General features: G+C 41.3%; 4 protein-coding genes across 5 annotated transcripts in view; 3 read left to right on the top strand and 1 right to left on the bottom strand.

The window, feature by feature from the left end:
* The window catches only part of CHMP4C (charged multivesicular body protein 4C), a 26,251-nt gene extending 23,100 nt beyond the window's left edge, over positions 1 to 3,151 (bottom strand). Inside the window, exon 1 of the mRNA XM_004588082.2 lies at positions 2,691 to 3,151. Within this exon, the coding sequence (XP_004588139.1) occupies positions 2,691 to 2,880 (190 nt within the window). The 5' untranslated portion in view covers positions 2,881 to 3,151. The remainder of the gene's footprint in view (positions 1 to 2,690) is intronic.
* A 12,927-nt stretch (positions 3,152 to 16,078) lies between these two features.
* On the top strand, positions 16,079 to 32,612 carry ZFAND1 (zinc finger AN1-type containing 1). 2 transcript variants are annotated; one of them, XM_004588080.3, is made up of 8 exons: positions 16,079 to 16,222; positions 18,570 to 18,612; positions 20,515 to 20,554; positions 21,057 to 21,184; positions 21,287 to 21,378; positions 22,772 to 22,890; positions 31,501 to 31,656; positions 31,748 to 32,612. In XM_004588080.3, exons 1-8 carry the CDS (start codon positions 16,168 to 16,170, stop codon positions 31,916 to 31,918), a joined length of 804 nt encoding a protein of 267 aa, XP_004588137.2. In that variant the 5' UTR covers positions 16,079 to 16,167; the 3' UTR covers positions 31,919 to 32,612. The 2 variants fall into 2 exon arrangements, with proteins under 2 accessions (XP_004588137.2, XP_058524746.1); XM_058668763.1 differs by lacking the exon at positions 31,501 to 31,656.
* Positions 32,613 to 34,927: 2,315 nt separating this feature from the next.
* SLC10A5 (solute carrier family 10 member 5) lies at positions 34,928 to 38,373 on the top strand. Its single transcript, XM_004588117.2, has one exon. It carries the CDS (start codon positions 36,953 to 36,955, stop codon positions 38,258 to 38,260), a length of 1,308 nt encoding a protein of 435 aa, XP_004588174.2. The 5' UTR covers positions 34,928 to 36,952; the 3' UTR covers positions 38,261 to 38,373.
* A 6,512-nt stretch (positions 38,374 to 44,885) lies between these two features.
* IMPA1 (inositol monophosphatase 1) lies at positions 44,886 to 64,365 on the top strand. Its single transcript, XM_004588079.4, has 9 exons — positions 44,886 to 44,910; positions 48,243 to 48,308; positions 48,685 to 48,818; positions 50,388 to 50,492; positions 51,956 to 52,001; positions 54,473 to 54,581; positions 55,857 to 55,965; positions 61,499 to 61,650; positions 63,446 to 64,365. The coding sequence occupies exons 2-9, from the start codon at positions 48,246 to 48,248 to the stop codon at positions 63,559 to 63,561; spliced, it is 834 nt and encodes a 277-aa protein (XP_004588136.2). The 5' UTR covers positions 44,886 to 44,910; positions 48,243 to 48,245; the 3' UTR covers positions 63,562 to 64,365.
* Positions 64,366 to 71,091: the final 6,726 nt, after the last annotated feature.

The raw sequence follows: 71,091 nt of genomic DNA, 5'->3' as shown, positions 1-71,091 counted from the left end.
CAGCTCCATCTGTTGTAGCCACTTGGAGGGTGACCAACTGGACGAAAGATATTTCTATCTCTCCTTCTCTTTGTAAATCTGCCTTTCCAATAAAAACAACTGATTCTTAAAAACACAGTTCCTCAAATCTGCTTCCTACGCTCAACATAGTCCCAACTCTGTCCTTACAGAGTCCTCAATATATCTTTGAACAATCCTACTGACACAGACAGCAACCTTTCCTGGCAGGTGTCATGCCCTATGGAAGACCCATTCAACCAGAAAGCACACCTGAACCAATGACTAGACGTTGAACTGTTTGGAAATCAAGCCTTAGGCAGCATTCTAATATCTAATTTGTTACGTACCTAATAGATTGTTATTACTTGTTCATACATGGCAGGAGAGCCCTAGAAGACCAGAAAGTATCTAATAATTTTATACAACCCATATATTTAGAATACCTGTCACTGTAGTAGAGAGTGCCCAAGAATAGTATTTATTATCCTAATTTTAAGAAGCACTCATTTTTTTTCAACAAAACCTGTTTTGCACATTCAGAATGCTGTGGAAAACACTGTTACATACAAACACATGATGGCAGAGCTTGCCCTGGTCAGGACTCTCTGCTTCCTAATATACTGCCATCTGGGTATTCAGCTACTATTGTTGATACCGTCTTAGCCAACCAGTCATTCCAGAAGCAAAACTAACTATGAATACACTATGCCATCCTGATTATAATATAAATCGCAGCCATTCTAGCAATGACATTGGGAATGGGTAACTCCCAATGCAATGGGAGACAGTAACTGTATGTATAAGAAGTTCTCAAGTTTATTTGGAATATAATGATACTGATGCCGTTTTTAACGCATAGGCCTGTCACTGAATTCTTTCTGTAGTTCAGAACACAGCTGACCTCAGTCCAAGCAGCCCTCTTCATTCTCAGGGTCATTGCAGACAGCACCAGTGAATTTCCCCAGGATAAACGATGAAAAAAAAAAGAAAAAATTCATGGATTTTCTAGCATTAATTGGTTATCTGCACTTAACATTTACAAGTTAGATTGGCACTCTTAATTAGTATTGTCCTTAATGGATTTTTTTTGATCTTTATTTATAAACAAGCTTCTAATACGCTTTCATATATTTCACATTAATGAAAAAAAACAAAACCAAAAAAACCCCCATACTATGTTTTGCATCACTGACTCTAGAAGCAAACTTATATTTGTAGCACTCCCTAGAAGTGGCTCAATTTTTCAGCTTTTTGAAAACCACTATTTGCTGAACAACCACAATAGACAAGACTATATACAGATCCAAATGGATTAAAAAATATATATCCCTTGACAGACACTGAGCAAATGGCAGAACGCATTTCATACTGAAGGAGGACAGAGCGACTGTGACTCTTAGCAAGCCATAATGTCACAGTCTCTCTTTAGAAATTGCCATTTAATCACTTTCCCCAATATTTTCAACCCTGAAATAAAAACAGAAACCAGTACATAACTCTAAAACAGGCAATAAAGTAGACAAAAGCTATGTCCGAAAGCAGAGAATCATAAAACTTGACCTTCTTATTGTCAGTAATAAGTAGGCATAAATATATCAGACACACTTATATGGGAAGAAGCAGGGCTTCCAGAGTCAACCTGTCATCATTCCTTCTTTGCATGAAACAATGACAGCATCATTTAGGTAAATTAAATTACCCAATGGCTTCTTTACAACTAACAGGCCTTGACTAGAGGAGGCAAATTCCGGGGTCTGATGGTAAGCTGACATCTCTTCGGCCAATTCCTTGTATTTCTGGATTTGCTGTTGACCCAATGTTTCAAGAATAAATCACTTGAGCTTTCTCCCTGAATTTTCAATTGCACCGTGGGTACTGTTGAGTGTTGGGAAAGCTGTATACTGAAAAAAACCAATTAACTCCGGCAAGAAACACATAGTCCAAGGTGCAAAGTAGCACTAGGAATCATAACTGGCTCAAAGTTCCTTGTGTGTGCCCAAAGCCAGCGGCAGGAAATGGAACGTGCAATTCCTCGTTTTGTTTTTTAAAGATCTCAACTGCACAACATCCAATTAAAGTTTTCAACAGTTGAGGAGCAAAGTAAACCAAAACAACCTAAATATGCTTCACCGGATATTGACAAGTTAAAATGTGTAATTCAATGTAAAAACGCACAGCAGAAAACCCCATATATCTTGCTGGAATCAGTACAATTGCAATGGGAAAAGTGGCCCACCACCAAAACTCAAGGGGTCACCAGAAAACCCAGTCATCAATATAAGTAATATTTGAATACAATATTTTTAAAACTCAAAATTAACAAAAAGAATCCACGACGAATAAACTACCACATAAAAAAAAAAAGAGACAGAGAGCTTTAAGGAAGTATCATACCAAACCATCTGGGAGCCCGAGGCAAAAGCAAAACAATAGTAATACTGATTCAGTCCTCAGTTATCATTCGGATATCTTGTTCATCATGGATTTTTCTGTGTTAATTGTGTGTCCTTTAAATATTCATATAAAACGCCCGGCTCTGCTCAGGGCCCTGTAGATGTCAGTACTAGTCTCCAGAAAGCTGAAGGAGCCAAACTGGCCTCCTGAGGGGTTAGGGGGACCACAGGCCGGTTGTCCCCAAGGGCTGGACCTGTGGCTGAGTGGTCCAGCGGAGAGAGGGCTCCCGAGCCTACCTCGCTTGTTCTGGGTGCCGTGCTTCTTGGCCAGGGAGAGTTCTCTCTGGATCCGATTTTCCAGGTACTCTTGTTTCTTGCCCAGCATCTCCTCGGTCTCCCGAAGCCGAGCCAGGGCCTCCTGAGGGCTTGGGGCAGCGCGGCTCTTAGAGGAGCCTCCCCCTTTAAAGAACTTCCCCAACTTGCTCATGGCTGTGCCGTCGTGTGGGGCCGGCAGGAGAGTCCCAGCAGCTCCCCCGGGCCGCACCTGGGGAACAGGTAAGGAGCGTCCACTCGAGGGCCGCGACGGAAAAGGCGGCGCTCCTGGGAATCAACAAGTCGTCCGGGGCAGGTGACAAGCACCCGTGGGCATTTCCTGGCCGCCGGCTCGGCCCCGCCCCTCGGCGCGGCCACCGGGCGGGGAGGGCGCGGGAGTCGTTGGCCGGCCGGCGCCACCTGGCCCCCCGGGAACTAGGAGAGCGCAGGGAAAGTTAAAAAGACGGCCAAGAGGGCGGTAGAGTTTCTGCTTTACCCGCGCTGGGACAACACCCAAGAGAAAAACAAACCAATGGGCTAGGAGACTTGTGTTTCCTACTTGGATTTGTAAGAGGGGTGTGTGTGTAGCGGGTGCGGGGAGGGTGTAGTGTTCCCATGCCCAGATATCTGAAGATAAGAATTTCTAGACATGTTCCTCTGGGTGTGTGTGGTGTAGCTATGAGTGTGTGATTGCAGGTGCTTCCTGGACATTTGTGTGGCACAGGTGTGCGCAGGGTAGGAGCTGCTGGTGTGACTGGGCTGTGGCTGCTGTGTAAGTATTGTCTGGGCAGGTTGAAGTGTGAGCGTATTCCAAGATAATCATTACCTGACACAAAGTGAGTGAAAGAAGGTGTTCATCTCTTTTTACCAATGGTGGTAACATTCATCTCCACCATCAACAACCTGAAGTTCAAAACCCTTAAATATCCAGTGACCAAAAATAGGATACTGTCCTAAGGGAAATTTTTTTTAAAAAAGCTTTGTTTTGCTTATATACTCACTGTTTGTCCATCCATGAGAGCTGCAGAGGAAGAGGTTGGCAAGTTGTGAGGACAGCGTTGTACATAATAATTACAGATATTACATTACAGCTGAGAACCTGTGCTGAGCATGCTGCACAGTGGAACCTGGAGTTGAGTCTGTGTTTTAGTTTCCAAGGACTAGCCGGTACTCTGCACAATGCAGCCCTATTTGAGCAACATTGTACAACTGTATCAGAATCTGTTTGTGATCATTAGCTATCCACTGCTGGACAGCAGGAAAAGACACCCATTTTTATGACACATTCATAGTGATACCCAGGCAAATAGTCCCATATTGTCTGTCATCAATCCAACAAGAAAGTCCCAAGAAAATCCATTTTTCCAGTATCAGTTTAAACAGCATCAAAATTTGCCAAGGAAATTGAATTTTATTGAGGATGCTTGCCAGTATACCCCTCACACACATGTATATGAACTTATCATTTTCCAAAAAATGCACCTTTACACTTTGTTATCGCTTGCATGGCTATCCAAAGCACTTATGATTCATGATACATGCTTTGCTCTACTTTTGCATGTATTTTGTATACAAACAGTAAAAAAAAATTATATTTCTTTTTATCTAAATATTTCATTAAAATCTCTGGAGCAATTTTTATTAGATTTTTTAAGCCCCTTGAGGGTTAAGTAGTAGCACATATTCCACTATGGTTCCCACTACTGGGCAGGTAAATCACCATTTAGTGAGTGTGTTCTGTATATGAGGGCTGGAAATGCAAATACAGTCAGTCCCCTAGGAGCCACCAGTGATCCCGCAAGCACTGCTGAATTCTTGGAATGGTATTTTAATCAGCAACTTATGCAGTGTACTAGAATATTCTTTTGTGGTTCCACAATTACTCTTTGTTGTTTACAGAGGTACTGAGTTTATAATGTTTTCATATTTCCATGTTTTCATTTATAAGATATTTGTTGGACATTCAAATATACTTCAGGCACTGTGCTAAAGTTGGAAACTTGTTAAGAATAAGACATTTTCTGTCCCAATAGAGTATAGCTTAGAGAAAAACAAACAGAAGTTAAACCATCACAGAAACAATGGCATGTATAAGTTAAAATTGGGGTCAAAGGGGAGTGGCCTTAGAAAAATGACAGTTAAGCTTAAAAATTGAATGCAGGACAGAAATTTCCCAGGTTGGGGATATTGCTGTAGCATAGTTGAGTAAGCCTCTGCCTATGCCACTGGCATCCCCTATGGGTAACAGTTTGAGTACTAGCTGCTCCACTTCCAATCCAGCTCCCAGCTAATGTGCCTGGGAAAGCAGCAGAAGCTAGTCCCTGGTTTCTATACCAATGGGAAGCTCAGATGGAGCTCCTGGCCCCTGGCTTTCTTGGAACAGTTTAGCCCAGGCCATTACAACCATATGGAGGGAGGGAACCAGCAGATGGAAGATATCTCTCTTTTTCTCTCTCTATTCTATAACTCTTTCACATAAAATGTATAAATCTTTTTTTTAAAGCTCCTAGATTTAGAGATGGTAACTTAGTATTCCAGGATAAGAAAAACCCATTCATTCATTCATCTGGTTAATTTACTCATCTATTTATAATTGTTTTCAGAGCACATTCTGTATGACACATTTTTCGATGCCAAAAATTCATCAGTGAAGAAAGATATGTATATATGTATTTTGGAGATTATTTGCAAACAGGCAAAAAAGAGTCAACAATATCAGATGATTACAATTTTTCACAACATTTGCAAAAGCTTGAGTCTAAAGTATTAATTTTAAGAACAGGAGGTACAGGATCTGGCATGGAAGCCTAGCGGCTAAAGTCTTGCATGCACTGGGATCCCATATGGGTGCTGGTTCTAATTCTGGCAGCCCCACTTCCCATCCAGCTCCCTGCTTGTGGTCTGGGAAAGCAGTTGAGCACGGCCCAAAGCCTTGGGACCCTTCACCTGCGTGGGAGACCCAGAGGAGGCTCCTGGTTCTTGGCTTCAGATTGGCTCAGCTCTGGCTGTTGCGGCTCACTTGGGGAGTAAATCATCAGACGGAAGATCTTCCTGTGTCTCCTCTCTGTATATCTGACTTCCCAATAAAAATAAATAAAAAAATAGCCAGTGTAGCTGGGGCTTGCAGATAGAAGAGAAAGTGAGATGATGTTGCTTTTAAAAAGAAGTAGACTCCAGGTCATGGAGTCCATAGCATGTATTAGGGACCCTCTTTCTTCTTCTTTTTTTTTAATCCAAGGAGCAAATTAAAATCAGTCAGAAGTTAAAACAAATTATCTAGCTGTTAATTTATAATTCAATGGAAGAAAGTAATCAATTTACCCAATTTAATGTGAGGTACTTTCAGAAACACACATGGCAGACAAAGCAAGAGGCATTAAAATTAAAAATGATTTCCTTCCATTAATACATAAATTCAGTAGGGAAAAGATAACATTGCAAGCAAGTACACCATCCAAATATATATTAGTGTTTAATCCAGCAGTGAAATGTAAAAAATAAATTTTTCAACCAGTGATTTAGAAGCTGCACATAACACATTAATCCTCATTCAATACTCATCCTCCAAATGCGGTTTCATAAAGAGTTCTCAGCATCTGGTGTATTTTTCATTTTCTAATCTCAATTGATCTCAGCTAATAAGGAGGCTGTTGTTCAAAGGAATGATCTTGTTCAGGATGATTTAGCATGGTTAAGATGGCAAAGGAAATTGGAAATTTATAGATCTGTTAAAAAGACCTAGATGTCAGGCTAATTGATACATTTTGGCCACATCTTGAAATTGCATCCATTTTCGAATGCCAAATGAACTCTCTAAAGCAACAGAAGAAGAATTACCCTCTAAACATAGTGCAGAATCATCATCAAATAGTTATTTATCAAGCAGCTCAACAAGCATGTTCACATTCTTTCCGTCAGCAGTTGTTCCTGTTTCTTAGAACCAGTATTTCACCATGCATAATGTTCCATCACAATAATGAGTGCAAAAGTGGCCATTGTGAAAAAAATAATTTTTCAAAAATTAAAGTTGGATTGTCCCAATCCACAATGAAGATAAATGCTGCCTGTGACTGTTTTTGCTTGTGTAGCTCTCTGTCCAGGCTTCTCATTTTTGTCCATTCCTCAACAGGAACAAAGTAAAGAAGACCCAAGGTAAGACCCAGCTCGGAAGTGTTTCCTACACCACCCATGGAAGGGACATGAAATAAGTTCCCACCCTTACTGCCTTTATTGCACAATACAATCAAAGTTGATATTTGTAGTTTCTTTCACCTGATCATAATTGCGTGAGATTTGTATGTAACTGAGAAACACACAAACTCTCGCAATCCTACTGCTGTGCCAGGAAGGTCTTGCAGCTCCTAGGTGAGGTAATAAATACCCAGGCCACACTTACCCCACCGGGAGCTCCCTGTCCATGCGCCTCTCATTCTTCCCCGTTCACTTTGCTGTAATTACACCAGGCGTCTCACTTTGGCTGGGTTTTGGCACAGGCTGTTCCTCTACCTGGGAACCTGTGCCCACACAGATCGACTCCGTCACCTGCTTTAGGCGTGTCTCACTTTCTCATGCCACCTTGTTTATATTACAACCTTCTCTTCTCACCTCCTTAGCATCCTAGGACTCTTCTCCTGAATCCTATTTTTTTTCTGCATCAAATATGATATTTATCAAATATGATAAATATATCCCCGGCTGCCACGTGCTGATATGGGTTCTTTTTTTTTTCCCCACCAGCCAGAATGCTCCCGTGAGAGTAGGGATTTTATAATTTGTTTTATTCACTAATGTGTTTCCACTTCCTAGAACAGAGTCTAGCATACTTCGGGCATTTTACCAAAATTCTTCTACACATGATAGCATTGATGGTAAGATATCCAAACTATGAGAATACTCAGAAACATATCCTAGGTCCCCCAAATCTGTGCCGTCACTGTGGTGATACAGAGGACACCCCTACGGTTCTGATCATTAAATCTGTGACACACAGGAGGATGTTAGGCAGCGTGGTTAAGTGATCACGTAGGTCACTTACATCCCACATTAGAGTACCTGGTTCGATTCTCAACTCCTCGGCTTCCAATTTAGCTTCCTTGGAAGCAGCGGATAATGAATGGTTCAACTACCTGGGTCCCTGCTACTGCGTCAGAAACCTGGATTGAACTCTGGGTTTTGGCTCTGGCTGTGGCAGGCATCTGGGGAGTGGACCAGGAGATAGAAAATCTCAGTCTCTCCATTCCACTCCGTATCTATGTATTTCAGATTAGATGAAAGTAACTTAGAAAGTTAAAAATTCTGAGACCAGTAGGCAATGATACTTATGGAACGTCTGGCACCTGCTAACTGGGGCAAAGGAGAAAGCCTTGGCTCTTTCCTTTGGATCTTTCTAGCATTACACCTAGCACTAGAGATAGAAGATATACATAATCACTTTCTCATTAAAAATTTACTTTCTAGGGCCCGGTGCGATAGTATAGCAATTGAAATCCTCACCTTGAACACACCAGGATCCCATTTGGGCACCGGTTCTAATCCCGGCAACCCCGCTTCTCATCCAGCTCCCTGCTTGTGGCCTGGGAAAGCAGTCGAGGACGGCCCAAAGCCTTGGGACCCTGCACCTGCGTGGGAGACTTGGAGAAAGTTCCTGGCTCCTGGCTTGGGATACGTGCAGCTCCAGTTGTTGCAGCCACTTGGGAAGTGAACCATCCGAACGGAAGATCTTTCTCTCTGTCTCTCCTCCTCTCTGTATATCCACCTTTCCAATAAAAATACATATTTTTAAAAATTTTTACTTTCTAAAATCTAATTCCTATTTTGAAGTGATTCATTTTCATTGGTAGGAATTCCAAAAAGCAAAGCTAACAGTAGTTGTTACAGTACCATCAAAATTTTTCCTACAGCTAATTAAATTAATTATAGCTGAATTTATGTTGTGTGCTAAAATGCAATTTAAGCCTTCATTTCAAAATAATTTTACGTTTATATTTCACAACTATTAAAATTACCTCTCTGAATAATATCCTCCTGAGAAAATGTTACAGAGATATGTGCTCGGGCAAACTCTTGCTGTAAAAAGGCAACGCTTTTCAAGACACACATGCACACAAAACTGCTGCCATGATAATAGTGGAGATGGTCGTTTGAATGACTGTCCTTTGTTTCACTCCCTTCCTCATCTCTACTAAGTAAGCGCTAAACAGTGTTAGCAGTCTGAATTTTACGTGATGCTATTTTCAATCCACTATCTTGTGGATTTCCTTTAGAGGCCTCAACTTGCCTTTCAGTCTTGAAGCATGGTATTTAGAACGTAGTAACAACATTTCAGTTGTATTCGACCAGCCAATCAGGATGGAGCAAGCTGCCTTGTTCATGACTATGTTTTTATTAATACTGATTAACATTATAACTGCTTCTGTGGTAGCCATCTGCCGATGCTGACTTGTCTTCATTGATTCAGTAGACAGGTATCAGTCAGGAGACAGATATTAATCAACAATAATACAAAAATAAATTTGGAAATTAGGGCTGGTGTGACATAGCAGCAACAGCATCTCATATGAGCACCTGCTTGGGTTCCTGTTGCCGCACTTGCGATCCACCTATCTGATGACTTGAGAAAACTTCCAAGGATCGCTTAGAGCCATCCCCTGCCACCCATGTGGGTGACTTGGAGGAAGCTTCTAGCTCCTGGCTTTCGTCTGTGCCAGCCCTGACTGATGCAGTCATCTGAACAATGAACCGGTGCATAGAACATTCTCTCTCTCTCTCTGTATTTCAAATAAACAAATCAGTCTTTTAAAAAAGTTAATGGTCTCCAAGTTTCCATATGCATAATCCCTGATACTGTGACTAAGTTACTTTAGGTATCTGAAAGAACTTGGCAGTGTAATTATTGATATTCATGAGATAAGAATATCTAAAATATCATTTAGGTCCATGAAAGAGAAAACTGGATGCTGGAGCCCGAGAACATGTGGCGGAAAAAGGGATGAGGGGGATGAGGGGGTTGAGGAAGAGGAGCGGTATTGGAAGATGTCTCCCTGCTGACCTTGAAGATGAAGGGGTCATACGGAAGGAATGCAAGCAGCCTAAAAGTGGGATAAATGAGAAAGTGGCTCTTCCTTTCATGCCTGCAGAAAGAACACAGCTCTGTCAATCCACCAATTTAAAGACTTCTCACATCTAGAACTTTAATATATTTGCTTATTTTAAGCCACTATGGACTAATTTGCTAAAGAAAAGAAATCAGTGCAAAAGGCTTGGAGCTGGTTGTAGAGGCCTTTTGAAATTATTTGTTTATTGCTCGTTTCTTTGAAAAGAAAGAATGGCACTCCCATATGGGATGTAGACAACTTAATTTGCATCTTAGCAATCATTCCATCCTAGAGGCCTCTCCTGAGGATGAAAGATGAGGAGGAGGATTTCAGAATAAGAAATGGGACATATATGTTGTGCAGAATAAATGGTAAATACAAATAATGTAGCAGCGGGAACATGAAGAAATAGTTTCGGGTGTTGCAGAGGAGGCATGGGTTGATTGTTTTTTGTAAGCAGTTCCATAAAATGGAGAAAAGAGAATCTTTCAAGGGTAGTGGTAAAAATGAAATGAAAATACATTCAAGTGCCTGGTACACAGTAAGTGATTGATTAATTTCAGGCTATTAAGAAAGTTTGAATTGGCAATGTTTAAGATTGTATTTTAAGCGTAGTATGAAAGAGAGGGAATAATTTTATCCCACAAATTATGAATATCTCACTTTTTATTGTCTGTATACTGCACTTATTTATTTACTTGTTTGTTTATTTTGTGGCCTGTATGCTACTCAGCTAACGATACATGATGTACTCCAAAGCTCTAGGAATTAGAACACTGTAAATTCTAATAAAATTCACAGACCTTTCGCACTATTGATATTTGCTTGTGCTAAAAGAGCTACCTTGATAGGGTAGCTCTACAGGCAATAGATCAACTAAACTTGTCTCCATGTTCAGGGCTGGCTTCAAGTCTGTTCCACATGTGCTCATTGTAAGGCCATATTGAAAGGCAGCAGCTAGTTGGATCACAATCTGATGCTGCAGTAGAAGACAAGGGCCAACCCAAAGCGCAGAAGCACATTCAAGGCCTGCACCTGCCTCAGATCTACTGGACTTCAACATAAGTACAAGGGCATGTTCAACAAACATGAGGTAGTAATGTGCACCTTGCCCTACTAAGTGCGGAGGAAGTGAATATTTGCCGAATGATAATTCAAACTGCACTCTGCTAGTTTATAACAAATTACAAGTTTCAATTAAGGAACAATAAGCTTTGGTAACTTATATTTTCTATTTTTAATACACATTTATTAATACTCTATTTGGCAAAAATTTATATAATGAGAGATCTGGAATATGCAGTAAATAATAATGACTACATAATATGAAATTTTAAAGGTAAAATGATACTGCATTTTTTTCAAATACATGACATTGGACATTTTACTCTTTATTTAAAATTTTAAATATTATATCTCCCTTTTTCCCTCAGATAAGGAAGAAGAAAAAGAAAAATTAGCAACAATGGTCTCATACACTTTCCCCTAATCTTCAACCCTTCCTACCTTAATAAACTATGTCAACATCATCAAAAATAAATTTCAATAAAAAAATTTAAAAATAAATATAATTAGGCAACCAGTCTCTTTCTTAAAAGAGAAGTTACTGGGGCTGCTGCCATGGTGTATCTTGTCAAACCCCCATCTGCAGGGAGTTTCCACACCAGCACTAGTTTAAGTCCCAACTGCTTCACTTCCCAACCAGCTCCTTGCTAATGTGCCTGGGAAAGCAGTGGAAGATTACCCAAGTCTTTGGGCCCCTACATCTATGTGGGAAACCTAGAAGGAGATCCTAGTTCCTGGCTTCAGACTGGCCCAGCTCTGGCTGTTGTGGCCATTTGGGGAATCAACCAGCAGGTGGAATATTTCTCTCCGTCGCTCCAATTCTCTCAGTAACTCAACCTTTCCAATAGAAATAGATAAACTTAAAAAAACAGTATTTACTAATCACAATTATATAGGCTAGTTTATATTCTTTCATTTTTTTTAAGATTTATTTTATTTTTATTACAAACGTGGATATACAGAGAGGAGGAGACAGAGAGGAAGATCTTCCGTTCCGATGGTTCACAACTGCAGCTGAGCCAAACCCAAGCCAGGAGCCAGGAACTTTCTCCAGGTCTCCCATGCGGGTGCAGGGTCCCAAGGCTTTGGGCCGTCCTCGACTGCCTTCCCAGGCCACAAGCAGGGAGCTGGATGGGAAGCGGGGTTGCCAGGATTAGAACCGGTGCCCATATGGGATCCTGGTGCGTTCAAGGCGAGGACTTGAGCTGCTAGGCCACCGGGCCGGGACGCTAGTTTATATTCTTAATCTCCTTTTTTTCATATTGCCAGAAAATTCACTCTGGAGTTTATTCTTATTGTAACCAATTAGAAAACCAAACAGTGTATCAGCCTCCAAATTCATGTCATGAGTTTTTTAAATCCTTAACATGTCGACTAGAGACACTACTTTTTTACTATGTGAGTTCAGTGAGGCAAGGGACCATGTCTTACTCAATTCTTTAACACATGGTACTATCAAATAGATAGTAGATGCTCAAAACACTTGCTAAAGTGCTATGAGTGCCGATTTTATTTTGAAGCTAATATAAGCCATTAAACTATCTGGAGGGATGGAGCAGGTAAATCATAGCATGACCTTATTAGTGCTACCGAGTAGATGTCTGAGATCCTGAAGGCATATTTTGCCTGTGCTTTCAGAGAAACTTTCCAGACAAAGGGATAACAGAATTACATTCTTAAGTTACAGTACTAACAGAGAAATGCTTTTCCTAAACTTACCAGATAAGAATAAATGTAGGGGTACTTATTAAAATATCACCTTTTTTTTTTGTTTCTAAATCAGATCCAAGGAGGGCTATCAGTAGCACCCCACCTACTTCATGTTAAAGAAAGCTTAGGAAAGCCAGGTATACACAACAGTCTAGGGGAAAGGAAATGCAAGAGCAGAATATGGAAATATTAAACGTCAGAAGCTGCATCTAGGAAGTGATGGAGGAGTAAGGAGAGCTGGGGAAATGGTTGTTGCTAAGGCTGGGGAAAAGCATGGAGGCCACATTGTGGAATATGTTACTGAGTAAGCTAAGGAATCCTGAGAGTAACAGGGAAACAGTGGAAGATTTCAGATAAGAAGGAGAGTGCGGCAGTGGGGGTTGGAGGTGATTACTGGAGCAATTAAAGGTAATGGATTTGAGAGACATTCTTGTGGCAGGATTGTAGTATTTGTTGGCTACTTCCATGAGAAAACGAACACGGCAAAGTGGCAAATGGACCCAGTGTTTCTTGTACAGCAGACTGTCTTTGTTAGGGTGGGGGTGTTACGGAAAGGCAGCATTCCATTTTGGAACTAAATCTTGCATGACAAACGACCCAAATGGATACAGTACACAGATAGTTGAAAACAGAGATCTCTGCTTTGGAGAAAGTCCTCAGGGCTGAGAAAATGGGTTTCAGTGTCTTTGACATTGAAACTGTGAGGACTTCCCTTGTTTGAGGTTATAAATTGTTAGATATACCAAAGGCAACACTGGGGGGGGGGGGGGAAGAAACAAATGTGCTTTCAGTATCACCTAGAAACCAGCAAAAATGTCCAGAGATGGCGGAACTAGCAACTGCAGTCCCAGCAGTTTAATCATCTAATGCCCTAAGAGGTTTCCAAAAACTCATAAAAAGTGGAAACATTTCCATTCTGATTGGATTGAGAAAATATGTTGGCCAACTGTCTAGAATATTACAAAGTGAAATTCCAGACTACCTGCTATTAATGAATATGGTCAGCTAATACAAAGACACAAAATCCTTAAACTCCAGAATACCCCAGATATTTTCAGCGCTTGATTTTAGTTCTGGCCTGCACTATTAACAGCTTTAATGTGAAAATCTTTTTTTGTTGTTGTTGTTTTTAATATTACTTGAATGACAGTTACAGAGAGAGGAGAGCCTGATCTCTCAGCTGCTGGTTCATTACCTAAGCAGCCACAAAGGCCAGGGCCAGTCCAGGCTGAAGGCAGGCATGTGGAACTCCATCCAGGCTCCTGCGTGGATGGCAGTAGGCCGCATACGGGGCCATCTTCTGTGACTTACTCCGCTATAGCACAGCTCTGGCCCACTAACAAATTCTTAATCTTTATGATCACTAACTTAACTCATGTCTATTTTTTTTTTAATCAGCTTTATTGGGCCTGGCGTGGTGGGCTAGAGGCTAAAGTCCTCACCTTGAATGCGCCGGGATCCCATATGGGCACCAGTTCTAATCACAGCAGTTCTGCTTCTCATCCAGCTCCCTGCTTGTGGCCTGGGAAAGCAGTCGAGGACAGCCCAAAGCCTTGGGACCCTGCACCCGCGTGGGAGACCTGGAGGAAGTTCCTGGCTCCTGGCTTCGGATTGGTGCAGCACCAGCTGTTGCGGTCACTTGGGGAGTGAATCATCTGACAGAAGATCTTCCTCTCTGTCTCTCCTCTCTGTATATCCACCTTTCCAATAAAAATAAATAAATATTTTTAAAAAATCAGCTTTATTGCTTATTTTTCTATCGTAATATAGTATCTGTTGTTTAAAGAATATTTAGGTTGCATAAAAATAAAAATCCTAATCTTACCTTAAATATATAACCATAAGTAATATTTTGCTATATTTCTGTCTTTTTAAGTAGATAAACTTTTTATATGCACACACCCATGTGCTTGCAAACAGAAAAAAAATGACAAAATTGGGTGTATGTTATTTTTTCTTCTTTTTAAATATCATATTGCTTTTATTTTTCTGTTTTGTAAATGTTGGTCTGTTTTCTATTTTAATTATAATAAATTTTAATAAGAAAATCGGGTTTGTGCTATTTCTAATAACTTACTTTTACCAAATATTTTGGTAACATTTTCTTTAGTTTATTTAAATTAGTTTTTAATGATTCGATGTGATTTGTAGATGCAATTATAAGAATACATTTTATTCCTTCTCATAGTTATGGTAAAAATATTTACTACCTCATTGAATAATAAGTCTAACTACTAAAAAGCAAAATGACCCTAATTTAATGGAAACATAGACAACGACTATATACAACAATTTAATGGAAAAACGGCCATGTCACCCATGTATAGCAAATTTTAACGTGACCACAGATTATTAAAACCACAGTAATACAGCATTCTTAACCATTGGTTTGACAAAGATATAAAACAATTTTACAAAATCATATTTGCAATAATTCTGATTTTTTTCGTTCTTGTTTGAAATTTTAGCTCCCACATATATGGGAAATACATGCGGTATCTGACATGGACATTTAAAAGATATTTACACTCAAGAGCAAATCCTGAAACAATGATTCGTGTTTCCCAGGCCCATGCCGCCTCCTTCCTGGCCAGCAGGAGGCTGTGGATGCCTCTCCAGTTGCAGGTGACGGTCACTCATCCCCTCCGCGTGCTGTCCGGCGTCCCTGGGCCGTGGCATGCCCTGCGCCCTCTCCTTCCTCAGTACCTTCGGAGTGGCTCATCAAGGACATGCCCGGAACGCCCACAAACCTCACCTGGGCCGGTTCTCCAACTGACCAGGCTGGGAACCTCAAGTTTGATGACCCTCCGCCCACCACCGCAGGCTAGAAAACGGGGCTGGCAAGATCCTTTAACTTCTTACTGCCAGGGGCATTCATTTCCAACTACACATATTATCACGTGCGTTACTTCCAACGTATAATTGAGTCGTTTTAGCATGCGGCAAAAGAATCAAGATCTGTTTGTCCTACTTGGTAATACTTAGTGTCAGGCACCGTGCAGGTTCCTTGGGGTTACAATAACTGAAGAAAACTTCATTAAAAAAAAAAAAAAAAAAAAAGAAATCCACCTGAAGCCGCTCCCAATTCCGGTGTCCACACCCAGGGCACCGCGGCACCCAGCCATGGAAGGGAGAGACTGGGTGTTTCCTGAAGCAAATGGGACGGTCGCTCAGGGAATGACAGAACGACTCCCCTGCCGCCATGCGCGCGGTTACCTGCTTCGCCAGACCGGCTTCCGGATCAAGCCCCGCCCTCCGCTTCAGGCTCCGCCCCCGAACCGGCGCGCCCTCAGCCGGCGCTGCGTGCAAGACTTAGCCCCGCCCCTCCGCCCCTCGCCCCGCCCTCTTCTCAGGCCCCGCCCCTGGCTTGGCACGCTCCCAGCAGGCGCTGCGTGTGAGACGGCCTTGCCCCGCCCCTCCTGCTCAGCCGCGCCCCCGGCCTCATGCTCCGCCCAGGTCCCGCCCCTCCGGTCCTTGCCCCGCTCCCAGCCTCAGGCCCCGCCCCTGGCCCGGCACGCTCCCGGCAGGCGTTGCGTGCGCGTGGCCTTGCCCCACCCCTCCGCTTTGGCCACGCCCCTCGCGGAGCTGGGCAGATGGCGGAGCTGGACATCGGGCAGCACTGCCAGGTGGAACACTGCCGGCAGCGAGGTGACTGCGGAGTCCCCACCCCCGCCGGGGCAGACATGGAGGCTTCACCCGTGCAGGCCCGGAGGCAGGCGGCAGGCAGGGCAGGGTGGGGTTTGAGAAGCGTAGCGGGCGCGTGACTCCTGGGTCTGCCGTGAGACGTGGGGTGCTGGTCCTGCGGCCACTAAGGCCTTGGGATTCACTTATGGTCACCGTGGAAGGGAACGGGCAGGTCTTGAAAGCGTCCCAGGCAAAACTCGTTTGATTTGCAAGTGCGCCTGGCCTAGAGAAGCCCGCTGTTAGAGTTGGGGAGCGCGGTCCTCGGGCAGGCCACTTCCCATACAGTGTCTGATGGACGAAGGGTTGGAGTTCAGAAACCCCTGGCCCTGGTCAGATTACCCAAGGGGTCCTGGCCCTCCGTTACTCCCTCAGATGCTCCTTATGTGCCCAGGCTCGGCCTGCTTGTTGATTCTGATCATCACTGCCTTCTGCCAAGAGGAGCTTTTGGTCATAGCGTGGTGGTCTTTCTCCGCTGACGCTAGGGAGTTTGTGATATATATGCAGTCGGGAGTCATTCCCCAGAGTGGGCAAGTTCAGGAAACCTTAGAGCCACACAGACTGCTTGCTCAAACTTTGTTTCCGAGGTGAGACACCCCTCACGACCTTAGTCATTGGTACCTGAGTCATGGTGTTTAGAGGGAAAGGGGGCAGGGTTAGCTTAGATTCAGTACCACTGCCATTTTTGATTAATGGTGACTTGGCTGTGCTGTCACAACCTGTCTCGTAGCAGGAACAGAATATATATTTATTTAGTTTTATAGGAAGAACAGATTTACAGATATGAAGAAACAGGGGAAGATCTTCTGTCTGATGGTTCACTCCCCAAGGCGCCGCACTGGCTGAAGCTGAGCCCATCTGAAGCCAGGAACCAGGAGCCTCTTCCAAGTCTCCCACACAGGTGTAGGATCCCAAGGTTTTGTGTCATCCTTGACTGCTCTCCCAGGCCACAAGCAGGGAGCTGGATAAGAAGTGGAGCTGCCGGAACACAAACCCATATGGGATACCAGTGCTGGTCACTGTGTAGGACCCTCAGAAAATTATTTCAATTTAACTCTTCTCCCTGGGTCATTCTGATTTTTATCTGTCACACAGGTTACCAAAAGCCCCAAAGTAGTAAGCATGTTCAATTTTTCCATATTGAAATAGTCAACTTTCCAGTAAGTATATTACATGCTTCAATTAGTTTCTCCCATTAGCAGATATTGTTGTTGACTGCTTGGTAAGAATCAGAAGCCCTTAATGTCATGGCTTAAAAGCATCAGCGAGAGTTCTAGTCTACTTCGCACGTATAGAAAGATGATTTCAGCCCAGCTAGTCCACAGTGTAAGTAACGACAGGTCCCTTTTGTTTACAACAGAACGTAGTTTTGTATGTCTTTGAATACATGGATGTACAGAGAACCCCACATAAACACTGCATACTATGCCAAATATAAATAGACAATGCTTTGGCCCGGCGGCATGGCCTAGTGGCAAAACTCCTTGCCTAGCACGCTCCAGGATCCCATAAGGGTGCCGGTTCTAATCCTGGCAGCCCCACTTCCCTGCTTGTGGCCTGGAGAAGCAGTCGAGGACGGCCCAAAGCCATGGGACCCTGCACCTGCGTGGGAGACCCTGGAGAGGATCTGGGCTCCTGGCTTTGAATTGTCACAGCTCTAGTGGGTAGAAGATCTTTTTGTTTCCTTCTCTCTAAATCTGCCTTTCCAATAAAAATAAAGAAAAACAACTGCTTAGTAACATTACTAGAGGAGTACTCAGTAGAAGAAATTTTGTAAAAAATATTTATTTATTTGAAGATAGAGTTGCAGAGAGAAATGAAGAGATTATTCACTTGTTCACTCCTTAAAAGGCTGTGGCACCAGGATACCAACTGGTACTCATGATAGGATGCTGGCTTGAGCCTGTGGCTTAATGTGGTGTGCGCAGCACTAGCGCTGTGGAATCAGACTTTAAATTCAGGCTTTTTTGTTTTTGCTTGTTTTTAATCCAAACGCTGAATGTAGATGTCGTGTGCAAAAATAATACCTAAAATAAGTCTTGGGAAACAAAAGAAAAGCTCAGAAGTTTGTTTCTTTTGTTGTAACACAGTCACTACAAGTAACATCTCCTGTGTAAGCAGTTACTTGCCTGCAGGAGTACTGCCATTGTGATAACCTCTGTGTATTAGTGGCCATGTGGGAATTTACTACACCAAAATATCAGTGAAAATCCTTCTATGGACATGGTCCAGTACCTTAAGGTGATTTTTGTTTAAGAAAATGTAAGCAAGTCATGTACTGACCATAACATATACCATTTTCCCTCAATTTTAGATTTTCTTCCATTTGTGTGTGATGGTTGTTCAGGAACATTTTGGTAAGTTAAGCTGCAGATTTAAGCTGCAGTAATTTTAGTGTTTGTAATGTGGGGTTTATTTCTGGAAAGGAAGTGATTTAAATAGTTGCTGGTTGAGGCATTGATACTTGACATTTAATTCAATAATCACTGGGATAAGATAAAAAAAACAGCCTAGTCATAGGCTCTGACAACTTATGCATATATGTGCCCAATATTTAACATTGCAGAAAAAGATTATGAATGTAAATTTTATGTAAAGTTTTGTCTTTTAATTACAAGCAGAAAATAATGACCACACGGATATAGTATGGTTTTTAAAAATCCATCTATGGCCTTCCGTTCGGCCAGAGCCAGCATCTTCCGGTCATTTGCCAAAATGGTGAACGCAGAGGGAGAAAGGAGAGCCCCGTCACGTATTCTCAGGCCTTTTAAGAAACATGGCGTTGTTCCCTTTGGCCACATTGTAAATACATGTGGGTTTACAAGGAAGGTGACATCGTAACCATCAAGGAAATGGGTACTCTTCAAAAAGGAATGCTGCATAAAGTTACCATGGCAAAAGTGGAAGAGTCTACAGTGTTACCCAGCGTGCTGTTGGCATTGTTGCAAACAAGTCAAGGACAAGATTCTTACCAAGAGAATAAACGTGTGCATTGAGTGCGGGGGTTTCCTCCACAGATTCCTCTAGTACTCCATTGCCAAAGGGGGTGAGCCTGCTGCCCACCATCCAGCCTCCTGGTGCTCAGAAGACACATGGACACAACAGGGGTTCCATCTAAGCAGTTCTGATTCATTTGGGAAATAGAAACTCTTCTATAGAGTAGGGAACAGCCTCAGGCCAGGAATTCCAAGAGTTCCAGGAGCAAATTGTCATCAGCGTGACTGTGTACGCCGCATCCCATAGGCCAGAGGCAGGTGAGCAAAATGGTCCTGGCCAATCAGTCTTTCTTTGAAACAACATGGCCCCTGCCCTGGTTCACGCCCAGGGCTCTGCCCTTGGCCTCATCTTGTTCTCCAGTGACATTGACTGTTAGTTGCCATCTTGTCGAATTAGTGACCCAATCACCCCAGAGCCCCACATTGAGCATATTAAACACTCTAACAGCCTAAATGGTTTCCTGAGACGAGTGAAGGAAGATGATCACAAAAAGAAAGAAGCCAAAGAGAAGGGTACCTGGGTTCAGGTGAAGCGCCAGCCTGCTCCCTCCCCGTCCCACCTAGCCCAGTTCATCAGAACCAGTGGGAAGGAGCCTGAGCTGCTGGAGCCCATTCCCTGGGAATTCATGGCATAACAAGGGGAAGGAAAATAAAAGACCTCTAGACTCAAAAAAAAAAAATCTATCTGTGATTATCACTCAAGTTTAATTAATAAAATGAAAAGAGCCCAACTATTCAATTCTTTTTTAATTTAATCACATGTTCACATGCAAAGTGAAACAAATGAACTAATAAAAGTTTGGGAAAATGCATTTTTGTGACAATCAAACTTTAAGATATCAAGCATTTAACTTGTTAAGCACAGCCTGAAAGTTTTAACCCTTTTAAGATCATAATGCAAGAAAGTTTGCTGGAAATAAATAAAAGTAATACATATTTTAAAAGTCACTCAGAATCAGAGCACTCACTTGACGTTTTACTGCCAATGGTCTGTAAGAACTAAAAGAAATTATAAGATTTATAATTATAAATTATAGTAAAGCTATTTAAAGTGATGAATTATTGATACTCATGGTGAAGCTGAACATTTGTGTTTTGAAACTTTTGAGAGTAAAGCTCTTTGGTCCCTATCTGGCAGTTCAGTTTTTTCTCATGCAGTGTTATTACTATGTAAATATAATTAAGATACTAGACATTGAAATATCTAGTTATCTTCAAGTACGTTGTTTGATTGAATTTGAACCAATATGACTTTTTTTTAAGCCTTGAACACAGAAGCAGGGACTCTCACGGCTGTCCAGAGGTATGTTAATATTCCTCTAGTCTGATACAGTATATTTGTAGTCATATTTTCTCATTTAGAGTTTGATTTAAACTAATCAGTTCATCAGAGATGATAGCCTGACCTAATAAATTGAACTGTTTACTTCATGGGTAAGTGTGTAATCGTTGAATGTTTTATCCCATAAGCATGTAATCCACTAAATCCAGTATAGAAAGTAGGTACAACTTATTTTTTGAAGGATGATGAGATTATTACCTGGCCATATTTTTATGGGACATCTTTGTGTGGAACTGCTATACAGTAGATTAATGTTATAGAGAGTAGCTGCAGTCATTGTAATTCAGCAGATAAATATTATCACATTAGAAAATTCTGAAGAAGTATTTGCACAAATGATTTTTATATGAAGATGTGTAATTTGCTCATGCATCTAAGAAAAAGCATGGGAAAACTACTTAAGATTTGTATATTTGCTTTCAAAACAAAGTATAATGACATTTTGCCCATTTTACGTTTTCAGGTGACTGTAACCAATGAGCAACTGAAGACAGACACACACAAATCTTTCCCATGCTCATTCAAGGACTGTACTGAAAGAGAGCTGGTAGCAGTTATATGTCCTTATTGTGAGAAGAATTTTTGCCTGAGGTGATCACTTGGAGCATTTGAATTTTTATGTATATAAATATTTATATATGCACACGTGTCATATATGCATAAAGAAGCCATTGTCTCTCTTCTGTTACTCAGACACCGTCATCAGTCAGATCATGAGTGTGAAAAACTGGAAATCCCAAAGCCTCGTATGGCCGCCACTCAAAAACTTGTTAAAGACATTATTGGTAAGTTTCTAGAAAGCTGGTTTTGTAGTTTTCATTATCATTATATACTCTGTTGATTCGAGAGAGCCTTCTCCTTATGTCTTTTTGCCAAGTATGGAAGGCATGGTTAACACTGCCAATAATAATAATAACTTAATTTTTGATGCGATTCTTGTGAAAGTATTTCTTAGGGCCAGTTTTCTGGTACAGCAAGAGAAGCTGCTGCCTACAGTGCTGACATCCTGTATGAGTCTGGGTTCTAGTCCTGGCTGTTCCACTTCTGATTCAGCTCTCTGTTGAGGCACTGGGAATGCAAGGAAAGATTACCCAAGTGCTTATGGTCCCTGCTACCCATGTGGGAGACCCAGGTGGAATTCTGGGCTCCTGACTTTAGCCTAGCCAAGCCCCAGCAAAGGTGGCTCTTTGAGGATTGAACCAGCAGATGGCAATTCTCTCTCTCTCTCTGTCCTTCTGTCTATAACTCTTTCAAATAAATTTTTAAAGTATTTTTTCAATTGTGTATGAGAATTTTGAAATTATTTATTAGAATTTCACCCAGATGATATCTTTTCCTGGGCTATTTAAATCAACTGGTTAACCATTGTGGCTCAATATGGTATTCATGAAGATGACATAGTTAATTGCTGTCTGTAAAGGACTAAATTCCAAGCCGAGTCCACTCTTCCGTGAGTATTGATGGTACAAGGTGCCAGGGAGGAATCTGTGGCTTAGATCAGTCTCTCTGGCAACGTGTTGGTTCAGCAACATTTATTATGAATTAATGACAATACTTTTATGAAAATCTTGCAGATCTCAGAGTTCTCTGTAGAAGTATTAGATTGCCTTTGCTTAAGTAGACCTAAGTTAGAAAGGACAGAATGAATTTTGTTAAGCTTTATTTTTATTTGTATGAAAGAGTTAGAGGGAGAGACAGAGAAGAGAGTGATCTTCTATCTACCAGTTTATTCCCCATATGGCTGGAAAGGCTAGGCCGAAGCCAGGAACCCCGAGCTTCTTGTGTGTCTCCTATAGGAGTACCGGGGCTCGAGCACTTGGACTATCCTCGGCTCCTTTCCTAGACACGTTAGCAAGGAACTAGATCAGAAGTAGAGCAGCTGGTACATGAACCAGCACCTGTATGGGATGGCAGCATTACAGGCAGAGGCTAACTGGCTGTACCACAACACTGGCCCAGAATAGTGAATATGGTTGTATGGACAGTACCTAGGTCAACTCCAATGCAATCTTTCCAATGGTTATGTAAATATAATACTGATAACGTGACTGTGGTCTCTGTATGTCTCACACACATATTGGGTCTGAGTTGTTTGTGTCTCAAGACTTTAATAAACTCTTTATAATAAAACTTGGGAAGTAAGATGAAAGTCCTTACATATTTACACTTACTTTTTAGATTCCAAAACAGGAGAAACAAGTAAGCGACGGAAAGGTGCAAAAAACAGTGCGACAGCTGCAAAGGTTGCCTTGATGAAGTTAAAGATGCACGCCGATGGGGATAAGTCATTGCCACAGGTTGGTCTCAAGGAGCTGGGGAAGCCAAAGTAGCCCAGATATACTTGAAGTCCCTTTATTCCGCTTCCCTGATCAAGTAACAGATATGTATCATGCCATCTGCATAATTCTTAGTTTTGTTGTGTTTTTCTCCCTTTACAAAAATGATGAAGAATCAAATGAATCCTTTTTCAACTTGGATTTTGCTTTTGTTTTTCAGTTTGGCATCATATCTTTTTTCTTTTTAAGATTTATTTATTTTTATTTGCAAAGTCAGATATATACAGAGAGAAGGGACAGAAACATCTTCTGTCCGATGATTCAGTCCCCAAGTGACTGCAATGGCTGGGGCTGCGCCTATCCGAAGCCAGGAGCCCAGATCCTCTTCTGGGTCTCCCATGCGGGTACAGGGTCCCCAAGACTTTGGGCCGTCCTCGACTGCTTTCCCAGGCCACAAGCAGGGAGCTGGATGGGAAGTGGAGCTGCCGGGACTAGAACCGGTGCCCATATGGGATCCTGGCACATTCAAAGTGAGGACTTTAGCCACTAGGCAACTGTGCTGGGCCCTTGGCATCATATCTTTAACATCCATGTTAACAGATTTATTCTAGTTCCTTCGTTTTGACAGATGCATATTATTCCACAGTATGAATATACCTCACTTTACCTGTTGTTTTAACTAATAAAATCCATATTATTTTGGTTTTTTTGTAATTAAGAGCAGGTGTAAGTCAGTATATACATAAATATATATGTACACTTAGTTTCATTGATACTTAGATTGAATTTGTGATGTGTAGTCACATTTTCTTTTACCGTAAACTGTTTATTGTAAATCTTATTCATCTGATCTGTGATCTAGTAAGGCCATCGGTAGGAAAATGCTGCTCCAGGGAAATAGATCTGGAACGAAAACCAGAGTCACAGGAGTCACGCGTCTTCGGCGTCTGTGGCTGCCCCTGTTGTCAGTGATGTGCTGTGTGCCCCCTGCCACCAGTGTTCCCAGCCGCGTCTAGTCCTGCTCAGTTGTTCTCTCAGAAAAGCTTTAGAATCACTTCTTTCTGTTTTGTGAAATGCAGTTTTTCCCCTTTATCCTTTTTTTTTTGAAATTGTATGCTAAATTTTAGATTGGAGGTGGTTGATAACTTTATAATTTTGATTTATTCCAGTCATATGTGTGGTTATCTTCCCAGCCGTAATATCTTTTGTTAGGCTTATTATTAGGCTGTTGTGTGTATGTGTATGTATTTGTATGTGTGTGTGTGTATACATAGTTAAAGATTTAGTTATCTTTACTTGAAAATCAGAGCTACAGGGAGAGAGTGTCCGTCTGCTGATTCACTCCCCCTAATGGTCGTGATGGCTAGAGCTGGGCTGGTCTGAAGCTAGGAACCAGGAGCGTCTTCTGAGTTCCAGGGGTTGTAGGACCCAAGGCCTTGGGGCCATGCCCTGCTACTTTCCCTGAGTAGAAGCAGGTAGCTGGAGTGGAAGTGAAGCACCTGCAGGTAAGAGATTAATCTTTTAAGCCACCACTCTGGTCCCCAGTCTTTATATTTTTTGCTATCATTCTAAATGATACCCTTAAAAAAAATCTCATTTTCCTCATTGGGTCTTGGCTAGTTCTTGTATGTTGGCCTTCTACCCAGAGAAATTCCTAATTGTTCACATTCCCATTCTTTGTAGATTTTTCTGGGATACTTTCTGTGCAATTATATCTTCCATAAATGTCAGTTTTCATGGGGGATTTTGCAGTTAATTATTTCCCTTCTATTTCTTTTCCTCATTGTTTGTTTTAGTGCTGATAGTTCCACAACAATGTTGCATGATATAGGTCACAGCAGGCAGTCTGCATCCTGTTTCTGACTTCAGTGGAAATGATCTGAAGTTTTTTCAAGTATCATGTTAGCTTTTAAAATGTTAATGATACTTTCTTTCTATTCTTAGTTTGCTAAAGACTTAGAAGTAAGGATTAAATTTCACTGTAAATTTTTTTCTTACATCTAGTAAAATCATTTTTTCATTAGCAGTGTGATTGATTTTCTGTTGTTAAATCAGCCATATATTCCAGGATAAATTGCTTGATTCTTGTAAGATACATTGCCAGATTGATCTCCTAATATGTTATTGAATGACATGAGCAGCAAGATTGTACTTATGAAATGATGAAGCAGTGGGCCCGCTGCAATGGCTCAATTTGCACATCCTCCCCGTTTAAGTGCCGGGATTCCATTTGTGCACCGGTTCCTATTCCTGCTGCTCCACTTCCCATCCAGCTCCGTGCTTGTGGCCTGGGAAAGCAGTCGAGGATGGCCCAAAGCCTTGGGACCCTACACCCGCATGGGAGATCTGGAGGAAGTTCCTGGCTTCGGTTTTGGATCGGCTCAGCTCCTGCCATTTTGACCACTTGGGGAGTGAACCAGCAAGTGGTCTCTCCTTGCCTCTGTTTGTCTCTGTAAGTTTGCCTTGCCAATAAAAATAAATAAATTAAAAAAAAAATGATTGTAATTGTAGAGGGAAGTGATTATCTGTTCTTGAAATTCAGGTGACAAATTGAATCTCTTGGATAATTTGAACCTGTTTTCTTTTGTGAGGGGAATTCTGTATACTAGTTTATGTGTATTTAGTACCTTGTGATTCATTTGGATGCTGTATTACCTCTGCAGTTAGTTTTGGCACACAGTCAGTAATTCCTACTCTGTTATTGTTTCTTTCTATGTTCTGTATTTAGATTTTTCTCTCATGTTGTACTAACTTCTCATACAGTGTGGCGACCTTATTCTTCAGGATACATTAGCTGTATGGGTTTGGCTGTAGTTTCTTTTTTTTATTTGTCTACTACCTTTGCTCTTTACCTTGATACCATTTCAAACAGAAGAGTTGTAAAAGTGACATGAAGAACATTTTCACTATCTTTTACTCAAATGTAGTTAAATTTTCTCTATTTGTCTTATATTTCTCTATTGCCTTATTGTTTTCTCCATCTCTCTCCGTGTGAGAAAATAGATGTGTATGTCTATCAATGAATGGATGTGTGTGTCATTAAAGATTTATTTATTTTTGTTACGAAGTCAGATATACAGAGAGGAGGAGAGACAGAGAGGAAGATTTCCATCCAATGATTTACTCCCCAAGTGGCCTCAACTGCTAGAGCTGAATCAATCCAAAGTCAGGATCCCAGAGCCTCTTCTGAGTCTCCCATGCGGGTACAGGGTCCTTGACTGCTCCCAGGCCACAAGCAGGGAGCTGGATGGGAAGTGGAGCAGCCAGGATTAGAACCAGTGCCTATATGGGATCCTGGTGCATGTAAGGCGAGGACTTTAGCCGCTAGGCTACTGAGCCAGGTTCTTTTATAATTTTAATTGTTTTGCTGAATTGCGTGTTATAAGATGCATGAAATTTCTTCATTGTTGTATCTTTGTGATTTTTACCCTAAATCTTAATTTGAATTTTAATATTGTTTTACATTCTTTTTTATTTTTGATTTTCTTTCTAGGATTGTTGACATAGTTGAGAATGATGCATGCCCATGTGTGCCTGGGTAGGATGGGAGGTGCAGGTGCTGAGGAAGATGAATGAGCTAAATGTTTTGTGTTTTTTTGCCCCTCTTGTGTCCGCAAGGGAGGAGGGTTAAGGGTAGTGGGCCACTCCTTGCTGTCAAACTGCATAGCACCTAGGGATGGAGGACAGTCATTTGATGACACCTTAGAGACCCCGATGTGGGAAGAGTTTTCCGAGGTGTGTTACCTGAATGGTTTTGATCGTTCCTAGAAGTTTTCAGTTTTGCTGCTGCAGGGTTAAGAAAAATCTTTCCAAAGTCTGTTGGTTAACACAGTCTACCTAAGTGCACTGGCAAATCCAGGAGCATGCTGCACAGCTTGGCCAGGAAATCTGTAATATTGCTTTCCTTTCTTTTAGTGAATATTTAGCTATTTTGCCTTTTTTTTTCCTTTTATATTAAACTTTTCTGTGTTACTTTGTTTTAGCGTATTTGTAAGCAGTGTATAGCTGGACTTTATTTTTTTAATACAGTTTGATAGTGTCTCTTTTATAGGTGAGTTAAACCTATTTGTATTTGTTGTCCTCACTGAGAACATTTGAAAGTGTTCTTTCATCTTGTACATTCTGTTCATCATCTGTTTTTTTTTTTAATTCTTCCTTTTTAATTGATTAGATTTTTTGTTTTATGGTGGTTTACAAACCATTAATCACAGCTTTTTTCTTTTGGTGTTATCTTTAATGTTACCCTTTATTTTGTTTAAAAGGAGAAGTTACAGAAAGAAAAGTCCTCTATCTGCTGATTCACTCCTCCTGTGGCTACAGCAGCTGGGGCTGGGCCAGGCAACAGCTTTGTGCCCAAACCAGGTCTCCCATGTGGGTGCAGGGGCCCAAGCATTGACACATCTGTTGCTTTCCCAGGCACATTTGCAGGGAGCTGGATCACAAGTGGAACAGCTGGGACTCAGTCCCACCTGGGATGCTGACTTTGCAGGTGGCAGCTTAACCTCTTATGCCACAACATTGACTCCTGGATCCTTTTAAAAATTGTAAAAAGAGATTTTTTTTTTTAATATGGGTGCCAAAAGATTTATATAGAAAAGCAAATCCCTCTTGTATCTGTCATCCATTTTCATTCCTCTCAGAGAAGCAGTGATTCTCAACTGAAGGTGAATTTATTCTCTAGCGGACGATGTTGGAGATTTTCTTGGTTGGTACAACTGTGGATGGGGTGCCACCCATATCTGGTGGGTAGAGGCCATGGGTGCTGCTAAATATCTTACATTGAAAAGACTGTGTTCACAATACAAAATTTTCTGATCCAAAATGTCAATACTGACAAAAGTTGAGGTTTTCACTAAACATCCAATAATATTATTCATATTATTAATTCTAAGAGATTTAAACATGGTAGCAAAAACTGTAGCACTTAACTTTGTTCTAAACCCTTTCTAACAATTTCATCTTCACAATTAGCTTTTAAGTTATATATAAGGAATCCTCAAAAGATTCATGGGAAATACGTTTTATGAAAAAACTGTATTTATAACTTTATAATTTGACAAATAAATTAGAACTAGTTATATTGCTGTTCACTTCCGAAAGGCCCCAGTAGGCAAGAAGCACATCCCACGTGGGGGGCATATTCTGCTGCCTTTCTAAGTCCGTAACAGGGAGCTAGAGCAGAAGCCGAGCACCTGGGACTTAAACCAACACTGAGACATGGGGTGTCAGTATTGCAGTCAGCAGGGTAACTCACTGTGCCACATCAAGCCCCCAAACCAAGATTTATTTTCTTCCATTGGCTTAGTTAGCTTCATGTCACCTGATTATTAAAAAAACAAAAACAACCTTTTTTCATTGAATCAAAATACCAAAATGTCACCTTTATAATAAGTTACCTTATTTCTATATGAATCTGTGTTTTAATTTCCTAGTGTATTCCACTGATCGATTTTTACTTGTATGTCAGTCCTACGTTTATTTGATACAATAACCCCTTAAAAATGTTTTAGTGTATCTGATTCACACAGATCCTAACATTTTCCATACTTTTTCTCATGAGGCTTTTTCAAGAAGGATTTCTTCATCCAGATACACCCTATGGTTTTATGTACACATGTTTATAAATTGCTCTCCTGGGATGCTGCTGGTTAGGACACTGGGAGCAGGTTGTGATGGCAGACTTCAACAGATACTGTGCAGGACTCTGAACACCAGGGAGTGTATGTCATGGTCTTGGACAGAGAAGGGGTTCCTTCCCTCGTGCACCCTCGGAGTGCCTGCAGCAAGTGAAGATCTGGATTCTAAGAAGCTCCTTGGCCATTCTCATGAGCGTGGCCTCCATTCTGTGCCGGGATCCTGAGTCCTTTCCTGCTCACAAGATTTAGTAATAGTTATAAAGCCTTCTCAGCACAGTCCTGGTTGATTTATCTGAGGGAGGTAAAGTAAAAATCAATTTCCTGGGAGCATCCATTTGCAAGTCCAGGTTTTGGGCCAGAGATTCATGCCTGAAGGATTCACATTTAATCTGGATTCTGTGATACGGGAGCAATGACATTTTCTTCCCTAAGAGCTGTGTGTGTCTTTCATTATTTATATCATATTTGATTGCTTTGTAATAGGTTTATTCATTTAAATACTCCATAGTTTCAACACTAGTTATTTTAGGATTTTTGTGCCCATTGTGAAAAGAACATTTCTCTCACCCTCACTTCTGTTTCTAGATATCTACTGTTATTATAGATGGGGGAAAAATCCTAAGTTCTGCATACATATTTTTTCAGTCATATCACTGAATTACCTATGTCTTCAGTTTCACCTCATTAGCAAGTAAGAATAGTTGTACATTTTCTTGCATGGTCTACCGGTTAATTCAGCATCTTGTGTTGCATTATCTAGCATCTCGACTTGAATGGTTTATAATAATGATAGCAGACATGTACTGCATTTTAACGTATGTAATTAAATACTAAGTTTTTTTCTTGAAATCCAAAGTTACTTAATATCATATCCTACTGTCTAAAGCAGAGTTTGACTTCATCTAGCTGAATATTCCCGGTCCCATTATCTTACATAACATGTTCAAGTTCAGTTTCTTCTTTTTTTAGAGCTTACTTTTATTTTTGTTAAAGTATATTTTTTAGTAGTTTAATCAGTAATGGTCTTGGTGATTAATTCTTATTACTTTTTTTTAAATCTGCAAATGATTTTATTTCACTTTTAGCAGGTGTCTTGGATAGATATTTTCAACCCTTAATATAATGTCCATTGTTATCTGCCACCTATAATTGGGGAAACACCTAACTCATGCTCATCTAACTCAACCTAACTCATGCTGCTTTATGGTTTATCTCTTTTTCTATAGCTGTTAGAGTTTAATAGTAATATATTCCAGTTTCTGTTCAGTATTTCTAGGTATCAATTCCTTTTAAGTATTACGCTTGAAATTTACAGTACATTTGAATTTCTAACCTCAGTAACTGTGTTGATAATTTTTATATTTCTGTTTGCCTCTTCCTATATTGCTTTATTTTTATCTATTTTGGCTTCATAGTTTCTTGTTCCTTTTTATGGAGATCATTTGTCTCCTAGAGAGCTCATGTTAATATCATTTTTGCATTCAGGTATTTTTATTGGCCCATAATCAGTTCAGCTGTAGTTTGTTTGGAATCTGGTTTTCCTGGGTCTGTATACGCATCTTGAGTAGATGCTTCTGTGTCTCTCTTCCTTGCACTCACTGCTCGCTGTCCAGCAGCTTTGCATGTCTCCCTCTAATCCCTCATCCAGCCCCTGGATTGCAAATCCAGTTTCAGGTTGGCAGACTGTGCTTCTGTTTCATAGAGATGCCTGGATTATGTAGATTCTGAGCTGGAAAATGTGGCATTGGTCGCTGCTGGAAGGTGGTACCTGTGCTTTTCTGCCTCTTTAGGTCTTGGTTTATATAACTAATAGCCTAAAACATCAGCAGTAACTTCACTGGCGTCACTTCCTAGAGTCCTCTTCCCGGCATGCAAGCAGGACGTCAGATCAGGAGCTGATCTTGACCTCCATGCGGTGCTGTTATTTCCCCTTTGCCCACAGGTTGAATAATGACTGCCTCTTTCATCTTTGATCCTCGATATATTTCCTTCTTATTTTAGATTAGATTTTTACATTTCTTTAAGTAAAATATTTTTAACAACTTCATAACTTTGTTTTCTTGTACTTTCTTTTTGGAACAAGAACACAAGAACTCTTTGGGTATGAATTAGTCCAACACTTGAATTTCCAGTGATTAAAAAAAAAAGTGTCTATTTTCTGTGAAAACATACTCCTCTGGTCTTCAACAAGTGTAAATTCTTGTGCTGAGATGGGGACTGTGATCTGTAGTTATGCCCAAATGTTATTGTAGCAGGAGTTGTTCTATAAAGGCAGCACCTTTTAAAGCAGTGGTTTAGGAATCAGTGACAATCAATGCCAACTACCTTTTCCTTCATTTGCTCATTGAGCAAAATAAAACATAAGGAAGCAGGTAAAAAAATAACAATATGGAAGCAGATAGGCTGTAGAATGCTGAATAAACCTGTGCATTTCTTCTGTTGGTGAGATACTTGTGCAAGGTTTTATTATTATTATTTAATTTGTCTTTTAGCTTATTGGTTCTCAGAATGTTTTTTCTCACTTACTGGGAAATGACCAGATGGAGGGATTTAACTATACCGAGAGAAGCGTACTCTGCTCTTTATTCACTTTATGTTGAACTCATTCGTTACCATTTGTGGCTACTTTCCATTTAATTGGAGAATAACTGAGGGTTAGCCACAAGCAATATAGATACAAATCCATGAGACTTTTAACAACTCAGATGAAGCAGTTTCTCCTGCATCAGTTTTTAACTTAAGATCTCAGAAAAATATCTCAGTTAACTAAGTTAGGTCACATGCATACAACTGCACTGATCACCCTGACCAGAATCCTGGTCTTTTAGATGGATGTTGGCCAGCTATGACTTGTAGCAACTTCTGTCACTAAAAGTTGCATCTTTGGAGGTTCATCTTTATCTGTCCAGAAAAAGAAAGGATGTACCATATAGATGTCTTACTATATGTGTGTGTGTGTGTGTATAATTTATGTTTTAATTCTTTATCTTTACAGACAGAAAGAATTTACTTTCAGGTTTTCTTACCTAAAGGGAGTAAAGAGAAGAGCAAACCAATGTTCTTTTGCCAGCGATGGAGCATTGGAAAGGCCGTAGACTTCGCAGCCTCTCTAGCCAGTCTGAGAAATGACAATAACAAACTAAAAGCTAAGGTAATATTTAGCTATGCTACTTTTCCTTAATAACTTCCAGAAATTCTAGACCAGCATGCCTATTTATTACAGCATGATGTCTCTCTTACAGAAATTAAGGCTGTGTCACATCACTTCTGGAGAAGCCTTACCCTTGGATCAGACTTTGGAGACTTGGATGGCTAAGGAAGAGTACCCTTTATATAATGGTGGAAATATTATTTTAGAATATCTAAACGATGAAGAACAGTTTTTAAAAAATGTCGACTCTTACTTGGAATAGTCATTCAAGGATTCAAGCCCGAAGTCATAAAGGGAAATTCCATGTACACATTGAAGTCAGTCTCTTGTGCTGAAAGTATGATTGTTTTGAAGTTGCTTTTTAACTTATTTCCATTGTGTTATAATTTATATTTTCAATTTTCTTACATATTGAGGTTCGGTTTCAAAGTTTATAGTGATACTTATTAGAAACTTTTCTTATTGGGGCTGGTGCTGGTGTACAGGCAAAGCCACTATCTATGACACCAACATCCTGCACGGCTGCTAGTTCAAGTCCAGGATGGGTTGTTTCTGAACTAGCTGCCTGCTAGTGTGCTCGTGAAAGCAATGCAAGATGGCTAGGGTGCTTGGGCCTCTGCACCCATGTGGGAGACTAGGAAGATGCTCCTGGCTTCCAAAAGGCCCAGCTCTGGCCATTGCAGCCATTTGGGGAGTGAACCAGTGCAGGGAAGAGCTATGTCTCTCTTGTTCTCTGTATCTCTTTCAAATAAATTAAAAAAAAGAAAGAAAAATTTTGTATTTCATTAATTGTATTTATTAGGTTATGCTGTTAAAAAACATTAGAACTCTGTTTCTTGTTTAAGTTAATGTCAGCTGTTCATTGACTCTAGCACTGCCTCAGGTAATCCTCACTCCAGATGCCAGCTAAGAGAACAACCCCTTTTTGAGATATTGCCATTCTTATGACAGATGGGAAAATGTCTGAGAAAGTGTGTGTATCGTTTGTACTTGAAGCCACTCCAAGTCTGGTGTCATTGAGCCAAAACGTGTACACCCTCACTAAATCCCCACATAGTGCTATGTATAAGAGATATGCGTATGTGAACTGCAGCAACTTAGAGATCATCTCCTATCTCTTAAGTTTGTGAATGAGAAAGGGAAAATGATGTTTGTAAATTTTTTTTTTTTACTTGGAAAGTCAGATATACAGAGACGAGGAAAGACAGAGAGGAAGATCTTCTGTCCGCTGATTCACTCCCCAAACGGATGCAATGACCAGAGCTGAGCTGATCCAAAGCCAAGAGCCCAGAGCTTCTTCTGGGTCTCCCATGTTGGGTGCAGGATCCCAAGGCTTTGGGCTGTCCTTGACTGCTTTCCCAGGTCACAGGCAGGGAGCTGGATGGGAAGCGGGGCCGCCGGGATACGATCCAGTGCCCACTTGGGATCCTGGCGCATGCAAGGTGAGGACTTTAGTCATTAGGCTACCATGCCTGGCCCTGGAAAATGATGTTTTGTGTCACCTAATTGCTTTGGAGCATATTTCTGATAAAGGCCTCCTGTCAGTAGAATTCATATTGTTTTATGAATATAACAAATGAGAAGAAAGATAGAATGGCTCAGCTTCATTATAATGTTTGCATATCAACACAGCAAAGCATGCCTAAAGAAATTACATTTTTATCAACAAATCCAAAGTAATGCTCCTGACTTACGATTTCCATCTATATAAAAGGTACCACTTTATGGAAGTGTTTGTTGACCTTTTCTCTTTTATTATCATGGACATGTATAATGTCTAGGTTTATTTTTTTTAAAAGATTTATTTATTTTTATTACAAAGTCAGATATACAGAGAGGAGTGACAGAGAAGAAGATCTTCATCCGATGTTTCACTCCCCAAGTGACTGCAATGGCCGGTGCTGCGCCGATCCGATGCCGGGAACCAGGAACCTCTTCCAGGTCTCCCACATGGGTGCAGTGTCCCAAAGTTTTGAGCTGTCCTCGACTGCTTTCCCAGGCCACAAGCAGGGAGCTGGATGGGAAGTGGAGCTGCCTGGATTAGAACCGGCGCTCATACGGGATCCTGGCGCTTTCAAGGTGAGGATTTTAGCCTCTAGGCCATGCCGCCGGGCCCTAATGTCTAGGTTTAAAGCAATAAACTCAATGCTTATTTGGTCTATTTCATTTTTCCTTAAGATTTTCATATGAGAAATGAAAATGCAGAAGTGGCCCTATTAACAGGCAGAAAGCAAAGTGACATGGAGGAAAGGACTTAATAGGTGTACTAACTGCAAGTTAGGGAGCCCCGAGAGTGCAGCACTATATTTTACCCACTCAAGCAGAGACTAAAGCTCCAGTTCATACTATGAGGTTGAAACTTAATCCAAGTATGATGCTAAGAGGTGATATTGTATCAGAACACTGTAAAGTGGAGACTCAAAGTCCTGATACTCAGGACTTTGCAAGCAAGAACGCCATCTCCAGAAGTTGCAGCGCTGTGGCCCACCTGACTTCCTACTGTGAACCTCCACACCATGAACTGAAATCAATTTCTCCATTATCAAGGAGCTGGCCTCAGGAACTTTATAGTAATAAGCTAACTAATACATGGGACTGGCCTGCAAGAAATAGATGCTAAGTGTGAAAGACTATCAGTCCCCCAGCTCTCCACTGCCAAATAACTCTGAGTCAGGCTGAGTTCTCCGGTTTCCTTTAGGGCTCTCAGTTAAGCATATGAAAAGAAATGAGAGAATTTACTGTACCTCATCCTGATTTCATTCTGCTATTTGCAGACAACTAAAACTGTAAGTGAAAAGCCTGCAAAGAGAAATTTTAAATTCAGAAGCGCAATTGGGGTAACACTGGTTCAAAGAGCATTAGTTCAATCAAGCAGCAAGTGCATGTGAATGATACTCAGATTGTCCTCATGTAAGAAGAAGACTTGGACGGAACCTGAGCTGTGGTTATGCATCATGGTGAAGGAATTCACCATGGGGGAAGGGTTTGGGGTAAAGGGGGGAGAATCCCAGTACCTATGAAATTGTGTCATGTAATTAATGAATAAAAAAAAAAAGAAGAAGACTTGGAAAAACTGAAGAAGGAGAAAGTTGTAGATAGAATAATCTGGGAGGAAAGTAATTTTACATTGTATTATGAATACTTAAAAACACCTGGTCTTCAAGACATTAAGTGTTCATGTAGTTTTAGTTTCTAAAAAGTTTTTTTGGGGGAGGGGTTGTCATTTTAAGGGTTGGTTTTTATTTTTTAATTGGAAAGGCAGATTTACAGAGTAAAGAAGAAACAGAAAGCTCTTCCATCTGCTGGTTCACTCCCCAAATGGCCACAATGGCCAGAGCTGACTAATCAGGAGCTAGGAACCTCTTCAGTCTGCCATGAGGGAACAAGGTTCCAAGACGTCGGGTCATCCTCCATTGCTTTTCCAGGTTTTAAGCAGGGAGCTGGATTGGAAGTGGAGCAACCGGGACATGAACTAGTGCTCGTATAGGATGTTGGCACTTTTAGGTACAAGATTAACCAGTTGAGCCATAGCACCAGATTCCCCACCCTCCCTTTTTGTCATTTTATTATTTATTTTTATTGGAAAGGCTGATGAGATTTATGGGGAGAAGGAGAGACAGATCTTCTATCTGCTGGTTCACTCAAGTAAGTAAAAAGTAATTTTTAAACAATTTTAATAACTGATAGTTTTTTGAGAAACAAATGTATTCTGAAGTATTTGATACAAATTTTCCTCAATTACATTTAACACAGATTTTGTCATGATTGCATGAAGGATCTGCTAAAGTGGTCACTTGTTAAGAGACCTGAATCTGTTGGCTCAGTAGTGTACAGTTGCACTGTTTTAAGATTTTACTGTGTTTTTTTGTTTGTTTGTTTGCTTTCATTGCTGCTTCAACACTAGAATCGCCTCCCTTGTTTGGCAAATACACAATTGTGTGTCTGTGCTGGAGTGGAAAAAAAAAAATCTAATGTTTCTCTCTCTGTTTTTGTCACCTCCCCCTCTTAATCTGATTTTCAAACAAAAGTAAATAAATAAAAACGTTAAAGAGATTAGAATTAACACCAGCGTTTTTCTGTCATGCTGTTGTGTCAGGATCTGAGTGTCACAGAGCAGGAGCCGCTGACCTGGGCATAGCTTTGACCATGGTACCAGCTACCTGCTTTCCCTCGTTCCCAAGTTAACCACTAACTATCAATGAAATCATTCTACTTAGGGATACCAAAAACAGTTTCAGTGTTTGCCTGATGGACTGAGTCACTCTTTAAGATGCTGCCAAGGTCAGACATTAGGCTGTGCAGTCTTCTAGGTAATAATAACAAGCTTGACTAAACTGCAGCAGAACAGACTGCAAATGCCTTGATCACTGTGTATAAACTCCTAGCTCTTAGTTCAGTGTTCCCAGCAAGCAGATGTTAAGTAAAAGTTTATTTGGTTTTTATCTTCAAAGAATAAAATAGTAAAATGATCTTTAGACCACCTCAGTATTTGTGTTAGGTTTTTAGACTTGATCTTAGCCAAAAGGCTGAGAAGAGATGTATGTTAGGTTTTTTAATCCTGACTGCTTCTAGTATACATATTTTTTTTTTAAAAATTATTTATTTATTTGAAAGACAAAGTTACAGAAGCAGAGAGATGAGAAGATAGAGGGCTGTTCTTCCATTTGGCTGATTCACTTCCCAAATGGCCACCAAGAGCCAGGGCTGGGCCAGACCAAAGCCAGGAGTGTGGAACTCCATCAGGGTCTCTCATGTGGGTGGCAGAGGCCCAACTATTTGAGCCAGCTTCTTCTGTTTTCTCAGCTCATTAGCGGGAAGCTAGATGGGAAGTGCAGCAGCTGGGACTTGAACCAGTGCCTGTATGTGATGCCAGCACTGTAGACAGCAGCTTTACTGGCTCCACCATTGTGTCAACTCCTGGTATACACTTTTCTTAGCAAGGAAGAAAAGTAAAAAATGGTGACATAGAGGCTTTAAAATTGGACAAAGAGGAGGCTGTTTTTTTCATTAAGAGAAATAAGGAAGTCAGGAGGAAGGAGATTAGGTTTCTTCTGTGATAAATCGAAGCACTTTGGTGTCATGGCCTTTAATTTTTCTGCCCTACACGTTAAGCAGGTTGTGTCATTCACTAGATAGCTTACATTAGTTTGAAAAGAACAATCCCTCCCACTGGACCTTGACCCAGCAAAAACAACTATTGCCTAACTCAACTTGTCATAGTTAGTAGAACACCTGTATAACAAATCTTTTCTTTTGTAAAAGTGGTTTTGTATATATGCATTTTTAAGTTGTAAAAATGAATGGAAAACTTTTTATGACCCTGCTCTTGTTGTTTGTGCCACTGGGAGAGGCACGGAAATCGTTTCTCAGTTTTCGGAATACAGGACAGGCTGCAACACTAGTTTTCATGGAGCCTGAAGAAACCATCGTTGTGAAGTCGAGTTACACAGGTAACTACAGCTACGTCATGGTGCAATTAGAAGATCCCAAAGTGCTGCAAGTGGTGAATGTGACCAAGACCCCATCAGATGCCACAGATTTTACCATAAACCTGGTGACAGGTGAAGAAGGAGAGACAAATCTGACTATTCAGCTCTGGGATTCTGAAGGTAGGCAAGGAAAACTCCTTAAAGAGATAAAGGATGTCAGAGTCAAGGTGCAGAAACCAAGACAAGACAGTCCTTTCCAAGAGTCATGGCTTATTGACAGAAATATCCTAATGCTTCTTTTACCAATGATATTGTTAAACAAATGTGCCTTTGGCTGCAAGATTGAACTACAGGTGTTTTACACGGTATGGAAGAGACCTTTGCCAATAATTCTTGGAATAGTAACACAGTTTTTTCTTATGCCATTTTGTGGATTTCTTTTGTCCCAGATTTTAGCTTTGCCTTTGGTGCAAGCTTTTGGCTTCATTATGACCTGCACATGCCCAGGAGGAGGTGGAGGTTATCTCTTTGCTCTGCTTCTAGAAGGAGATGTCACTTTGGCTATTTTAATGACATGCATATCAACATCATTAGCCCTGATAATGATGCCTATCAATTCTTATATATATAGCAGGCTATTAGGACTGTCAGGAATATTTCGTGTTCCCGTTTCTAAAATTGTGTCAACACTCCTTTTCATACTGCTACCAATATCAGTTGGCATAGTCATCAAGTACAAAGTACCTGAGAAAGCAAAGTTTTTAGAAAGAATAGTTAGACCTTTGAGTTTCAGTTTAATGTTTGCAGGGATTTATTTGACTTTCAGAATGGGATTTGTATTTCTAAAAACAGTTAACCTAGAGGTGCTCCTACTGGGTCTCTTAGTTCCTGCTTTGGGTTTACTGTTTGGGTATTCCTTTGCTAAAGTCTGTATGCTGCCTCTTCCTGTTTGTAAAACTGTTGCTATTGAGAGCGGGATGTTAAATAGCTTGTTAGCCCTTGCCATTATTCAGCTGTCTTTCTCACAGTTCAGGGCGGACTTGGCGTCTGTGGCTCCTTTTACAGTAGCCCTGTGTTCTGCTTGTGAAATGCTACTGATACTTCTGATCTACAAGGCTAAGAAAAGATTTATCCTTACTGCAGAAATTAAAAGACAAAAAATCCCCCATGTCTAACAAAGCAGTGCTAAGCTCCTACACTGAGTTGCATACTGTGGGAGATCCAAATAGTCAAAATGATGCTGTTCTCAAAGCTACTTATTATCTAGTTAAAAATGTAAAATGTAAAATGTAAAAAAAAAGTCCGTCTAGAAACCATTATGCCAAGCATGCAAGGAGCTTAGCATATTATTCAGGAGCAGATGAAAGTGGCACTTTGACAACTAAGTTGGTATGAGAATGTATTAGAGGATGGTGTGAATATGCCATCTTACTATAGTATCATAAGGAAAAAGGAGCAAAGCCTCGCTCTGTTGAGTGTGATACACCCTAAATATTTAAGGAACGGAGGTCCACATAGGAGACAGTCACAAAAACACCCTCTCAGTGAAGGAGTGTGTAAATTCCTTTTGGAGCTCACACTGGCTCATCAGAAGCAGCGTCTTAAGCCAAATGTAGCACCTCTGCTCCCATAGCTGTACTTCTTCCTGTCCTCCATGTCTTGCACCAAAGATATTATGGTTTATCCAGAAACACAGGGCTGTCTCTTCTCTTTACACTTTGTCCTACTCTCTTTTTGCTTAACATTCAAACTATTTTCTACAGAAATATTCTGTAATATATTTCCCTCAGTTTACTCCCTTCCCAGTATGGTACTACCCTTCTGCCTTCATTTACTTCCCTAAACCTTTCTAAATTGGTTTTTGGTCTCTGTCTACCCTCCAGTCACTGTCAGATGAATCTTTTTTTTTTTAATTTTATTTGTTTTTTTTTTTTTTAAGATTTATTATTATTGGAAAGGCGGATATACAAAGAGGAGGAGAGACAGAGAGGAAGATCTTCCATCCGATGATTCACTCCCCAAGTGAGCCGCAACGGGCCGGTGCGTGCCAATCCGATGCCGGGAACCTGGAACCTCCTCTTCCGGGTCTCCCACGCGGGTGCAGGGTCCCAGGACTTTGGGCTGTCCTCGACTGCTTTCCCAGGCCACAAGCAGGGAGCCGGATGGGAAGTGGAGCTGCCGGGATTAGAACCGGCACCCATATGGGATCCCGGGGCTTTCAAGGCGAGGACTTTAGCCGCTAGGCCACGCCGCCGGGCCGTGTCAGATGAATCTTAAAAGTCTAACTGTGATGATATAATTTCCTTGTAATGAAGATTTTTTTGACTTTTAAATTGTCTTTATTCCTTCATATGTTATGTATTACATTCTGTTGTCTAACCTCAATCTAATTTTATCTCATCTCCTGACTCCTGATATTCATCGTTTCCTTTAGTCAAATTAAATGACATGCTATCCATGCGAACCAGCCTGCCTCTTTGTACAACTATTTGTGTTCCTGCTCGATTCCTCCTCTTTTGCTGTGTGTCTGTGAGCTGAGAGTCATGTTTATTCATTTTATACTCTCTGTAATATCTAGCACAATGCTTTCAATGTGCTAATTCCAAAAAGTACTAAAGCACAGGCTGGAACCCAAATGAACAACGTGGATGTGTGTGTGTGTGTGTGTGTGTGTGTGTGTGTGTGTGTGTGTGTGTGTATGAAGATTTATTTCTTTTCATTTGAAAGACAGATTTACAGAGAGAAGGAGACACAGAGAGATCTTCTATCTATAGGTATTCTCCCCAAATGGCTGCAATGGCTGGAGCTGAGCTTATTTGAAGCCAGGAGCCAGTGGAGACTAGAACTAGTGTCCATATGGGATGCTAGTGCTGGCAGGCAGAGGATTAACCTGTTGAGCTACTGTACTAGTCCCAACAATGTGATTTTTTTTATACTAGTTTGGAATTTTTCATGGAAATTTCACTGTCTAGGCCAGGTTTGTGCTCTTCTCCAAGAGAAGAAAACGTTTATCATGAATAGAAAATATAACTGTAAATAATCCTCTCCCTGTCTTTTGGTGTGGTTGTGGGTAAATCATTGGATTTTCCTGGTTAGTCCAGTTACTTCATCTAAACATGGAGATGGTAACATCAGCTCTATCAGATTAAGTAGCTCATGCATGTGCCGGGCACATCATGAGTGCCTAGTGTTAACTACCATGATTGTTTTCTCAGGTTTGAAACTTCTGGCTCTGATATATTTTCTGATGGGTTGGGATATCAATTTGGTAATTGTTTATGAGACTAAACATTTAACATTCTCTTATTATTATTATTCACATTTTGACCCATAGTATTTGGAACTTTTTTTTTATATTGCTGGCTAATAAGATAACCAAGGGCTCTTTATTTTGATGTCATCAGATTCAGCATATGAATACCAAAATTTATAAAGACCAAAGGTATGTGATTTTACAACATCTGATTACAATGTTTTCCTACATTGATATAGATTTTTATACACTCATTTATATAGAAATCTCTTTTTAGAGCTCTGAAATATAATGAAATTCATGCAAATTTAATTTATATACATTTTAAACACCATAATTGGGACACAGGAGACCTACCCTTCTAGCTGTGTTTCATCATTAACATTGTGACCTGGAACAGTGTGTTTCTCTGTGATTCAATTTTCAAATCTGAAAAAAAAAAATCCCTGAGCCAAGGTTAATATCTTGCTGACTTCTCTAACAGTCTGTGATTCTGGTATAACATGCTAGGTCCTAGCACCGTATTCCAGCCACCATAAGTGGATGGAACAAACCGAACAACATTCAGGGTTACAAGAATAACTACACACTGTTGTTGCTTTCTCATTAGAACAGCCACCAAAATACAAGCTTCCTGAGGGCAGGAAATACATAGTATTTTTTTGTAGTTAATACAGACTATTTTTTAAATCCCATACTTTGTTTGCACAATGCACAGAAGAGAGCATATGCCCATTAAACATTTATTAGTAAATTAACATCTCTACCTACAAACATCCATCTTCAACACCAGCTCTTGTCAATTTACCATCTCCGTGCCTACATCATATAGAAAACAGGGATAATAAGAGTACCTACCTGATGATGTTGTTGTGAGGGTTAAATGAGTTAATGCAATGTCCTCAGAATAATGTCTAAGACATAATAATGTAAAGTATTACTGTTATTATATCCATGTTTGAATAAAATCACAAAGTAGTTGAAAGTGTGTAGATGAACCTTATAATATATTTTATTTATTTTTTGTATGGTTCATGGAAGAAAGATTTCTTTACAGTAAAATTTCTTTGAAACTTTTGATGGGATTGAAGTCATCCAATTTTTTTTAAGTTTTTCACAATTTTAAAAATGAGAGCTATAAACCAGGCTTTATAAGCAGTTCAGTTTATACCAACTACCTTATATAGCTACAATGAGCAAAATATATGGGTAGGGGAGCTATGCCAGTTTTTTAGAAAAAATTTCTTTCCAGCCTGTAAGAGATCTTTTAGATTAAGGTATAATTCCAAGAATAATAATTCTATATATGTGAGCATATTCTTAAATCTGGGAAAGATGTCAGCATTATAGGGACATGGTCAAGGTTTTAACCCATACTATAGCTCCAACCTATATTATATCAAAACATGAAATCTTCAAAATTTTATTTTAAAAATATTTTTAAATATTGCTTACATAGTTGAGAGGGATGCATGCCTCTGTGGGCCTCAGATTAGGGTGGGGAGGTTCAAGTTATGGAGGAAGGTGGGTAGGAGAAAGGGGCTTGGTGGGGAGGAGTAGGGTCACTGCTTGCTGTGACTACCTCACATGTAGGGTCAACTACATCAATGCCCAGAGATGGAGGGTGTTATTTGAAGTCTTGAAGACTTCGATGTGGGGAAGCATGTTCTGAAGGTGTCACTTGACTGGATTTGATAGTTCTGAGATGTTGGTTTTGTTGCTGCAAGGCTGAGAAAATCATTTTAGAGTCTGTTTGTAGACAGCATTCAGCTTAGTACCTCCACAGTCCCAGACACTTACTGCCAAGCTTGGCTCTGAGAGTTGTATGTCCTGTTCTACTGTCCATCCTGAGGAGGCACTTGCTCTCCACTGCTGGCCTAGATGAGCTGGCTGCCATGTCCTTTGGCCCATCTGTGTATGCTTTTCCACTGCCTGGGCATCAGATCCAATATGTGCATGCTAAGGAAAACATATATTTCACTCTTGAGGAGTTGTGCTGATGTATATATTAATCATTGAAAGCCAACTCCACTAAACAATGAATAATGAAGACAGTCTGGGAAAGTGGAACCTAAATTGTCCTCTACTGAAAAGAATTGTGACCAATCAGCTCCAGACTAAGAAAAGCTTAGCAAGATTCCTACAATGTCTGAGGAAAAGTCCCAGTGAAGGTCCCTCTTTATAATGTAAACACAGGGCAGTTAGATACCTGTCATTCATGGCCAAAGATGGCCATTTGTGTATAATTGGGTGTTCAGAGCATTGGATTCAACCATTCTTCCAATTAGAGTTTTGCCATAACTAGAACTTCTGGGGGGGTCAGAGGCCAGGAGAGGGTATCGAAGACCTTCACGCAGCAATTCACGGCCAGGGAACGAGGGGAGCGTGATCGCCTGGATCCTATGCCAAGGAGCAGATTTTGGCTCTAGATAAGAGAACAGGACATAATCAAATGGGCAAAGTTCTGGAGTAAGAGTCATTTTCTAAGATGTACTTGTTGTGTCTTCATTGTCTTCATTGGCTGTGGTTGTAAACTGCAGTAGGGCCTAATGGTCAATCTCCAGGGTTTCAATGTATTCAGGAATGCAGAGTTTTTAATTTTTTGGTTTGGCCTGAAGTGGTTAGCCAGTTTCCCTGTCAGTGCTCTCCTCCAAAATGACATCTCAGGAATTTTATCATCACATTCACGTAGTCAGGTCTGTGCAGCTGCCTGAATTATTTTCATGGAATCCAGGAAGCTCTTTTGAGTTGTGTGGGACAGTGTGCCACTTTGACCACTGAATCTGAACATTGGACTGCCCTGTGCACTGGTAGATATATCACTTCACTTTCTTTATTATTATTTTTAATCTTCCACTCACTGGTTCACTCCCCAAATGACTGGAGTGGCCAGAGCTGAGCTGATCCAAAGCCAAGAGCCAGGAGCTTCTTCCAGGCCTCCCACATGGGTGCAGGGTCCCACGGAGCTCGGTCATCCTTGCTGCTTTCAAAGGCCACAAGTAGAGAGCTAGATCAGAAGTGGAGCAGCTGGGACATGTACTGGCACCCACGTGGGATGCTGGTACTTGCAGGTGGACGTTTAATCGGGTGAGCTGCCATGCCAGTCCTTCACCTCACTCTCAGAAGGTATCTGGAAGCAAAAGAACCTCTGTTCTGAACAGGCTGTCTCCTGAGAACAACTGTGACACAGCAACTAGGGCCTCTTGGACAAAGCTGGACTTGCTGCTCATTTGAAACAGCATACCTGAAGTGATTTTAAGTTGGAGGAATAAGACATCATCCTTTTCTCTATCTTACTTGAAACTATGCTGATTTTAGAAGCTTTGCCAAATCATGGGAACATTGTCTATTGTAAAACATTAACGAATGAAACCCTTATAGAAGATGCTGACATTTCTGCAAATGCCTGGAAAATTTTATTCTGTTACAAATCAACATTAGTCAGAATGTGGTGGGCAAGATTTTCATTTTAACATGATTGACAGTGAAAAACCAATTAAATAGTTTCTGAAGGAGTCGTTGATGACAGCAAAGATATCATTGGATATACAAATAGAAGTATCCAAATCAGAGGCTTAAGGTATCAATCATTCATTAGAAGAATGAAGACATGAATGGCTCCCCGTGTGGTTCAAGAATCCGGGCCACAGCTCACACCCTTCATTCGCCTCGGAGGTGCTTGGCATCGGTAACTACATCTTGTCTTTTGATTAAGCCAAAGGGCAGGATTTCTCTGCTAGCAGGGAAGCAGATAACCCACTTCTCCAGTCCCAATGTGTCGAGGACAGATGTGCAGTGCTTTTTGCAGTATGGTAACGCACCAGAATAACTGGAGGGTCAGATTTGCTTTTGTAAGAAGAGGAAACATTTCAAGGATCATGGACTAAACCTTGCACTTCACATGATGCAATCTCATATACTTTCCTTGTATAGGGACTTTGGAGTTGGGGCATTCTACTCTGCTCTTGCCATGTGACCTCAGGACAAATCATTACCATTTCTGAGTTGTCAGTTTTCTCATCAGTACTATGAAGCCAATCATACCTTCTTCATGGAGCTGTGACCACCTTTATGTTAAACAATGCATATAAAATACAGCTGTCTGAAGTACGGTATTCAGACGAGTGACGAATAGAAACAACTGGACCTGGGTTCTCAATTATAACAAAAGCCTAGGTCTAGTCTGCGTGAGTTTAATAAACAGTTGCACAAGCGAAGAAATACCATGAATCTGTGCTCTGTTCAAAATATTAGTATGGAATACAAAAACGAAATTTTAAAAACATAGACAAGAAATGGCGAGCAGGAGAAGGGAAGCTGGAAGGACCGGAGTGAGCCAGCAGTCGGTGTTGAGGCGCAAAGCCGGTGTGCACAGGCACCACCAGCCCTGGGAAATCCACCCAGATCAAAGCCCAGCTCAGGCACTGGGCGGTCCCCAGGAGGCCACGCCCCGAGGGCGGGCCTTGCGGAGGCGGGACTTCCTGTCCCGGACAGCCCTTGTACCTCCGGAAGAGCTGAGCCGTGGATATCGCCGGCTGTGGGACGTGCGTCCGGGACGTCTGAGGACCTGAGGTGAGAGCCGGGGTTGTTCCCTTCCTCCCTCGCCGGCGGGGAGCGGGCTCGGCTGGCGTGGCGGTCAGCGTGGCACCCCGAGCCGCCGCCCCGTGTCTCCGGGAGGAGCGGTTTGTCGCTGTAGGACGGCCGGCGCGGGGTCAGTCCACGCTCGCTGCCCGGCGACAGGGACTGCAAGGTGGAGGCCAGCCCTTGCGATGGTGGTGTGGGGAAAAGGAAAGTTCTAAGACGTAGCCCCTCTCCCTCAAGAAATGAGAAGACACGGCACGTGTAAGGGGGCATTGCAGGTCTGCCTGCATGATGTGCCAAGTTTTCTCTGTCCCTTCCTGAGGAGTGCAGTGCAGACCCCGACGTTTGCTGCTGTCGGCTCACATTATAAAGGTGCTGGTTTACATTGGCAGCTATGAAATCTGGTGCCGCCCTTCTCTGTCCATGGCCGAGGTGGAAAGCCCGGGCGTCCTTCGCGCGCGCGCGCTCTCTCTCCTTCTCTCTCTCATAGCGATATTTGTTCTGTTGCTAAGCTTTCTTTCCCAAAGCAGGTGATGTCTCTTGCCCCAACTTCTCCGTCTACAGCCTTTCCCCTCACACCTGGGAGAAGAATGACAAAAGGCAAAGTTTGTAGCAATTCTTGAAAAGTTCCTAGTGTGAGAGGAGTTAGACTGGGTAGTAGGCAGTTAGGGTATTCTGGGTCCCCAAGTCATTGTTCCTCAAATATAAAAGAGTACTTCCCCCACCATGTCTTGGATTCACCAGAGCACGTCTCTTCCAAGGGACAAGGGTGATATTAGCATATCAATTCCCCATCTGAAGCATCAGCCATTATCTCCGGCCATTGTATAGGAGGGCCTTAGGCTGATCTTATCATTGACAAGAGGACTGGAGGGAGTGTAGTACTCTTATTCCCAAGGCCAGGAATGTCCAATGTCTGACACCTGACTGGTCTTTTGCCCCAAAGCCAAATACCAGGGGGAACAGGAATTTCCTTTTGTCCTTGAGAAAGCCCCTTTGAAGTAAACCTTTAAAAAGTGCATTCCTGCGATTAATACTGGTCTCTTTCCACTTTTCCTCCTGCCACTATGGCAGGGGGTAAGGTTCCTGTCTGTATCTCAGAGCCCCCTCCCATTACTAGGACGGGAGTCTCCTTTCTCACCTTTTCTAATAAATCTTGCTTTTTTTTTTTTTTAAGATTTATTTTATTATTATTACAAAATCAGATATACTGAGAGGAGGAGAGATAGAGAGGAAGTGGAGCTGCCGGGATTAGAACCAGCGGCCATATGGGATCAAGGCGAGGACCTTAGCCACTAGGCCACGCTGCCGAGCCCATAAATCTTGCTTTAAAACTAAACTGTGTCCGCACAAAAATTCTTTCCTGCAAGACAAGAATTGAGGTTACTGCTGTATTCGGGATCAAAAAAACCCTACAACACTAGGAGTTACTTTGAACTCAAGAGTAAGGGCTTGTGCTTTAAACTCTTTAAAATGCTTACATCGGGAGGATGACACACCTAGCGGAATCCCAACAGTGGCCACCCTTCCTTTGCCCTCCTCGCCTCTCCTCTGCTATAACGGGAGAATCCTAATAGAGATGTTTGAGTAGTCTTCTATGACCTGGTCAGTTTTCCCCTGTTTTAAAGAAGACAACACTAAGGTTGTTTCATTCATGATACCACATTTTCTGAGGTTGGCAGCTTTAAAGTGGCCAGTGCACTCGGTACACGTGTTATTACAGTGTGGTTGAAGCTAACACCGTGTTATTTCAGTCTCCAGGAGTCAGTGGAATGCTGGGATAGTTGAGAACTCAAATCTGTTTCCTCCACACCTGAAACTCCTGGAAATAAGTTTTATTGTAGCTTTAAGAAGTTTTTTTTTCAATCCTTGTGTCTTGCATCAGAATGCATACAAGTCCTCATATCCCTTTTGTGAAGTACTGGGGGCCAGAAATGCTTTATAGATTTGGGAATATTTGTACATATATAATGAGATATTTTGGGAATGAGACCAGGTTTAGACGGAATTTGTTCCTGTTTCATGCACCCCCAGTACACAGAGCCTGTGGGTGGCTGCACACAGGTTCTGTGTCCCTGTCTGCTGGCTGTGACCCGTCATACTGAGGTCAGTCAGGTGTGGAATTTTCCACTTGTGGCTTCACATCCGTGCTCACAAAGTTCCAGGTTTGGAGTGTTTCAGGTTTCCAGGGTAGGAATAATAAATCTACTAGAGCCGCAGACTGTTGGAGCTAGGTGACTCCTCCGAGTCTCCAGTTCTCTGTTCACAACCTTGCAGTAGTGCTTCCTCTGCAGAGCCGCCAGCTGCCTGCCTCCCAGCACAACTGTCTCGTGTTCCTTGCCTTTTTTTTTTTTTAAGTTACTTTTGTTGGAAAGTCATTTACAGAGAGAAGGAGAGACAAGAGAGAATTATCTTGTGCCTGCTGGTTCATTCCCCAAGCGACTGCGGTATCAGCAGCTGAACTGATCTGAAGCCTGGAGCCAGGATCCTCTTCTGGGTCTCCACAGGTGCAGGGTCCTAAGGTTTTAGACCATCCTCGACCACTTTCCCAGGCCGCAAGCAGGGAGCTGGCTGGGAGATATAACAGCAGGGATTAGAACCAGCGCCTAATGGACTCCTGATGTGTACAAGGCGAAGATTGCAGCCACTAGGCTACCATGCTGGGCCTGTGTGTCTTGGTTTTATTGCTTCTTCTATTTCTGTATTCCCAGTGTTGTCTCTCATTTTCATTTTATCATTTTCTTTTTTAAGTTTTATTTATTTTTATTGGAAAGTCGGATATACAGAGAGGAGAGACAGAGAGGAAGATCTTCTGTCCTAAGTGAGCGCATGGGCTGGAACTGAGCCAATCCAAAGCCAGGAGCCAGGAGCTCTTCCTGGTCCCCCATGTGGGTGCAGGGTCCCAGGGATGCCGGGATAAGAACTGGCGACCAAATGGGATCCTGGTAGAAGGCGAGGACTTTAACCACTATGCTGTCGCGCCGGGCCCATACCTATCTTTTAAAATGCTTCCTGAGTCCTTTCTTCCTCACTTAACAAGCAAGTGGTTTTTTCTGTTTGATTTTGACTTTTTGATCTGATAAAGTATGCACACATTGGGAGACAATTTTATAGAATTTTTCTTTGTGATAAAAATGTTTCTACAGCAGAGGTAATTTAAATTAAAACTGATTTTACAAAGCCTGTGCATAAACCTTCAATAACTGAACTCTAGAATAGGCAAGGGAAGCCTTTGGCTGCTGTTGATGCTTTTGTGAACTGACTTGGACAATGAAGAGATGAGATTCGTGACTGCTTTGTTCCCTGTGTGTTACTGTGTTCAGGAGATGGCTGATCCTTGGCAGGAATGCATGGATTACGCAGTGGCGCTGGCCAGGCAGGCTGGAGAGGTAAGGAGTAACATTTGTCTGTGGTGATGTGGCTGAAGGCAGAATGTGGTTACTTTGTGAAATAAAACTTGTATTTTGATGAATCCACAGTTTTGTTTCTTTCTTTTTTTTTTTAAACTTACTGAACACTTTGTAAGTACAGTGACTACTTCAGGTTTTACAGCATGAAACTTTGAGCGCTAAGAATGTAGAATTTTGTCCTTAGTGCTTCTAACCTTTACAGGTTTACTCTGTAGACATTTTTGTAAGAAAATTTTTTGTTTGTGTCACTTAAGACACGTTGCAGTGTTTTAAACTGTTTCTGTATCTCATCTTTCTGTTTAAGATTACTGAGGCCATTTTTGCTTATTTAACCAAAAAAAAAAAATCTTTTTAGGTGGTTCGTGAAGCTCTGAAAAATGAAATGAATGTTATGATTAAAAGTTCTCCTGCTGATTTGGTAACGGCTACTGACCAAAAAGTTGAGAAAATGCTTATTGCTTCCATAAAGGAAAAATACCCGTCCCACAGGTATTTCTTACTTTGATTTCACACTACAGAATGAATAACCTAGGTGGTTGTCAGGTAGCTCAGGCAAATTCAGGGCCATGGGAGAGGCCCAGCTGTAGAGGCGCAGGGGTACCGTGTGGGTCTGCACAGGCCTTTCATCTGTGTGGCACCCTTTCCGGGGACAAGTCTGCAGGACCATGTGCTTGCGTCCTGGGCTCAGCCGGGGAGTAAGGAAGAGGCAGTATTTGGATTCCTTCTTTTTTCTCCTTAATTTTAATTTACATAGTTGAGAGGTATGCTTGCCCACGTGGGCCTCGGATAGGGTCGGGGTGGGGATTCCTTCTTAATAAGAGGGATGTTGCAATATTGTGGGAAGTTAATGTGGGAAATGTTTGCTGTTGTCATGATTTAGAAATTTGATTCTATTCGCCACATTGCAGACTTCTTCATATGGTGGGGTGACAGGAACTTTAGAGTTTCAGACAGAATTCCAGAATCAGACTTTGATTCTCACGTGGAAGTCATGGCAATGTTCTTTCTGCACTTCTTCCTCGTTGGTCATTCTTGGTCTTTCTAACCTTTGGAAAGAAGAAAAAAATATTGAAGGTTATAACCGAATCCTCTTAAGCAAAAAGATTTAAAGCTCAAAAAAGAGGAGAAAAAAGAAGATGATGGTAATTACTGTTAGGACAATTCAGTGTTGAATAAGGGAGCATAAATAAAAAATAGGAAGGAAGAAAGCCAATGAGCTGGGATTCCACTTACGGAGTTAACGTTAGCTTGATGGCAGGGCATGTTTTAGGCAGTCATGTACACACGGGTGGGTGATGTACTTTCTCAAAGTGCTTTGTGTTAGTTGTCAATTACTGAAATGCAGATTATCCTAAAAACTTTGAGGTGTAGATGGTAAGTGTTTATTGTCACACAGTGTCCTCACTTTGCTTAGCGGCTCGATTCTCAGCAAGACCGCTCATGAACCTGTGGTCAAGTTGACCGTCAGGGCGGCAGTCATGGCAAGCCTCAGCTGGGACCGCAGTCTGTGCTCCTGACGGGATTGTTGGCAGGCAGTTCCCTGGGAGGAGGCTGCTGCCAGCTTCCCCAGTTCTTTGTATGCAAGCCTCTTCATAGGGCAGCTCCCTCCCTGGCAGCTGGCTTCTCCTGAGGCGTGACAAGGAGAAGCGGGGAACAAGATGGAAACCATAGGGCTGTGCTGTGAACTGACTGACACACTGATTAGAAATGAGTCACTTGGTCTTGTATCCATAATAGACAAGGATATTGGGTTGTACATCCCAAAAAGACGGATGTTAGAGAGTTGGTGAACTTAGTTTTAAAATCATCACATTTGATCAATTTCTCTTATGCAACAAATGCTGTTTCAGATGTACTCGTGTGACAGTCACACTGTACAATTGTGACTTTCCACATGACTTTGCTCTGGGAGCGTAAGGATTCCTGCTTGCTGTGACTGTAGGAAGGAGGAGGAGCAGTAGGGAAGGAGTACAGGGACTTTTGGTAGGTTTTATGTTAGCCTTTGAAGATGGTTGAGAGTTGAGTGATACTCAGGAGCTTCGTTTTGCTTGTTTTCAGTTTCATTGGGGAGGAGTCCGTGGCAGCTGGGGAGAAGAGTGTCTTAACTGACAACCCCACGTGGATCATCGACCCTATTGATGGAACCACCAACTTTGTTCATAGGTATGGCTTTCAGTTATCAGTATTACCAGTTTATACAATAACTCAGTTGTCCTTTACAGCCATCCATCCAGGAAGGTGTACTCTTTGAAGAATTGTGTAATTTGCTTATTCTTTTTTATTCTTAGAAAAGAAATATGTGTACATTTGTATACGAACTTAGTGTGCAGCCTGGCACAAGAGTCAGTGTGTTCTAACTCAGTATATTATCACTAGAAGAAAGCCCAGTGGGTGATATATGGGAGTTAAAGTGATAGTCCCGTTTGGTAAGATTACATATAAATATTATATTTGAAGATGCTATGTAGCTGAAGATATTTCTGTTGTATACAGGATTATTACAGTGCTTAAGGTTAAGATCTAGAATATATGAATATGAAAGTAATGTCAAATATTTTAAATGTAGAAAGATCTTCAAAATAAGATTGTGATACACTGTGATAATATTTTTGCTAAAAGTACAATGTTAGATGTTTAACCTTTCACGCGTGAAGCTCCAGATTGCATGTTGTGGTAAAAACAGATAACTGGTTTTTGTAGTTTTAGTACCTGTGTTTATCATGAGACCAGGGTGTGCCAAAACAATCACTAAAGAAAGGAGACTTTTTTTAACCACGATCAGTTCAAACATTTTTTTTTTTTGAAGACCTTTTTTTTTTTATTATTATTGGAAAGCCGGATAAACAGAGAGGAGGAGAGACAGAGAGGAAGATCCTCCATCCAACGCTCCACTCCCCAAGTGAGCCACAATGGGCCGGTACACGCCAATCCGATGCCGGGACCAGGAACCTCCTCCGGGTCTCCCGCGCGGGTGCAGGGTCCCAAAGCCTTGGGCCATCCTCAACTGCTTTCCCAGGCCATAAGCAGGAAGCTGGATGGGAAGCAGGGCTGCTAGGATTAGAACCGACGCCCATATGGGATCCCGGGGCTTTCAAGGCGAGGACGTTAGCCGGTAGGCCACGCCGCCGGGCCCCAGTTCAAACATTTTAAGATTTATTTGTATGTTTTGGAAAGGAACTATATACTGTACATATAGTAGTTATTATAACGTTTGAGATTCAGAACATTTAAAATGGCCAAGAGGGCGAAGAGTCGCCTCTGGAATCCTCTCTGGAGGTGTTCGTGTGGTCGATTTTGTGATAATTTTTTTCAGTTATGTTACATGCCTGTGGATGTACCGTTCCCCATTGTATCTGTGTGGGTAGGAAGGCACCTTAAAAAGTTCACAGATAAAAGTGAATTAAAAGGTAATAGACATTTCCATGAACTTTCTAAAAACCCACATATTTACTACTATTTTTTCCTCTTAGTTTACACAAAGTGTTGTATATAATATACTGTGTTTTATATCTGGGAGGAAAGGAGGGAATGTGCTGTTTAAATGGAAATTTTTGTAAGTACCCACATATGAATAGATAAATTTTATTGAACTGTTTTATCTTACTAAATTTGTATTTTTTTCAAAGGTTTCCTTTTGTAGCTGTTTCGATTGGCTTTGTTGTAAATAAAAAGGTATGTTGTTTTAAATGTATGATCGATAAAACATGTTATTCTTGTTTTGTGAGAAAGACTATCCATAATTTAGATTTGTGTTCATATTCAGTTTGTATTGCTGTATTATTTTGAATATACACTACAAGACTAGTAAAAATTTCATGACACATTTCCAATGAAGGAAATACAGTGTTTTCTCAGAGCAGTAGTTGTAAGAAAATTCATATAAAGAACTGAAGTACAATTCAGTATTTAAACAGCACTAAAGGGATGGATGTGAGCTGCAACAAAAAAGATGGGTGTGATATTGCTTAGGACATTGGGGTCAAGTTCAGACTCTGCTTTGATTCCAGCTTCCTGCAAATGGCCACTGAGAGGCAGCAGGTCCTGGGCCCCATCTCCCACATTGCAAAACTGGATTTAGTGCTTGGCTCCTGGCTCTCCCATGCACCTTTTGTTATCATTTGGGAGTAGAGTGAGCAAGCACTCTAGAGAGGGCAAGGTCTCAGCGTGTGTTACTGTCTCTCTGTCTTTTTCCCTTTCATATATGCATAAAATGTTAATAGAAAACAATTAAAAGATGATGTTCATTAAGAAAAATTGACATTACCATGTGTGTGATAGTAGAGTCAAATATGGTAAGAATTGCCTGTGGAGCTGAAATGCTTTGTAGAAGTGGATGTTTAGCCTAGTGGTTAAGACACTTGCTTTCTACTTTGGAGCACTTGGGGATACAGACCTTGGGAGACAACGTTGATGTCACAATGACCTAGAGCTTCCTCCAGGTCTCCCATGCAGGTGCAGGGCCCCAGGGACTTGAACTATCCTCTGCTATTTTCCCAGGACATTGGCAGAGAGTTGGTGTGGAAGTGGAGCTAGCAGCACTCGAACCTACACACATATGAGATGCTGGCGTCACAGGTCAAGGCTTAGCTGGCTATGCCATGGCGCCAGCCCAAAGGACAGCGATTTAAGCAGAACACCTTGGAGAACTAAAGTGCATGCTCTCTGAGGAGAGCAGTGAAATGTTCATTAAGGCAGTAGTGGCCTTATTGTGAGGTCTCCGGTTCGGTAACTTGAGAAATTTAGATTTTTGTTTCTAGGAAGTTGGAAAGTAGAGGATGTTTGTAAATGGAAAGAGAGAAGTAATTCCAACAGTGTAGGGATTATACTGAAGGGATGAATCTGAACAAAGGTGAAGAATGTGAGAGTATTCATGTAAATATAAAATCAGGAGATATTTTACAATATAAAAAATGAAGTGGAAAAGGAATGAGACATGATGAGGCACTGATTGATTTTGAACTCAGGTTTCTGCAAGATTTGGTTCTGAAGCAAAGATTTGTATCTCTGCTAATGGGATTAATGGGAGGCAGAATTGTGGGTAGTGGCTGAATTTGTGGAACAAGGAAGGCCCAACCTGTAAGAATACGGAGAACTGACAGCGGAAGTGGAAGCAGTGGATGAAGGGGAAACAGCTTCTAAGGGCGAAGCAGAAAGGACGTTCAGAATCACATCGAGTGCGTTGCACTGATTGGGTGAAATAAGAAGACCAAGAGAGTACTGGAGGGTTTGAGTTAAGTACTAAAGAAGTGTTGGTGGTGGCCAGCAGTCTCCAGTCCTTTAGATAAGGTGGATGAGGACAGTAAGAGTTCACTGGTCATCCCTGTGTGGCAAGATGATTGGTCAGGATAGAAGCAACTAGTTGTAATGTGTTTGCAGGGAGATTAGACTATGCAGTGTAAAGGCCTTAATCACCTTAATTCACTTGATATAACAAGACTGGAGGTAGGATATTTTGCAGTGCAATTTTAGTGGCGTGTGGTTCAGAAAGTCTAAGGCCAAGGTGCTGACAGGTTCATGAAAGGTGGCATCATTGTCTTCCTCCACGACCAGACCTTGAATGTTATGTCCTCCAGTGGGGAGCAGGAAGCGTCTTCATATAGCAGAAGGTGGAAGGGACGATAGGGAATTCATCTCTGGAAGCCCCCTCAGTAAGTTTTGTTGTGTCTTCTCAAGAGGTTAGAGGCCTTCTGCCCTAATTGCTTCCTACACTATTGCGCCAATAATTAAATTTCAGCATCAGCTTTGGAGAACACAGGTACGAACTATAGCAGCAAGGGAGAGAGAAACTTCATGAAAATGTAACAGAAGGAGGAACCAGTTGATAGAAGAATTTGTGAGAGACCCTGTGAGGCCAGGAATTAGAACACAGAAGCTGATGTTCAATACAGGAAGTAGAAGCATCTGAGACTGAACAGAGGAGGTGTCGGGATGCTGCTACCAGAGTTTAGAAAAAGATTGAAGGAGAGTAAAAAGATTGCAGGTGTGCTGACCTCTTTGTTAATGCTAGATTTTAGCATTATAAATGTAACCATTTGAATGTAGTATTACTAGTATACCTGATTTTGATAGTGCTTTCTTAAGAAGTGTATGGCTTTATAAAGAAAACTCAGATTCTGTAAGGAAAACTTGTTTTCCTGCTGCAGGTGGAATTTGGAGTTGTGTACAGTTGTGTAGAAGATAAGATGTATACTGGCAGAAAAGGAAAAGGTGCCTTTTGTAATGGCCAAAAGCTTCAGGTTTCACAACAGGAAGGTAAGCTTATCATCCACTTTTTGTATTGTTGATAACTGAGTACTTGTATTTTCCTGTTTTTAATATTAACCTGTGGAGTTTTGCAAGTGTTAACTGTTTCATGGAATGTGGTCCTCCCCTTTTGACTACATTTTTGAATGTGGTGGTAGAAGCAAGGGAAGCAATGTAACTGAGCAAACACACACTTCAGGCTGTGTTTTATTAGGGCTTTGCAGACTTGAACATGAGTGAGACTGGCTTCCTGCCTACTTTTGTAGAATCCATGGGTTATGATTAGAGCCCCTGCATCAAGCTCCTCATGCTGTTCCTCTGACAATCAGCCACTGGACCAACCTAATTATATAAGTTAAAAAAGAAAGACAGATAAAACTGGGAATCATGTTTAATAAGCTAGATGAGTGTCATTTGAACTCTTTTGCTTATATGATAGCTGAATGAGATTTTGAGTCCCTTTGTTCTGTTAACCACATCCAACATTCTCTAGTTTGTACTTTTAAAGGAATATAGAACAGCTTGAGACAGTGTGAATTCAGAATGCTTCTAGGCATCATATTTTGCCCCAGTCAAAAATGTAACTTGAGAGGAGATTTCTAGTTGTTTCATTTTTATTTAGCTCTTACCATGCACCATAGAACTGAAGGAATGTGATAGCTTTCATAGAAATTATTGCATTTTTGTGTGTATATTTCAGTTTATTTAATGTATAACCTAATTCAGTGACTGCTAGAAGTAGTACCATGGTTATGAACAGGTTACGAGTATCGGGGAACGAGTTAGCTCCTCTGGTGGGAGGAGTCGAAATGTGAGGGGTGTAGAGTGTATGAACTGAAGTCACAGCATATCCCAGGGGAATGGGCGTCACTGGGCAATGAATCAACCCAGAGAATAGAGGACAGAGTACATATAAGACTGCAACTTAATTTTAACTATGGCTTTATTGCAAATTTGTGCTTAAAATCCCTAGTGAATTTAACTTCTGATTTGTTTACATTTAAAATATTTTGCTTGTTTCCTACAAGAAGGAAAATTGATTATTATTAATTACAAATATAATTTATTCTGTACTTTTTGGGTAAGGATCATGGAAGGTAAATTTTTTTTGTAAAAAAGGCAACAAGGAGAATAAAATCATCACTGTTCATTCTTTAGGGCTTAGAAGCAGATTTAATAAAGCTAGGAAGAAGAATACAAGTGCCCTAGTGTAAATTAGAAGCGTCAGCTTTTGGGTTTCTGATTATTGCTATCTAGTGATTATTTTATATGTCTTATTTTTAGATATTACCAAATCACTCTTGGTGACTGAGCTGGGCTCTTCCAGAACACCAGAGACTGTAAAAATCATTCTTTCAAATATGGAGAAACTTCTTTGCATTCCTGTTCATGGGTAAGATTTCCTAGCTAAGAGTCCAGATAATTTAACGTTGTAAAGGACTGTGTTTTGTTACAGCTAGGAAAATGTTTACTACTAGACATGGGGTCAATACCATAATTTTAATTTTGAGAGGCAATTTTGGAAACTTTATTTGAAAATCGTTTCAAACTTCATGTAAAATTGAGGAGGTAGTGTGAACAGCAGTTGTATGATCCTTCTCTGCAGTCACCTCTTTGCATCCGGCTCCATTGTTTGGCCATGTTATATTCTGTGTGGATGGATGTGTTCTTGTGCATGCTGTGACTCCTTTCATTTCCTGAGAATAATCTCTTGCATAACCATGGTATAATTACTGACTTTATCATGTGTTTTCATCCAGTCTGCCACCTAAATTCAGTTGTGTCAGTGGACCTCATAATCCCTTTGTGGCATTTTTCTTTCTCCAGTGCAAGATTTGGTCTAGATTTGGCACTGCATCAAGTTACCAGGTCTCTTTAGCCTCCTTTAATTTAGATCATTTCTGTGGCCTAAATCTGTTGACTGTACTCCTCAGTTTCTGGTTTATCTCAGGAGTTATTTCCCTCTTGTCACTTCTTATTTAGTATATTTGGGCCTTTTTGTTCTTTCTGATGTTTCAGTGTTGTTACATTACCTGGTAATGTGTATATTTGGTTTATTTTTTAAAAGAACCAGGATAATTTATTAATTTCATCTACTAGTTTTCTCCTGTGTCTTATTTTCATTCTTGTAGTTTCTTTTGCTTCACTTTGGTTTCCTTTCTTATTCTTTTAAAATGGGATATCTACTAATAAAAATATTTAAGCTGTGATTTTTCTTTTTACCTCATTTTTCTCCTGGTTCATTCATCTTATTTTTTAGTGTTTTTTTTTTTTTCTTTTCATAATGTCAATGCTTGTTGATTTCTAGAAATGCTGACAAAATAGATCTGTGAATTTTCTGTCTTCCTTGTTAATGTAATTGGTCTGGTTTTTTCTAAGGGAGACAGGACATTTCAGTCAGGATGCCACTCTTACAGACCAAACCGAAGTCTTGTAATGAAAGATTTGTCAATCTCTAAATTAAAAGCAAAGGTTTATCTTTAACAAGGTAACATTTGAGATCCTTAAGCTTAATATAGCTACCAGCTGTATTTAGTAGCATTTCTCTGACGTTTATTGTGGTTGTTTAAAAAGCCATATTTTGAAAAGCTGTGGAATAAAATATTTTTATGGCTTTATTTCTTCTATGTTTTCCTCCCTGAGAACAATATCACTGACGTGTAAAACTCTTAACTGATCAAAATCAGCAGTTAATCCTGTCTAATGTTGTAGAGAGGTTGACTAAGGCGTAGAGCAGCTGTTTGTGAATATGGCTAGAACTTTGCCTCCTAGATAGATACTTTCTCTTTCTCCAGTATTAGAATCCCTCTTAGGAGTTAGGACACTCAGGGCATAGCTTTCCCGTTGTCCCAGCTGTCGTTATGGGGTCAGTGTGTGGCCTGTGGCAGTACTTGGGTAAGAGCGTGAGTTCCAGGTGTTTAGGTACAGAGCCTTTCCCAACGGAGTCCCTGAAGAAAGAGCAATGTGACTGTAAGAGCCTGCTACTGCAAGGGAGCTGATCTCAAGTAAGGACTTTAGCCATTAGGCAATAAAATGATTCTATTGGCCGTGAAAGTGCCAGGGGGTTTACAACTTGAACCTTTTATTTTGCTGTTGGGTAAAGTAAAAGGAATTTTTTTTTCATCAGGATTTCTTTTTCAAAAATAAAACCAGGAAAATGTTACCAAGGAGCAGTGCTGATTTGGTTTCGATATAGGTGTTATTTAAAAAGATTGCAGAGTTCTAGTTCATACGATATTACGATATTATTACGATATTATTACGCGCAGCTAATTCCCACAACCTGGTTCTTTACCGTGAGCTGAAACACACCATTACGCACAGCTAATTCCCACAACCTGGTTCTTTACCGTGAGCTGAAACACACCAGACGCAACGAGGTATCTTAGGAGGTTTATTCCAACGGGGTAGGAATACACTTTATAAATGAAAAAACAGAGAAGTTATTAATTTTTTTTTATTTGGGAAACTTTGTAGAAAGGTGTTACATTTTGTAGTTCTTTCTTAAATTTGATGGGCACAAAAACACTCCAAGACATCATGCTATTCTGTTCATTTGCATTTTGTTTTCATTTACTATTTTTGTTTTATTTGAAAAGTGGAGAGTTAAAGAAGAGACGGAAAACTAGCTAGAGCTCTCCCATCCTCGGGTTCAGTCCGCAAATATCCTGAACGCTGAAAGGCAGGAGCCCCTGCATCCCATTGTCTCATGCTGCATCCCATGGTACATGAAAGTGGGAATCTGGTTTGCAGGTGGAGGATGTGAGACTTGGATCAGGTGCTGCAATGTTGGATACTGTTTTCCCAAGCAGCGCTGTAGCCACTGAGCCGCATGCTGGCCCTTATTCTTCGTTTACATGTTTTCATTCTTGAGAGACAGGCATCAAGTGTTTTCCATCTACTAGGTCACCCCTGAAGTTTCTGCAGTGAGCAGGGCTGGGCCAGACTAAAGCCAGGAGCCAGCAACTCCACCCATGTCTCCTCCGTGAGTGGCAAGAATATGGGTGCTTGGGCCATCGTCTGATGCCTCCCAGATAGGTTAGCAGGAAGCCGGATTAGAAACAGTTTGTAGCAGGGACTTAAATCAGACCCTGTGATATACCATGTGGGAATCCCAAGCTGTGACTTAATCCATTGTAGCATAACGCCCACTGTTCCCCCCACCATTCTTTTTAAAATTTGCTTTAAGGAGCTGGCATTGGGCATGGAGGGTAAAGCCACCGCCTATGATGCCAACATCCGGAATGTGTGCTAGCTTGTGTCTTAGCTGCTGTCCTTACAATCCAGCTGCCTGCTAATGGTCTGGGAAAACAGTGAAAGGTAGCCCGAGTGCTTGGGCCCCTACACCCACAGGGGAGACACAAACTTTTGGCTCTGGAGTTCAGTCTGGCTGGTCCTTGGCTGTCATGGTCATTTAGGGATAAACCAGCAGATAAACTATCTGTCTGCCTCTGTCTCTAACTCTGCCTTTCAAATAAAACAAATCTTGAAAAAAAAAATGCCTTGGGGTGAAATATGTATCAGAAACAATATTTTAGGTTTTTTTTATTTGAGACAAACAAAACTTTCCCATTTGCTGATTCATCCCCCATAGCTGGGAGTGGCATTGGGACAGGGCTGAAAGTCAGTTTTAACTGAATCAGCTTAAAAAAAATGTGACAGGTCAGTTAGATAGTATTGTGGGTTAAGCCACTGCCTGTGACAAACATCGTGTATTAATGTGCAGGTTTGAGTTCCATCAGCTCTGTTGCAGTTCTAATTCCCTGGTAATGTACCTGGCAAAGCAGCAGAAGGTGGTCAGGTTACTTATGACCCTTCTGTCCATAGGAAGGACCCAGATGAGATTCTAGGGTCCTGGCGTCAACCAGGCCAGCGTCCACACCTGTCTGGGGAATAACCTGGGAGAGGGAAGAGCTCCGTGTTGCCCCACCTGTCTCTGGCACGCTGCCTTTCAAATAAATGAATTGCAAAAATTTTTTAAAAGAATTTGGGCAAAAACCTTTTGAAAGTGACTGGCAGACATGATACTTTTCAGTGTAAATGTCTGTTTTAAAAGACGAAGTGTAACAGAGAGAGGGAGGAAGAGAGAGAGAGAGAGAGACTGAGAGAGAAATCTTCCCTTTTCTGGTTCATACTTCAAGTGGCCAAAATGGCCAGGGTTGAGCCAGACTGAAACCATGAGCCTGGAGCTCCATCTGGGTCTCCAATGTGGGTGGCAGGGGCGCAAGCACTCATGCCATCTTCTGCTTTCCTGTATGCATTAGCGGGAGCTGCATCTCAAGTGGCATAGCTGAGGTTCAAACCAGCACCGACACGGGATGCTGGCATTGCAGTTGGCAGTTTAACTTGCTACACCACAATACTAGCTGCCAGTGTCTGTTTAATAAGAGGGGGTTTCCCAACATGCCCGAGGATATGAAAATCAGGAAATTAGCATTGATAAGTATTCTGATGGAGACTTCAAATTCTCAAAAAGCTATTTTCCATGTGGTCTGCACAGTGGCACTGCTGGCTAACTCTCAGCTTGTGGTGCTGGCATCTCATATGAGGGCTGGTTCGAGTCCAAGCTGCTCTGCTCCCTGCTAATGGCCTGGGAAAGCTACAAAGGATGGTCTAAGGCCTTGGGTCCCTGTCCCCAGGTGGGAGGCTCATGCTAGCAGCCAATTGGTGAGTGAACCATTAGATGGAAGATCTCTTTATAGCTCCCTCTCTTAACTTTGGCTTTCAAGTAAAATAAAATAAACCTTGAAAAAATTATTGTGCAAGTTCCACTCCAGGGTCATGCATTGGGTTTAGTTGTCATTTCTCATTTTTTTTTTTTTTTTTTTTTTTTTATTAAAGCAGTTGCTTAGCTTCCTTTGTGAGACCTTGACATTTTGAGACATATAGGCCAGCTGTTTTCTGGTGTGTTTACTGGTTTTGTATTGTGTGTTTGTATTGTTTCCTGCCTGAGCTTAGATTGTCCATTTTCATAGGAATGCCACAGAGGTAACGCTCTGTCCGTGGTGTTCATCCAGGAAGCACAGTATACTTTTTGTCTCTATGGGTGATACTACTTTTTTTGGAAGGTTTTGCTTATTTTATTTGAAAGGCAGTTTAGAGAGAGAGAGACTCTTCCATTCGCTTGTTTACTCCCCAAAGGGCCACAGTGGCTGGGACTGGGCCAGGCTGAGGCCAGGAGCTTCATCCAGGTCTCCATGTTGGAACAGGAACCCAAGCACTTGGACCATATTCTGTTGCTTCCCCATGTGCGTTAGCAGGGAGCTGGATTAGAAGTAGACAAGTTGGAGTTTGAACTGGCGCCGATAGGGGATGCTGGCATCACAGAGGGCATTTAACCCATCATACCACAACACTGTCCTCAGAATGATGCGACCTTGACCATTTGGTAATGATGGACAATTGCAAAGGTGCTAGTTTTCCTATTTTAACTGTTACATATGTTGTAGAGGCATACATTGACACTGTAAATATCAAATGGCTGGCTGCTAATTTTAGTGTTTATTAATGATTTTTGCCCAAATCAGTTATTCCTAGGGTGACTCTCTAATAGTATTCATATTTATCTTAACTTAGTATGGCTCTAAAGAAGAGATGCTGTGAGGAGGTAACCCTGAAGTAATTTGCCGTGGCAGGTTGGGGTCTGGGTAGAGCCCGGGCGTGCTGGTGGGCCTGCGGTCATATGTGTGGTGCCCACCCAGTTGGCAGTGACCACTTGCATATCTTTTTAACTGTTTTTGTGAGAACTAGGGTAACTAGATTTTACACATTTTCACTGTAAGGTTAAATATTCTCTGTGCCCTTTTTGTACTGACTCTCTAGATCGGTTGAGGTTGTCTCACCCAAGACATGAACTAAAGTTGAGAAGGAATGGCTTGTTTGAAAGGATTATTTTTGAGGTCTTATTTTGGAATATTGCTTGTCAGGATCCGAGGTGTTGGCACGGCAGCCGTTAATATGTGCCTCGTGGCGACTGGAGGAGCAGATGCGTATTACGAAATGGGAATTCACTGCTGGGACATGGCAGGAGCTGGCATCATTGTTACCGAAGCTGGTGGCGTGCTCATGGATGTAACAGGTAAAATCACAGAAGACTAAAGAACCAAAAGGCGCTTTTTGTTTTCACTTCTGATGAACTTTTCTGTATCTTCTTTTGAAATGTTTGAGATAAAAACAGGCAGTGTAAGTTTTTGCAAAGTCAGAATAAGCATTGAGTGACAGGAGGAGTATAGTTAATGGCTAATAATTGACTGTGTCTCTGACTATGAGTGTCAGGAACTGCTGAGAAGTTGCGGAAGGTTAGCCAGGCAGAATCTGAGGCTTGTAAGAAGAGCTCCTTGCCTGACCCTGGGGGAGGCTGCCGGTGCATTCCTCCACCAGCACTTTCTACTTTCGGCTTAGAAACATTAAATACTTGCTTTGAGTTGATGTTGAATTTTTAAATTTGAAATATTTCAGCAGTGATCTGGTGGAAAAGGCCACAGTAAATAATGGCTGGTAGGAGAGCGGTGCAAAAATGGATATAAAAGCAGGCTGGATTTAAACTGGAGTTCAATTTCTTCTATAGACACCAATCAGTAAATAGATAATGAAGTTGCACAAAAAAAGAAACAGGAAAAAATGTTATTTTTCAAACTAGTTTTAGCTTAGATCTGTTCCTCCACCCCCACACTACCATCTTGGTTGGTTTACTTAAGAGGGGATGCCCAGGGACTAGTGTTGTGGCACAGTTAGTGCCAGCATCACGTATGAGTGCTGGTTCAAGTCTTTGATTCTTTGCTTCCAATCCAGTCCCCTGCTAATGTGATCGGGAAAGCAGGTGATGACCCAAGTGTTTGGGACCCTGCTACCCACGGGGGAGACCCTGGTGGTGTTTTGGACTCCTGGCATTGCTTGACCCATCCTCAGCTATGGTGGACATTTGGGGAGTGAACCAGCAAATCGAAGATCTTTCTCGGTCCCTCTTTTTCTCTTTGTGCCCCTTTCAAATACATGAATAAATCATTTAAAATATGCTTAAAGGTGGGCATTTTGCCTAAAAGTATGCTGGTTAGGATGCCTACAAATTGCATTGCAGTGCCTGGCTCCATCTCCCAGTTTCTTCTTCCTGCCTATGGGCACCCTGGGAGGCAGCAGTGATGGCTCAAGTCACTGCCTTCTTGATGCCTGCGTGGGAGGCCGGCATGGAGAGCCTGGCTCTTGGTTTCTGTCTTGCTACTCTGGGCAGATAGATGGGAAATCTGTGTCTACCTCTGTCTCTTTCTCTGCTTCTCAAATAATCTTTTTTAAAAGATGCTTAGAAATCATTTACCTGCAGCTAGGGCTTAAACATCGTAATGATGTGACAGAGTGCATTTTTTTGAAGGGTACTGAGGATTTGGTACAGCAGCCAGATCACCTAGCAGAGTGTGTGGCTGAGAGCCAAGTGCTCGATGCTCTAATGAACACCTTGTGAAGCCACGAATAACAGCTCTAGTACTAAGGTCCCTGCCACTCACCAGGAAAGTCTGCATTGGCTTTAGTCCTTCTGTCTTCAGCAAAGCCCAGTCCCAAGTCCTGCTGGCATTTGGGGAGTGAACCAGGGAATGGAAGATTCTCTCTCTCTTTCCCCCTTCCCCTCTTCCTCTCTCTCACTCTCCCTCCTCCTCTCTCCCTGTTCCTTCTCTCTTCCCCCCATTCTCTCTCCTCCTCCCCCCCTCCTCCTCTCTCTCTCCCCTTCCACTTCTACCTTTCTCTCTTTCTCTGCCTCATTCATTCCCTTTGTCTTTCAAATAAAACATGAAGGTACATTTTAAGAAAATGTTTGGATTGGCTGCATTCTGGATCATTTTTCTGTGGGATATAATTATTTTTTGTATTTGATTTGATTTTAGGAGGACCATTTGATTTGATGTCACGAAGAATAATTGCAGCAAGCACCAGAACATTAGCAGAAAGGATCGCCAGAGAAATACAGATCGTTCCTTTCCAGAGGGATGACGAGGACTAGTGACAGTAGGTCACAGTCACAGCCACTTCCCCCCAGATTTGTTCATGCACTGATGGACATCTCTTTCAGATGTAGGTTGCTGATTTAAATTTTCTTTGGTATCCAGATTAAAAAACTGGCATTTGCTCCATAGACTAAGACTGGGTATGTAAGAATACCCATGTTTGCTTCACTGTTTTAAAAAAAGGTTGCACGTTAAGAATGCACTTTAGGACAAATACAAAGGCAGTAAACTGTTCATGAGATATCTGTAACACAAACTAAGCTAGTCAGAAGTGTACGTTGATATGTGTGTATTGTGTAGATGTGTTCCTCAGGAAAACATGAGCCTCAGAAATATTTATCTACAAGAATCCTCCATCAGAAAATCTGCTTTTTGGAGACAGTTTTCCCTTTGATTTTTCAGGCCATCTTTAAATATGTGTAAAGATGTAACAGGGACACCCTTGCCTGAGGTTTCCTTCTTTGCAGTGAATCAGTGTGCCCAAAGAACCTGGCATAGTAACTGCCAGACTGTAGACAGCCCAAAATTTACATTAGAAATTTGGTAAGAATGGCGCGTTAAGTGATGGACTCAGCATTTTGTATGTTTGCTTCAGGTCCTAAAGTAAAAATTTACCTAGTTTGCCTTTTTATATTTCACATTACCAACCATGCTGCCAGGTGGTAGCACCAATTGTAGACATTTTTGTAATTAATATTTATTATTGTTTTCTAAATCATCTCATTACGGGATGTTTGGATTCCGTTAAATGTCCATATCCTTGGGTCAGAGAAAGAAACCGTTTCCCAGAAGAACTCGCTCGGGTATCTTGTAATTAGGTGCTCGGCCTGCTGTGGCTGAGCTGGCAGACACATGTGTGTTTTCTGGATCTCTGCTCGTGTAACTTCCTTGCTGCTGGGTCCTGTGAAGCCTCTAAGCATTTCCTCGTAGTCCTTGGCCTATGAAACTCAAGAAGAAAATTGTACTGGTGCATAGACATTTCTAAAAGATTAATGCATTGTTTAGCTTTGTCCCTCGACTTGTGAACAGATTATTAAATTCTGTTGTGGGTGTATGAGCCTTGCAATAGATAAGATGAAAAATGCCTCTTTGTAGTATTCAAGATATGGGGGGTTATTTTATTGTTGTATATACTTAGTACATTAAGTATATATGACACCAAGATGTAGGTGTTATAATAATTTCTGTACCTAAACTGTTCGTCAGGTCACTTTTACTTTAAAAATCTCATACTTATTCTAGGTTCAGTTTTTTTTTTTTTTTTTTTTTTTGCGGTTAAATCTGTTTTAATGCTATCATGAATAAAAGTTTAAATAAAAAATGTAGTTGATATTCACATTACTGAAGTTTATACTTTACTTTTACGGGTTTTTGTGTTGAATTACATATTTGAAATGCAATGGTGATTGATCGTATATTTTGGTTTGCTGTGACTTTCCGAAAGGCCTTACCGTTTTTCCCATAGGTAGCTCTGCAGCTGCAATGTAAATGTGCTTGGGTGTCTTAAAACTTCTTCACTTAACTGTTTATCTGAAAACTTGCTGTTATGAATGATGACTCCATGAGTTATCTCTCCTTCTTTTTAGCGTAGTGATTTATACAGTTTTTGCTAAATAAGTACTCATTGTTGAACTTAGGACATCTTTTCCCTGGTTATTTAACAAACATTGTATTAGAATTAAAATTTCTTTTCTGTGCAAGTTTTTTCTCTTCCTGTAATTAACAGGTTCCTCACAGGATTGTAAAACTTTGTCTCATATATATATATATAAAATACATATAAAACATATATAAAATATAACATATAACATATAATATATAATATATGACATATAATAAAATATATAACAATATGATATAATATATTATATATTTTATATATTATATATAAAGATATATATTTTAAGATGTATTTATTTTTCTTGTAAGGCAGATGCATAGAGAGAAGGAGATTCAGAAAGATCTTCCATCCGTTGATTGACTCGCCAAGTGGCTGCAACAGCCAGAGTTGAGCCGATCCGAAGCCAGGGGCGAGGAGCTTCTTCCAGGTCTCCCATGTGTGTGCAGTGTCCCAAGACTTTCGCTTGTCCTCTGTTGCTTTTCCAGGCCACAGTCAGGGAACTGGATGGGAAGTGAAGCAGCTGGAATTGGAACAGGCGCCCATATGGCGTGTTCAGGACAAAGACTCAAGCCACTAGGCTACTGCTCTGGGTCCATGTTTTTATTTTTAAAGTTTGACTTACTTACTTGAAAGTAAGGCTTAGCAGAGAGGGAGACAGAAGAAGTGGTATTTCATCCAGTGGTTCATCCCCACCTGGCTATAATATTCAGGGCTAGGCCTGGTTAAAGCCAGGAACAGGGAGCTTCTTGGGGTCCCCCGTGTGAGTGTAGGAGCGCAAGGACTTGTGCTGTTGTGCTGCTGTCTGCTGCTTTCCTGGGATGTTAGCATGGAGCTGGGTGAGAAGTGGGGCAGTCTAGGACATGAATGGCTCTCATCTGGGAGGTTGGCATTGCAGGCAGCAGCGAGGAGTATGATAGTGTAGGAGGATTGACAGCTTATGTAGCAATTTGGAGAGCCAAAGAAAGTGTAAATTGTTGTGAAGCAGAGGAACAAAGCCAGAAGACCACACACCAGGGTTCAAGGCTTGGTACAGAGCTCTGGGTTTCAAGCAGTGACATCAGCACAAATCTGGACTAATGGAACAATGCAACAGTGTCTGGAAATACACCCAACCATACACAGCTATCTAGTTTCTGGTAATAATGTATTGTAGTACAGTAGGAAAAAGAGTCTTCAATAAATGCTAAGGAATCAATGGAGAATTGATTGATCCCATTTTATTGTGTACAAAAATGAGTTCCATCAGATGTAGTCTAGATCTAGACATAAAATGTGAAACATTGCTAGAAGAGAGCAGTATGTCTTCCTGAATTTATTGGGTATAAAACTTGGTAAGCAAAACATATGAAAGTACTATTCCTAAGGCAGGATTGATAAATTGGGCTACATTGATCATTCTCTCATCAAAATACACCCATGAAAGAGGCAGGAGGGCAGCCCACAAGGCTGACAGTACAAATATCAAGCTCTTTTGAAAATATACATCACTGGGCCCAGCGGCATGGCCTTGCGGCTAAAGTCCTCGCCTTGAAAGCCCCAGGAACCCATATGGGCGCCGGTTCTAATCCCGGCAGCTCCACTTCCCATCCAGCTCCCTGCTTGTGGCCTGGGAAAGCAGTTGAGGACGGCCCAATGCATTGGGACACTGCACCCGCATGGGAGACCTGGAAGAGGTTCCAGGTTCCCGGCTTCGGATCAGCGCAGCATTGGCTGTTGCGGCTCACTTGGGGAGTGAATCATCGGACGGAAGATCTTCCTCTCTGTCTCTCCTCCTCTGTGTATATCTGGCTGTAATAAAATGAATAAATCTTTTTAAAAAAAGAAAATATACATTACTCCTAGATGCCAATAAAAGGGCAATCCAGTTAATAAGTTGAATATGTATTCTACAAATATATTCAAACACAAGCAAATATAAATGCACAACCATTTAAGAAACACAAACCAGTGATATTATACCATCTACCCAAGTGGTGAAATTAAAACAAAAATCCAATAACAAAAACAAGCCAGTCAGCTCCCCAGTGACCTCAGGCATCCCAAGGCAGGTGATGGGCCTTGGTTTCCTGTACATTTTGGCAAGGTTGGCATCAGTATAACCACGTTCAGAGACTGGTAGCATCTCTTAACACTTGCACCAGTTACCAGCAACTGCAGTTACTGGTATATTCCAAGTGCCCATATATGTATTAGGATGCATAACGTTTGTGAAAAGAGGACTGAACATAGTTGTTGAGAATTTTGAAATTCATGCCTCATGTTTTCCATATCACAAAATTTTCCATGAAGTTTTTGAACTACTCATTATGCCTATGTTTAACAAAATGCATATAGTAATGGGTTATTATTAATATTGCAGTAGCCCTAAACAGAAAACCAAAGCCTGCTAACACAGCGGCAGTCTGAGTGTAACACAGTCCTGCACTAAGTGCTGTATAGCAAGGACAGGACATGTACTGCAGCTTATGCAAGCTCATGTGGTTGATTTCCAGGCAGATGACTGGTTCTTACCTCTCCAAGGGTCCTGCTCACTCACAGTGTCAGGGATATTCTAATGTGTGGAAGACCAATCTCTTCTGCCTTTAGTTACTCCGTCTCTACGGTTCTGCTTTGCTTGTCAGTTTTCTTTTTTTTTTTTTTTTTTTTTAAGATTTATTTTATTTTTATTACAAAGTCAGATATACTGAGAAGAGGAGAGACAGGAAGTGGAGCTGCCGGGATTAGAACCAGCGGCCATGGGATCAAGGCGAGGACCTTAGCCACTAGGCCACGCTGCCGAGCCCGCTTGTCAGTTTTCTAAAATGATGCTTGGACATTTTCTTCCTGTCCATTTCACAGGCTCCCTGCTGGGTTTTCCTCGCTGGTAATGATTCTGTTCCGAAGAGCCATCCTTGCGTCTTCCCTCGTAAGGGTGGAGTTACTGAGGAAAACTGTGCCCGTGACATTGTCCATTCCCCATCCTGATGACTGTCCAGTCTTCATCTACAGTCTGCTTTCCTTCTGATTCATCTTGCCAAATCTTTAGCTCTCTTCTGTATGACCCCACCTAGATGTCTGAACCCCGACTGCTTAGTTGGCTGCTCAGAGTGATTTTTGCTGTTGCTCTGCTGTGTGCATCATCTTCCCACCATCAAGCGGGAAGCTGGTATGTTGGATATTTACCGTTCCCGCAGCCCCTGCACCCAACTTGTCATAACCTAAGTTTTCATCATATGGCCCTAACAATCCCATTCTTCAGTTAAACTGAAAACTGGCTGCCTCTCAATCTTTGGGGTGGGGAATATTCCTTCTCAGAACAGTCTGCAGTATCAACACTTTTGCATTTATTTTTAATGATTATAAAGACCTCTTCACAGTGATTCTCCCCATGACATTTTCTAGGGAATTGGAAATTTCGAATCTAATGGCAGAGGTTGGGAAGGCTCAGCAAGAACTGAACATGTTATGGCTGGCCTTCGGTCAGCCCTAAAGTCATGTGCTTCTTAGAAATCGCTGACTTTGAGATGGTTGTCAGCATTCCAACCCTTGGTGTTCCATAAGTCTCTGTCCAGGGTAAATAGAAGTATGTCATTCGTTAAATGTTCCAGTATCTAATGTATTCCCATCACCTAGGTAATGTATTCCCTTAAGGAGCTTTTAAGGATGTGGTTATCACATAATAATAACTCTTAGTATTAATAATATTTAGCATTTGTTGAGTAAAATGTCTCGTGTGTTATGCTAAGCACTTGCTATTCATGACCACATGTAGTCCTTAGAATAGTTCTGGGGAGGTTATTGTCCATGTTTTGCTAAGGCACTTCAATGTTCCTGGATGAGCATCATTCCCTGCTTGAGGTGAGGCAGCTGAGTGGTGGGGCTTCTGTAGAAATACAGGTAGAAGCTGTGTGTGTGCCAAGGCCTACCGTCCTCACCTCCCAGGGGTCCTTATCCTGGGAGCACAGAATTGCCTCAGGACCTCAGTTTTTTAAATTGTTAATGTAAAGAAAACAGATTTCACAGGTACAGTTCCATAAAGACACATACAGTTGCATAAATACTCTCTTCTATATCCTCAATTTCCATACTTTAATTTTTGCAAAGACATAATTTTTAAAAATAATTTTATTTTTAATATTTACATAGTTGCCAAGGATACATGCCCATGAGCATCACTGATGTGGGTGGAAAGGTCAGGGGGAAGGTAGGTGGAACAAATGGTTCCAATTTTCCCTTTTCTTCCCTTTTCTCCTGTGTTGGGCAGAGAGGAGGGGAGGAATGCGTCTGCGCGCGGCTGCTCCCAGCTGCCAAACTGCATTGGTGCCGGGGCTGGGGGATGTTCACTTGATGCCACCTTAAAAAGATAGGATTTTAATGCACTCTTAATTCACCACTAATCATAATATTCAACAAGAAAAAAGTAGAAATATCACAGTTTCATGAGAGTAAAAACAGGGGCTAAAAGTGTTCGTCGTGTTACAAGGTGTCTGTTTTACTCCTGTACATGTTCTATAGTTCATATTACTGCCAGAGGGCAGAGAAAACATCTGATTTCATTAAATATAATGATGTCCTGTTGCATCCGTTTTGTTGCAAAAGAGAGGATTTCTGTCTTTGTGGCTGAGTAGTATTCCATGGTGCATCTAACCACGTTTTCTTTACACTGATCTTAGCCAAAAGGCTGAGAAGTGATCACATTTTCTTTATCCAGTCATCAGTAGAAGAGCATTTGGATTGATTACCTTGGCTTGGCTGTTGTAAATAGAGCTGCAGTGAACAGAGAAGTGCAGATAGCTCTTCTGTTCTGCCTTCACTTTTTTTTTTAAAAGATTTATTTTATTTTATTACAAAGCCAGATATACAGAGAAGAGACAGAGAGGAAGATCTTCCGTCCGATGATTCACTCCCCAAATGACTGCAACGGCCAGTGCGCGCCGATCCAAAGCCGGGAACCAGGAACCTTTTCCGGGTCTCCCACGCGGGTGCAGGGTTCCAATGCATTGGGCTGTCCTCGACTGCCTTCCCAGGCCACAAGCAGGGAGCTGGATGGGAAGTGGAGCTGCCGGGATTAGAACCGGCGCCCATATGGGATCCCGGGGCGTTCAAGGTGAGGACTTTAGCCGCTAGGCCACGCCGCTAGGCCCCTGCCTTCACTTTATTTGGGAATTTTCTCAAAAGTGGGATGGTTGGGTCACCTGGCGGAAATGTTTTCAGATTTCTGAGGAATCTCCACATGGCTTTCTGTAATGGTTGGATTGGCTTGCATTCCCCTAACAGTGTACTCAGTCAAGTGTCTTTTTCCCCACATGCTCACCAGCATTGACCCATAGTATCGGTTAGCTCTGTGTATTGGTTTTCTGTCTAGTCTAACTATCCTTTGATGAAAGTGGGTGTTGGGGGTCCCCTGTTACTGTTGCCTTGGAGTCTGTTTTTCATTAGGGCCATTAACATTTGTTTTAAATAGGCAGGTGCCTTGACATTGACCATGGTAACATTTTCCTGTTGAATTTGATCCCTTCATCTTTGCGCAGTGTCCTTTGTCTCTTTTAGCAGTTTTGTGTTGAAGTCTATATCGTCTGCTAATGAGAGTGGCTAAGCGTGCTTGTTTTTGCTTTTTGCTAGCATGGAGTCTTCTCATTCTGCTTTCAGTCTCTGCGTATCTTTCTTGGTAACGTGTGTTTGTTTTAAACAAAAAAATATATGAATCTTGTTTTTTAATCCATGCAGTCAATCTGTATCTTTTAATTGAAGAATGTATGATCTTTATATTCAGATTTATTATTGGTAAGCAACAATTTGGTCCTTCCATTTTTCCGTAAATATCTCTACTGTTTGCTTTAGGTTTTCTTTGTACTTTTACTGGGAGATTTTTCTGCCTTCACTTTGTTTCATAACAATGAGTATGTTTCTCTGTTTCTGTGTGAAG

Source organism: Ochotona princeps, chromosome 9, assembly GCF_030435755.1.
Source record: "Ochotona princeps isolate mOchPri1 chromosome 9, mOchPri1.hap1, whole genome shotgun sequence".
Taxonomy (NCBI): Eukaryota; Metazoa; Chordata; class Mammalia; order Lagomorpha; family Ochotonidae; genus Ochotona; species Ochotona princeps.
This window is presented reverse-complemented; position numbering and strand designations above follow the sequence as displayed.

What these genes read in the sequence shown, in the direction of transcription:
- ZFAND1 (XM_004588080.3), top strand. Translation starts at nt 16,168, where the DNA reads ATGGCGGAGCTGGACATCGGGCAGCACTGCCAGGTGGAACACTGCCGG. An exon ending in ACTCTCACGGCTGTCCAGAG is followed by an intron (nt 20,555 to 21,056) that starts GTATGTTAATAT and finishes TTACGTTTTCAG; the next exon opens with GTGACTGTAACCAATGAGCA. An exon ending in GGGATAAGTCATTGCCACAG is followed by an intron (nt 22,891 to 31,500) that starts GTTGGTCTCAAG and finishes TTATCTTTACAG; the next exon opens with ACAGAAAGAATTTACTTTCA.
- IMPA1 (XM_004588079.4), top strand. Translation starts at nt 48,246, where the DNA reads ATGGCTGATCCTTGGCAGGAATGCATGGATTACGCAGTGGCGCTGGCC. An exon ending in TCAGGTTTCACAACAGGAAG is followed by an intron (nt 54,582 to 55,856) that starts GTAAGCTTATCA and finishes TCTTATTTTTAG; the next exon opens with ATATTACCAAATCACTCTTG. An exon ending in CTTTGCATTCCTGTTCATGG is followed by an intron (nt 55,966 to 61,498) that starts GTAAGATTTCCT and finishes ATTGCTTGTCAG; the next exon opens with GATCCGAGGTGTTGGCACGG.
- SLC10A5 (XM_004588117.2), top strand. Translation starts at nt 36,953, where the DNA reads ATGAATGGAAAACTTTTTATGACCCTGCTCTTGTTGTTTGTGCCACTG.